Source organism: Anser brachyrhynchus (assembly GCF_964034855.1).
Source record: "Anser brachyrhynchus genome assembly, chromosome: 1".
Lineage (NCBI taxonomy): Eukaryota > Metazoa > Chordata > Aves > Anseriformes > Anatidae > Anser > Anser brachyrhynchus.
The window spans coordinates 135,415,501-135,487,589 of NC_137694.1; the positions used below are offsets into that span (position 1 = coordinate 135,415,501).

General features: G+C 35.7%; 2 long non-coding RNA genes across 2 annotated transcripts in view; both read left to right on the plus strand.

Moving 5' to 3' along the window:
- Positions 1 to 1,480, plus strand: part of LOC308188285 — a 10,905-nt gene extending 9,425 nt beyond the window's left edge. The window contains exon 3 of the long non-coding RNA XR_013945352.1: positions 1 to 1,480. This exon is cut by the window's left edge and continues 936 nt beyond it. This is a non-coding gene — a long non-coding RNA (uncharacterized lncRNA).
- A 39,499-nt stretch (positions 1,481 to 40,979) lies between these two features.
- Positions 40,980 to 53,926, plus strand: LOC308188291. The gene is made up of 3 exons (XR_013945363.1): positions 40,980 to 41,038; positions 41,117 to 41,167; positions 53,536 to 53,926. It is a non-coding gene; the product is annotated as an uncharacterized lncRNA (long non-coding RNA).
- Positions 53,927 to 72,089: the final 18,163 nt, after the last annotated feature.

Here is a 72,089-nt window from a genome sequence, read left to right on the forward strand (position 1 = left end):
AATTTTAGTACAACAGTGTAACAAAAGAAGAAAAGCTCATCTTCACTTTTTAGAAAGGAACACAATGCAGATAAAGACTAATTGGCCTCTCCAAAACTACGCAGGGGATTAATTCAGAGTATCAGAAGATGTTAAAACAGAAGATACTCTTTCTTTGTTTCCCATATAGAGAAATAAATGCACTCTATTTTGGTCACCTAGATATTTTGTCGTATCACTTATCACACAGAGACATATCACTGCATGTCAGCCCTGATTTTTGATGAATCTGCTGTATCCTGTTGCCGTGAAACCCAGATGTGGCAGACTACTTTAGATTAGACTACTTTAGATTTAGATTTAAACCCTGAGTATCAGTGACTGCATTCTGCAAACACTGCAAGTACAGGCTGATAACTGCTTGTTAGGAAGGAGACATGCTATGTTCTCAAAAGGGGATAACAGAGACACTTTCTGTGGGTCTCAAATCAACAGGTTCAACAGGTAACTCATATTACCATGCCTTCATGAATCCTGCTTTTACACGGGTGGGATAAATTTAAAGTCTAAGTTATAGGTTAGTCAAGCATCTTGCTGCCTGTGTTCTGAGCCAAAAAGTGTATGTGGCACTGGCACTGGGCTCCAACTAATAAATCTGGATTCCAGTAGAATTAATTACCTCATTTTCAATGCAGTGCTATAGCATTCATATGATTCTTTTTCATCCTTGAAAATTGGGATAAGTAAGAGGCAGGAATGAACTCCTATCTGTTGGCAATATACAATCACAATGCATTCTTACATTTGTGGATCACTTCAATTAAGTCATCGGCAAAAGGATGCAATTTGGTCTATTAAAAGTGGGTAAGAACTTGACATATCATAGACTGTTGTATTTAATTTATATTTTTAAATTATTTTCAAGACTAGTCTTTTCAGACTGTTCCTAATTAATAAAACAACTGGCTTTCCAAGACCACCCAGGAAGAGCACCTAAAGTAAAATAACATTTAATTGAAAACACACCTACAAATCAACATATAGTATAAAGTTAAGAACATTTATATTCAATAAAGCTGGAAAATTGTAGATATTACAGTATTTTCTCTAAGCTCACTAGCTGGGAATTGACCTCCCAGCAGTACATTCTTGATACAATCTGACAGGTTTGCTTTTCATTTTCAATTTTTATAATTTGATCTGAGTCTCTGGACAACTTCAAGGCTCCAAGAATAAGTTTGACCAGCATAGTAGGCTTACTTGCAATAAGCAAATTTCTTTGTGTTAGTAACTTTGTACATCATAATCTCCTGGAAGTACTGAAGAGGAAAATAAAAAGCTTCTCCTTGAAGATTTGGTTTGTGAAGCATTACATTCCAAAGAATTAGTATTTTCATCGTGTCAGAGATTTATTTCATGAACTAAGCAAATTTCTGTTATCCCTTGACATGGTGTCATGATTTGAAGATGTAATCTTCATTATTGATTAACCCCAGCAGATGGTATGACTCTTTTTTTTATTATATTGCTCTGTGATCTTCTCTAATGTTGTTCCTGCATCCTTTACCTTACAATATTTCCGGCCTAAGATTAAACAGCTTCTTTGCAAGAAGCATCTATTTTATCTGTTAAAATGGCAAGTAAGCTGTATTTTTGTCAAGCGTGACCTTGAAGTATTCTTTAGGGAAGCCACCCCTCTTCTTTACATCTTCTAGGAGATGATATGAAACAGCCTGTGTGCTCATATAATGTCTGTGCCATGTCCATTTGACACATTCTGAATAGACTTGCATTGATGACAGCTATGTATATGTAGGGGTGCTTCTGTCATGACCACACAGTACATTCATTCTGTACAAAACCCCACAACAAGGCAGCAAACAACAACTGTAGGTACATCTAAAGTGGTAAAAAGTATGAGCGTATTTAAGGCTGTAGTCTCTTTCTGTAATCCTGGTAACACCATTTGGAATCAAGGAGTTACTTTTTAATTGGTATTGTCATAATCATTGAAAACATATTCAGGTTAAGTGAACACTTAAACAGTCAAAAATTCAGCTTGTCCTCTTACAGGGTTTGGTTAACACATTCACTCATTTTCTGCAAGCTGATACTAATCCAGAATGATTGCAGAAGCAGAAAAATGATTTACTCACAGCTGAAAGTCTTTCTGAGAAGTTGCACAGTCACTGGCATACAAATGTTCCTTCGTACTCAGTTTAGCAATGTTGGAGGTGTTGTGCAATGTAGAAAGGTTAGAACATTCTTGTACAGAAAATTCCATAATTTAACCCTGTGGGCTGTGTTGTCTGATAGTAATGCTACCACTAACAGCTTTGCTAGGATATTGTCTTGGAAGTCTCTGTATTTGATTCTGATGCAAGACTGGAAATACCAGAGATGAAATTCTTTTGAGTCTATCAGAAATTCTCACCTGTAGAAGACAAACAATAGATTTCTTCACATGAGACTGTCAAGTCCCAATGAACTTACAGTTTTGAAGTTTGTAAGGATGGGTGGTTCTCCCAATACTTCTTCTGGATGCAGCAAACGGTGAAAACCTCGATGTACCTAAATTTCTTGTTATGATTTGAGAACCTTTCTTTTTTTTCTTTTTCTTTTCCTTTTTTGATATATATATAACACCAACAGAAAAGAAGAATCTGAGAAAAATTTTCAGTTACTACAGGAAACCATTTGCTACTGCAGACTATCCTTAAAACTTTTATTAATGATTTTAAATTTGTTTAGATTTTAAAAATGATCTTTGTGTCCCAAATCTAAAAATGCATACAGAAAGAGAATAGGTGATCTTTCAGTTAGAGAATTATAACTCTGTAACATTTTGTGAATATCTACACAGTTTGCCTCATCTTCAATTTGCTGTCTTTTGTCAACCATTCGTCTGCAGCTTATCTAAGGTGACAGTAGGCTCAATTAACAGTCTAATATAACACCAACAGCTGTTTTGACATTGACTAGACATTGAAAATGATGGGTCCAGCTCTTTCTTATGTCTTAATAATCCTGTAAACCAAACATCAGATGAATATGTACTTAATACTAATTATATAAAAGTACTATTAAAAATAACCAAGACACTCAAAATATTTCCTTTCTAGCATCCATGATCCGAATTATTTATTACGAGTTTGAGCATTACAACCTAAATCATTTAATCAAAATATTTTTGGCACCTGTGACAGAAGTAGTCAGGCATTAAATGTGAAGCTCTCTTCCTCCAGTGTCTGAAGGTAATTAATCAATGTGGCAAAGACCTGGGTGCAGAAGATGTATATCTCACCTTCCAGTGATTAGTTTGTCAAAGCCACAAGATCTATGAATATACTTATTTAACCTGTCAAAAGGATATAGTACAGCCTGAAAAGTCATCATCAAAACTGATGTAGCAGAAAATTTCTAACTATTGATTAGATTCAGACATTCATTCTAATCTGAACATGTACTTAGATGCATCAATAGGTCAAGCAGTCTATGAGTACAAACCAGTAATACTGGAATCTTGAGTCAGCAAGTTAATATGCCCCTGAGTACCTTAAATTACTTTCTTCTGGGATGAGTCTTAAAGAGAAAGGAGGGTTAGTGTAAGCCTAGAATAATAGACTGAGGCTGTGTTCATCTTAACTGTATAATCTCTCTTCTCTTTAGCATCAAGTCTTAAGCGATGTAGCAGGTGCTATTTCAATTCTTCTATTCATTATTTCTGAAAATAAATTGAACAATATTATGACTCTAAACTCATTCATCCATAAAAAAATGAATCAGATTTCTAGTATCAGGACGACCTATGGTATGGGAGAGGTTAAAAAAATAGAGAAAGCAAATTAAAATAGGATTTAACTAAACCTGCTGTCACTTCTGTCACAAGAAGCTTAAATGAAAATATATATAAATATACTCTGAACTCCCTGAAACTGCTATGAAAAATATACTTGGAGCATTTTATTCTGAAAGGAGAACTTTTTTATGACTTTTCTATGAACTTTTCTCTTTGTTTCTTTCCTTTTTTTCTTTTTTCTTCTTTTTTCTTTTTTTTTTTTCAGTGGAGTATTGTGCCTACTAAGTTCACTTTGGAAAGCGTTGTCATCATAAGGTTGCTTGTTGTTTTATTCCTTGTTAATGATGCTATTAATAGAATTTTCAGTAATTTGGTTAGATAAAATATTTTTAGGGGATTTGTCCACAATTTTTGGAGATCTTTTTTCAATTGACTTTTAAAGTTATGTTTAAATTTATTTATTTTTTTTCCTTAATATTTCACCTGACCATTAGTTCCAAAGTTATTTAAATAAATACATCACTAAAAAAAGTTTTGCTTATTCCAAAGTGAACTTTTTTGGTGATGCTCATTTTTCTGACAGGCACTGACTGTGTTTACAGTCAGCCCCAGAAATTAAATTAATAACTACTCACTAACAAGCTGCCAAACTAAAACCAAACAGTTTGTCATGGACAATAGGGGAGTGGAGGAGAAGGAGGGAGGCCAGGAATGGAGCCTGTATACATTGTACAGAGTGATGAAGACGTTTGCTATGCAATTTATTTGTGATGCTGTTTCCAGGAAAGCCAAAGATTGTGCAGACTGCTGGAGGCATTTTTATACAGCCTGCTTTTGAATCAGCTGCTTCTGTGAAAGCGGACTGAGCACAAGTCTCTACACTTCCGTGAACACCAAAATAAAAATAATGTTCTTCCCTATGTATGTCTAAAGATTCCAAGGCCTTTTAACTCCCTTACAAAGGAGTCTGTTAGTGACAGTTTTGTGCCCTAGATTGATTGAAACTGAGCTCATTATGTATTCATTTTGGGGAACAAATCTTTATAAAACAGCTGGAGGCTAAACACTAAGATAAACCTCAGACAGAGGTAGTTGTTTAGAGTAGCATCTGCACTAGCATATGTCAGAAGGACTTAAAATTAATTTATTTCAGTTATTTAGACTAGTAATGTCAGTAAAGGGACTTTATTAAATAAGGAAAGAGAATATGGATTTCAGAGCCCATCAGTTCAAGATAACTATCAGACTGAGAATCTAAACATATTTAGGTCAAGGTTGGATTATAAATTCAGAAACTTCTTCTTAATAGGGTATTTCCCTTTTGATTCCTTTCCTTCTGACTCCTACTGTGTCTGCATCTGTTCCTTCTCTAAGTAGACAGAACGCGGAATAGATGCAAATATGATGCAGTTTGTTGATTAAATTCTTGGCTGTGTTTATCTGTTGGAAGCCTTATCATCAGGCAGTCAATTTAATCAAACAATAATCTTCAGTCAATGGTGATCTTTTCCAAAAACTACATCCATGGACCCTGCTGCATCCTGTATTTATTGAAGACGTATCTCTTCATGGAGTTTAACACAGTTGTCTAAAAAATAGAGGATTATTTGTAGTAACAGGCAGTACTACATGTAAGATTTTAGCCCTGTCCCAGGACACCAAAGATTTTATTTGGGAATATTTAACATCCCTTGTGCATGGGCCAGAATATTATTCATTATGTTTCTGAGATTACCCATGGCTATGCCAAAGCATGAACAAATCAGCTTTTTTTGCAGGTTTAGTGTTTTATTCTGTTGATGTTTTCTTAGTTGAGCCAACCTAAATCTGTCATTTTACACTCTCTATTACACCCATGATTAAACAGGGAGGAAAATAGGCTTTCTTCCTTTCCCCTTCCACTAAGAACTTCTCTAATATTAGATAACATAGTATTTCAGCCTTTATAAAAATAGGCAAGTTGATGTTAAAAAAGAAAGAAGAATGCTGTTATACTCACATTAGAAGCAAACAAATTGTTTTCCCACAATAGTAACAATGAGATCTAGTGGTGACAATAAGAGTGTGAATTATATATGTAAGATGTATTCTTTTTCTCAAGCACTTGAGGAAAACTCAAGTTTTTACTGTTATTTTGAGGGCTCATCTTCTGGAAGGTCCTCCACTTTCTCCCCAGAATCTACTAGCTGTGGTGAAAAAATGGATGATTTTCACCTTTCTGGGACTAAACAGACAACACAAATTTTCAGGTTTCCCTCTTTGTCTCATCAGGAAGGAGACACAGCTTTCTAAACTTTTATTTATTTATTTATTGTCCTTAAAAACCCTCCTCAGTGAGGCACCACAATGTGCCCCAGACAATCTATTCTAATATTTCACTAGCTGTTAGATATTTACCCTAATATACAACTTTGGCTATGATTGCTATAATTTAGCCCACTGCTTTTTGTCCTGTTCAGACTGATACAGAGAAGAACGTCTTACTTGTTCAGCATGGTTTGTACCTGAACACTGCTGTCATATGACACGTTGGTCTTTTCATCTTTAATTTGAACAGCCCTGTTTCATTCAATCTTTCCTGTAGGTCAGATTTCTAGACCTCTCTGAATTCTCTCCAGGAGTTTAAGAAGGTTCTTGGTGTGCTGCCAAAAACTAGAGACATACTAATTTGAGGGCTTGTCAGTGCAGAGCAGAGGAGAAAGATCATTTGTCTATATAATATCTGTATTTTTCACGACATTGGCGTGCCCATGTTGGTCCTGTGATCCACCATAACCTGTAGCTCTTTTTCTAAAGGACTGACATCAGTATAGTTCAATTTTCAAAATTTCAGAGCTGGTTTTTTTTTTCCCTTTTTTTTTTTTTTCCCCAGTGTAGTTGATTATACATGCCTGAGTGACAGCAATGTATTTCCTCTACTGATTTATTTTTTTTTTCACACCAATTTCCCAAGATTGTCTTAAACTCTGTGTACATGTTCCTAGCCGTCCTTCCAACCTTGGTGCCATCTGTAGATTCCACAATAATATTCTCAGCCAGACATTATTAAAGTTATTAAGTAGAACTAGACCAGGACAAGTCTTAAAGAAATCAGCATAGTATCTCTCTCAATATGATAGTGAAAACATGTTATTTGAATATACTTTTCTTCTACTCACAAGGCATCTTGTACTGAACTAAAATATTTTTTTTCCACTCAGGACTCCCAAAAGCTGCTACTAGGTATATGATTTCACTATTCTATTCACTAAGCTACTTCAGGTAATCAAAATTTTCAGTAATTTTGATGTCAGAATGTTTTCCAAGATGTTAGAAATTTATTTTTGTTTGTTTGTTTGTTTGTTTGACAGAAGTATTAAAAGTACACAATACATATTACTCTTGAAAAAAGGTGTTCAGGAAAAAATATTTTAAAATTTCTTTCATTACATTCCAAATGGTATTTTCATTTTCATACTGTAGAAGGAAGAATTCTTAAACCATGTAAACTGTGCATGCCTAATTCTGTACTCACTCATTTTATACACATACTCAACTGGAAGTATTAGTGTCCTGATTCAATTCCATTGTCATCTCTTTTGTTCTGTCTATAGAAATATGTCTTTGCGAAACTCAAGGACAGAGTGGAAATAAACCAGCAGAATAAATGCTTTCCATGAGTAAGGAAACCAAATATGTCTGAAATAGAATCTCCATATCTCCAGTCTCTAACTCAAGGTCATTTGTGCAAAATCTTTGTCAGTAGAAGGATGCATGCTTAAATGTTAGTAATTTTGAAACTTTTGTTTACTTTTTCTTCCTTTAACAGAGCTGTTGTAGGGTTATGGAAATATAGGATAAACAAAGAGCCACTTAGAGACATTTAAAAACTGAAGCTTTATTTTCATACTGAGGATTTAAATGTGTAACATCAGTGTACATAATAATAGAAACAAAGATTGTAGAATCAAAGAATCATAGAATCATACATAATGTAGGTTGCTTTGAAGGTCATCTTGGTCAAACAGTTACTCAAAACAGAGGTAATATGCCTATGCACTAGGCTGCTAAGGGCTTTTTGCCAGTCAGGTTTTGAAAGGTTTCAAGGATAGAGATACCATAACCTCTCTGGTAAGCTGTTGCAGAGTTTGACCAAACTCACTATCCAGATTTTTTTCTTATATCTGAGCCAGTTCACCTTATTGCAGCTTATGTCCATTGCCACTTGTGTTTCTGGTGTGCACCTAAAGGAATTGTTTTGCTTTGTCTTCCCTATAACTACCTGCTAGGTTGCTGAAGACTACACTGGATTTGCCACTGCCCTGTTTCTCCCAGTCTCCTTGTGCACAGTGCAGCTTGACCCCTTTTGTTTTTGATACCAGTGCAGTGAAAAGGAGTTTTCAAATGCAGTTGGAGTTTTCAGTGCTTCTTTCCTTTCCTTTCCTTTTCTTTTTCTTTCTTATTTCTTTTTCTTTTTCTTTTTCTTCTTTTTCTTTTTCTTTTTCTTTTTCTTTTTTCTTTTCTTTTTTTCTTTTCTTTTTCTTTTTCTTTTTCTTTTTCTTTTTCTTTTTCTTTTTCTTTTTCTTTTTCTTTTTCTTTTTCTTTTCTTTTCTTTTCTTTTCTTTTCTTTTTCTTTTTCTTTTTCTTTTTCTTTTTCTTTTTCTTTTTCTTTTTCTTTTTCTTTCTTTTTCTTTTTCTTTTTCTTTTTCTTTTTCTTTTTCTTTTTCTTTTTCTTTTTCTTTTTCTTTTTCTTTTTCTTTTTCTTTTTCTTTTTCTTTTTCTTTTTCTTTCTTTTTCTTTTTCTTTCTTTTTCTTTTTCTTTTTCTTTTTCTTTTTCTTTTTCTTTTTCTTTTTCTTTTTCTTTTTCTTTTTCTTTTTCTTTTTCTTTTTCTTTTTCTTTTTCTTTTTCTTTTTCTTTTTCTTTTTCTTTTTCTTTTCTTTTTCTTTTTCTTTTTCTCTTTTTTTCTTCTTTTTCTTTTATTTCTTTTTGTATCAATTTATATTAAGTATTCTAGTCTGGTAACATATAGTGTGTATAAGAAGACAAATTATTCAGAAGTCCAATGTTGGGCTACTATCTTTCATGACTAGCAGTAATGAATGAAATGTACATACATACATTTTCTTCCTTTCTTTTATGCTTGCTTGCTTTTAGTTTGAATATACACTACAGAATTATGAAGGACCTTCCTCCAAATGTTAAAAACCAGTATTGACAGAGAAATTAATTCCCTTTCCCTCTGAGCTCTAGAAAAAAATCTGGTTGGCTTAGTACAGTGATTTGTAAAGTGCTGTTGAATGGAAGATTATTATTATTATTAATAATAATATTTTTATTATTACTATTATTTTATTAAAGTTTAATATTGGAGAGAAAAATAAAGAAACTCAAATATCTCCTCATGCTCAGCTTCAGAGAAGTGAGATAACTGAGAGCATTCTTCAGATATTATGGACTAGATTCAATATTACATGATTATATCCTGATGGGTTCAACAGACACTTGTGAGGAATGCAACTCTGAACAAATGCCACCTCCTTTTGTTCTGAAGCAGAGTTTTGAATCCTGATATCTCACATAACAAATTATTCTTCTGGACACATCTCTTTTGTATGCATTTTGAATGCCATCCTTCAAATTCTTCATATTGAAACTATTTCACTCTTAATTGTGGCAAATAGAACTTGAATAGAACTGGAGTAGAACTCAAATCTTCCAACTTAATGCCCCCCAGGCCCTAAAATCATTCTTTTATTTTGCCCTGTGTATTCAGTGCCAACTATCCCACTTGCTTTTACTAAATTTTTTGTTTGTTTGTTTGTTTCCGTAATTAGAGCATTTTATTTATTAAATAATTTTATTATTTAAAAGATGTTAGATCGGTCCTCATGGTTAAATTCAGCACTCCACTGCAATACATATTATTAAAAGTTATAATTTTGTTGGAGAAGTAGCTGACTGACAATAGTTACAAGAATGTGAGCTACTATGAACTACGAAAAAAATAATTTATGTTAATCTATGTATAAATGCAATCAAAACTTTGCATCCTTCAACATATTTCCATTTACAGCCTAATAATGCATTGGAACAAAAGTGCAAGTGCATCCCAAAGAAAATAAGTTGTGAATCAGCCCAGTCCTGGAATTTGGTGTGTATCACATTTTAATACTTTATCATTATATTATTGTTTTCAAAATGAATAGTTGCCAGAGCAAAGTAATTCTGAGGAACCAAATGAAGAAATAAGATTCCGTGTACAAATGACATTGTTAGAGGCTTGTAATTCTTTCCGGATTTCCATTGCTATAAATTTAAAAATGCAATTTATTTTAACTTTAATTTAAAATATAGAAGTCTGACAGACTACTACTTGTCTTGTTAATATAACAAGCTTATTGTGTGATTTCAATATTTTTGTTTTCCTTTTGATATATTGTATATACTTCAGTTTGTATAGCCTAAACTGACCTTGAATATTTTTATGTTTCTTGATATTTTTATTTTGATTTAAGTAACAATTTATGTCATGAAAAAAAATCACAGTAATGTAATCTCATCATTTAAATTTAATTTTTCTCAGTGTACTGCTCTTTCTGGTCAATTAGAGAAAAATAATCACATTACGTAGCTTGCATTCATGAGTAAATCAATATATATATGTTACTTATTGTTTCTTTTTTCTCTGATTTTAACATTTCTAATACAAGGTTTTTAAACTTATGAATCATGAAAACTAAAGGGTTTATTTTCAGTATTACCACAGGGGGAAAAAAAAAGAAAGAAGGAAAAAAAAACTCCAGAAACTATAAAAGTTAAATATAAAATATAAAATTAATTTCCTATAGTCTTGTTGCTAACTCATGAGAGAAGTATCCCAGTGAAGGGAACTGAGAAGAGAAGAGGGCATATTACTGCATATTATACAGGTTTTAACCTGAGAGAAAAAAAAAAAAAAAAAAAAGATACTAAAATGGACAATACCTTTATCTAAAAACAGATTTTAAATGGATGAATGAAAGCTGGATTCCAAAGCTTAAATATACTTAAAATTATATCAGGAATACTGTGAAAGTTTATTTTCTATCAAGGCTTATTAAAACTTTAGCTGTGTCATTCTCTAATTTACTTCTACAATTATCTGTGGTACAAATCTCCAAAATCTGATGTTCTGTGAACTTCAGACAGAACCAAAACTTTACCGCCCAACTACCATGCCTGTTTTGGAAGCTAGAGAAATGTATTTAGAATGGAAGGTTTGATGACTTCTTGCCTCTGTCCTCCCTCGATTGGTGTTGTTGTAAGAGTAATGTATTTTCTACTCCATTTCTAACTTCCTGAGTTTTCTCCTTCCAGCAAGGACTCTGAGATCTGGTGTTTCAGCATTTCACCATTATATGGAGAAAGAAAGTGTTTTTGTTTATTCCAGTGCGGACTTCTTTTTTTTTTATCATGTAATTTAGACTGTTATCAGAGACATTTACCAAAGTCTATACAACCTGTCTTGAATCAAAAATATTAGTCACTTTAACTGTCTTAAATATTTAGACTAGCTATTATTTTTTGGATTCATTTAAATACAGTCATCTGTACATGATCTTGCCTAGCATAGTAAATAATACTAGATGAAGTCCTAGCCCTTTTGAATTTTAGTGGACTTGTAATACAGTATATTTTTTTAATGGCAAATGTTACCTACAGTGTTTATCCTACATTTTTTAATTTCTTCTTGGAATTTCTGTAGGTAATGGAGCTGGTAAGAAGTTTCCTCTCAAATGTAATCACTTCGCAAGACGTCTTAAGGGAGTTAAGTATGCAAATCGTCCCCTCACCAGCTCTTGAGTCTAAGCTAGAACTTTATAATGCTCCCTTCAACACTTAAGGCACCTGATCCCTGTACACATGATCCCTTTAGACTACGATTGTGCTATGTTGTGCACAAAACTCATGCCTGGGTTTTGGGGGCTTTTTGCCCTATCTTTTTCAGCAAACTGTGACAATGATTTATCTCCTCTATTTCTTCTTACTCTTTCAGACACTCTATGTATCATGTCGAAAATAACTCAGAAAAAAATATATATATGCAGAAATGACTATTATAGTGAATTTTTATATTAAAAATTATTCTTCAGATAGACAGTTACCTACAATTACTTGACTGCTGACTTCTCATTTCTTTTCCAGTTTGAACATTGTTCTTTACCTTTATTTCTTTCTAATACTTATTAGGTGTCTTCTGCCTACTTCTCTGTTTGTCCATACCTACCAGGAAACAACAACTGACATGGCTTCCTTGCTAATACATTAGAGAAGAGAAAAACAGAAAGCACTGATACAGTAATATAGTAAAGCCGTTTAATTATCGATGCTTTCTTGTTATTATACTTACTTCGCCTTTTGAATCAAGAACAGCTGTGGAAGACTAAACTACTGAAGTAAGCTATTCAGATAAGTAAGTAAACAAAAAGATGTGTAAGTACTAAAATATAGTTATGAAAATGTTACTTTGGTTTTATGACTGTCTGTAATAATGCTTTCATTATTTATATCTTTCTTCTCGACTGATATATTGAAACATTTCATTTTTTAGTTGAGATAATAGCAGATGTACAAGTAAAATATGTAGAACATAATATAAATGTTGAACTTAACTGTCTTTGCACTAGTTAATTTTAACATATGAATTTAAAAAAAATGCTCAAATTTGGTTTAGTTAACTATTAATAATAGAAAGGAGTATGACAGATAAAGATTAAATTACAACAAAGCGACTTATGCGAAAAAAGGTGTCAGCTTAAAATTAAATAAATACAAACCACCAACAACAAAACCCCACACCACCAAAAACAAGCCCCACAAAACTAGAGAACGTCATTGCTTTTTAGATTCCTGAACATATAAAACACATTTCCTTCTTGTTGTGGGTCCTGAGAATTACTTGAGCTGAGACATTACATTTTAGAAGATTGTTAAAAGTTTTTTTTGAAGTCCTATTAAAGTACTGTGCCTTGGATTTTGGTAGGCATCTGTTTTTATTTCTCATGCACTTCCAGGAAGATCATTTCCATGAAATCTGCATGTGCTTACATGCAACAAATATTTCCAAAACTCTGTCAAGTATTGCTATGGTTTATTGAATTATAAAGTTCTAAGCAAACATCCTCTGAAGCTTATAGGGGTTGGCAATGAACTGACTGAACAGGAAAAATCAACTAGACAGTTGACAGAGCAGGCAAGGAAGTTGGAGGGGAAAAAAAAAGCACAAAACATATATTATACTGCATAGAGCTTTTAGCTGTCCCCAAAAGTCAGATGTATGATAGGAAAGCAGGCCAATTGCACAGCCTGGGAATAAGCATACTGTTTATGTTGCTTAAAGGAATCCACACTTCAAAATCAGTCCATTTGCTTGTCATGAATCCTCATCATGATCATTAACAATTTTCTCATTCTAGTAGCACAGGTTCTCACTGTCGTAGCCTTGGCTAATGGTTACATGCCCACACAGCCACTCACTCACTCCCCATCCTCAACAGGACAGGAGAGGTGGAAATGGGAGAAAAAAAAAAAAAAAACAAGAATGAGAAAGCTTGTGGGTTGAGATAAAGATAGGGACATTGCTTACTGGTTACCATCACGGGCAAAACAGGTGCAACCTGGGGAAAATTAATTTAATTCATTGCCAACTCAAACAAATTAACACAATGAAAACAACAACAACAATAAAACCCACAAACATGAAAACACCACCTTTCCTCCCTCTCTCTATTACATGCCTTCACTTCAGACTCGTCTACCCTGCCCCAGAGGTGCTGCTACTGAAGCCTTGAAGCCTGCACCCAATGCACTCATTGATTTTGACTTTATACTGTATTCTGTTTCATGCTATTTCACTTTTTTTCCTGAATGTTTTTCTTTTTTTGGTTAATTTTGATTTTTTTGTTTTAAATGAAAAGAATTTTCATTTCTTTTTTTGGAATGTTTTTCATTTCTTTTTTTTTCCCATTTAATTTCTTCCTTTAAGTACAATGCCATCAACACAAAAATAATTGTGAAGATGAATATTTTTTACACCTAGAAAAAGAATAATTTTAAGACTTTGGAAGAAAAATACTTCTGCCAGTGTAACTATTCAGATAATACACAAATATTTGCAAATATCTGAATAAATCCCCTTTCAATAAGGTCTACATCAGTAATGTTAGGTTACAGCTCCTGTAGACTAAAATCAGAACTTTTATACTAAAATGTAAATAAATCTGAATTGTTAGTGTGAAAAGGAAACACTTTGTGTGTATGTATGCATTTAAACACACAAATAGATAAGTCAGTTAAAACAGCTTTATTTTAGTGATTTCACAAAGCAGGGTTTCTGAATTTAATAAAGGTTTTAAGATTTGGATGAAAGTTTAATGATGAATTTGTGTTTTTTTCACACCAGTTCACCTGCCATTACAAGTCGTAATCTACGAGCTTGGAACTAAAATGGTCTATTGAGTAATCTTCCTTGCTTCTGTGGTCTTATTTCAGTTCTTACATTCAATGAATTTAATTAGCTTTTAGGACTAACTTCCAGTGTGCTATCATTTCATCCATTCAAGGGAGATGATAGTATCCCTGTAGTTATATTGCCCTGCATGATAAAGTATCATACTCTAAGTCCAGAATTGCTAGTAGCTGATTTTCTTTGTCTTTGAAAAAAAAAAGAAAAAAGAAAAAAGAAACAATAATAATAAAAAGGTTAGTTTTTCTTTGAATTGTTATAATTGGTTTTCATTGTCTATTAGATGGGATTTTCCAGGAAGCTGAAAGAAAGACACTTTTGCAGTATCTAGAGTTGCAACGCTGGACTTCTTGGAAAAGTCTGATGCTTCAAATTATTTTTGTGACAAGACTTGTATAACATTTAAGTAACATGTTAAGTAATGTGCAACAGACAATAATTATTTATTTATTTACTTAGATATAAGATTCCAAATATGTTTGCTGAGTAAATATAATTTCCTGAAACAATTCCAGGAAGCATAGCAGCTATTTAAACAAAATTTAGGCTTTAGGATTGTCACAGTCGATGCTCAATGCTAGCAGTAAGCCATCCACTTCTGGAGGAGAAATGCTAGTCTCAGATATGCTCACAGATTCTTGGTTTTATACCTTAAAAGGGATGACAAACAGAACTTAGTGTCTATAGCCCTTCCTCCTAAACATCTATCATCTAAAGGCTGCAGCTGTGCTCCTAAATAAAACATGAATTAGAATCTGTTCTTTCTCCAGCAGTTTCTTGTCTATCTTTTCCTACTGAGTAACAAATTAAAATGTTATGACATAAGAGTTAAGGTCAGGTAACATTTTTATTTTTATTTTTATTTATTTTTATTATTTTTTTCCCTTAAAGTCTACAAATCTGGGAGTCTATCCACAAGAAACCAGCCTTACATGGATGTCCTCAACCACTTAAAGAGAGGAAGGAGGCAGAGGTGGAAAGCTATGCATCAGTACCAAGCCAATGATTATAGGGAGTATCACATTTCCTGAACTCAGTTGAACCATCTTACCAGAGATGCAACCAAAGCAGGCCTCACTATGTGGCAGGTGTGTGAGGGTGAGTGTGACTGAGTCTGAATGACTGAGAAAATGTTCCTAACATAACTTGATCTACTTAATAAGTTAAACTTAGAATTATCACATTTCTTAGAGTTTATTTCCCCCTCCTCCAAGAAAAGAAAAGAAAAAATCCATAAGGTAAAGAAGGCATTTCCAGAGACAGTTCATCTTACTTGAAGATGACTGGCTTGAGTCAAATAGGGTAGAAAACACCTGTGATGTGTTTCAGTTTGGGGAGGTGTGGGGAGGGATTGAGTTGTTATAGTATTGTTTAAGAAATGATAGTGATATTACTGGTTATAGCTTTCACATCACCTATGAGCTCTTCCTTGTTTTTAAGTAGCAGATCCAGCAGAGCATCTCCCCTCATCAGCTCCTCAATCATTTATACTAAGATTTGGTCTCCAATGTACTCCAGAAATCTCCTGGATTGTTTGTGACCTGCTGTGTTCTTCCATCAGACATCACAGTGGTTAAAGACCCCCATGACCTAGGAATGTGAGGCTTTTTCAAGTTGTTTGAAGAATGTCTCATCTATTTCTCTGATCAGGGAATTTACAGTAGATATCCACTACATCATCCATGTTGGTCTGACTGCTAATCCTGGCACAAATCCTGAGCCATAAATTCTTAACTGGATTGTCACCCATCCCAAGGCAGAATCATCCCAAGCATCCCCCCAACTTTTTTCACATAAAGGCAAGTCCTCCTTCTCACCTTCTTGGTCCAACCTTTTCAAAGAACCTATAACCCTCCATTGCAGCATTCCAGTCTTATGAGCTATGCCACCACATCTCTGTGATCCTAATGAGAATGTAGCCCCATAACTGAACAAAGACTTTAACTCCTGTTTTTTTTCCATGCAGTGGTTGTTAGTATACAGGTATCTCAGAAAGTCACCCAAGCACACTCATTCTCCAGAAATGGCACAAAAGTTTTCCCAATAAGGCTGTTCGATAGGCGCTTCCTTATTTACATGTCTACAGCTGAGGTGATTCTATTTCAGCCTTTTTTTTTTTTTTTTCCTTCATCGTCATATCCTTTCTGTTTATATCATCCTGGGCTGTTTGCTTGTTTACCCCCTCTACCACTTCCTCACTTGATTGTTGAAGAAGCTCTCCCTTCCCATTAGTTCTAGTTCAAAACTCTCCTTAGTAGGTCAGACAGCCTGTTGGCAAAAGATAATTTTGCCTACTTGGATGGATCCTGTGACTTCCAAGAAGCTATTGATCCTCAAAGAGGATCCTGGTCATAGAAAGGAAAACCTTTATACCTCATACTATCTGCACAATCATTTACCCAACATGTGCATACATTTACAGCACTATGAACTCACTGGGATCACAGAGACATGCTGGGTTAGTTCACACAGGGTTGTATCTGACACTGGTTACCTTAACCAGGCCTGATACTGAACCCCACCCTCGGGCTGAAATCCCAGCCTGGTCTCAGCCTATCCCCAGTCCTCAGGGGGTGTCAGATGCTCAGGGCTGGAGCTACCACTGGCTGCACCACAGTCTGCCCTGTTCCCTGGTTGGGGTGGTGGGATGTGCCCTGGCAAGACCCTGCTCTGGCAGTCCTCTTGGGGAAGCCTTGATACTCCCAGCCTTTGTCACCCAGTTCTCCACCAACCCCTGTGATGTCCTGACAGTACTCCACCTGGAAGTCTGTGACAAGTCAATACTTCAGGGGTTTGCACTGGGACCTGTCCAATGCACTCTTGTCACATTTGCAGGTGACTCCAAGTTGGGGTGACCAGATACAGTAGAAAGCAGACCTGCCATTCCAGAGAAGGAAGAGCGGGTGAATGGGAACATCATGAAATTCAACAAGTATAAATGCCAAGTTCCTGTCAAGTCCCCATGGGGAAAGAAGAGCCCCTGCAATGACACTGACTGAGGAAAAAGGGGCAGGGGAGCAGGTACATGGAAAAGGCCCTGGAGTGGTGGTGGGCAGTGAGTGAACCCATGGTGTGCCCTGACAGCAAATGTGAAGAGCTCCTGGGCTGTATGAATGGGGGTATGGCGTGTAGATTGAAGGGAAGGAACACCATCCCTCAGGATGGTATCCGTTAGATCATATTATGATCATAGAATCATTAAGGTTGGAAAAGACCTTCAAGATCATCTTGTCCAACCATCATCCTACTATCAATGTCACCCACTAAACCATGTCTCTAAGCACCAGGTCCAACCTTTCCTTGAACGCCCTCTGGTGATGGTGACACCTCCATTTCCCTGGGCAACCCCTTTTGAATGCTTTACTACTCTTTCTGAGAAGTGTTGATATTTCAACACTGAGTCAAGGTTTGGATCCCAACACAGCAAAGACATGGGCAAATTGGATGGAGCTTTGTAAAGGGTCCATAGGTTGGGGAGGCTGGAACACTTGCTCCATGAGGAAAGGCTGGTGGAGCCGGGTTGGGTCAGAATGGAAAAGGGATGGCTTTAGGGCACCATCAAGCAGACTCCCAGCATTTACGAGAGGTCAGTGATGAGATGAAACTGGGCTCCTCACAGTGGTGCAAGGCAGGAGTGTGAGAGATAATGGGCATATGTAGACACAAAAGAGATTCAGGTCAGATATAAGGGGAAAATATTTCCCCAGAAGGACAGTAAGATAGTGGAGCAGGTCATCCCAAGAGGGTGTGCTGCCTCTGTCCTTGTAACTTTTCAGTCCCTGAGCCTTGTCTGATCCCAGAGCTGGACCTGCTTTGGGCAGGAGCTCAGACTGGAAGCTTTCAGAGGTCCCTTCCTGCCTGAATTATCCTGTGATGTTATGATTCTAATGCAGCAAAGTATACAGGAGAAGGTAGTACATTTTTTCTTCCTTACAGGTTTATATATTTCATATAGTACCTACATATTTTTCATATACATATAGGGTAAAATAATTTCATTCAATATAAAAAAAGATTATAAATTACTATTTTGGCTACCAGTGGGCATATTTTTTGAGTTACTATTGCCGTTCACAATACTAACTTGTCATTCAAACTTTTGTAATGAAAACCATTTGTTGAAATCTTTTTCTGGCAACATTTATTATATTCACTAAGCTTCAGAAAATAAAGCTTCCCCAACAGCAACATCAGGAAAATCTAAAACAGAGTGACTTGGAGGTTGATTTGTAGATATTACAGCTATTTTGAAGATTTGTTTGCATTATGTCATTTCCCAGCCAGCACAGCATGTGCCTTCATTACAAATATACTTGTTGGGCTGTGCTGAAAATATTCCCAACCTAAGTCCAAATTAGATCCAAATGAGATCTCTTGAGTGTAGTGAGAATTGGAATGAAGGCCCCCAGCTATAAGGAATATGTATAATAATATCCTGACAATAATATTCACTCTAGAAAGTGCTAAGAATTTAGGTTTATTATGCCTCACTGGGCTATAGTGGAGGACAGAAGAGAATATATCAGAAATTAAGGCAAAGCTGGAATATAGAAGAAAAAGCTACTGAAGAAGGAAAACGTATGTTCTGACAAACTAGTGTGCAATATTAACTGTTAGGTAAGAATGCTAAAATGACAAAGTCCTTGGAGTATATTTCCAAGAAATTCAAGAATTAATGAGAACAGCTAAACCAAAATTCTGTTAAGCAGACCAGTGTTAATTTCATTACAGTCAGAGAGATTTGTATTCTTACAGAGTTTTACCCTAAAAAAATCTGTCTCCTACTACATAATCTTAATAAACAAATTGCATGACTGAAAATAGAATACTGAAAATCCTGAGCAAAACCCCAGGTCAAAGTTATAATAATTTGTTATAACTAAAAACTCTTCAGTCACTGATTAAGGTTGGCATCAAGAAGGTTGTGTTCTGCCAAACACACAGCTTGATTCCATAAAGAACTCTATTTATTTACTTATGCGAGGGACCCACATTCATTACATTTCTTTAGAGGTACAAATCAATGCAGGATCATTGGACTGGTAATACCATTTCTCTGAAGCCATTACAAATAAATAAGAAGAAGAAGAAAAGAAGAAGAAGAAGAAGAAGAAGAAGAAGAAGAAGAAGAAGAAGAAGAAGAAGAAGAAGAAGAAGAAGAAGAAGAAGAAGAAGAAGAAGAAGAAGAAGAAGAAGAAGAAGAAGAAGAAGAAGAAGAAGAAGAAGAAGAAGAAGAAGAAGAAGAAGAAGAAGAAGAAGAAGAAGAAGAAGAAGAAGAAGAAGAAGAAGAAGAAGAAGAAGAAGAAGAAAGAAGAAGAAGAAGAAGAAAGAAGAAGAAGAAGAAGAAGAAGAAGAAGAAGAAGAAGAAGAGAGAGAAGAAGAAGAAGAAGAAAGAAAGAAAGAAAGAAAGAAAGAAAGAAAGAAAGAAAGAAAGAAAGAAAGAAAGAAAGAAAGAAAGAAAGAAAGAAAGAAAGAAAGAAAGAAAGAAAGAAAAAAAAAAGACCCCCCAAATTTGGGGAAATACTAGTTTTTAGTAGCAGCAACTGAAATAGGATCATCTCTATACACAAAAATATGCTATTAAGGAAGAAAAAATGAATGATTTTGTAGACTAGACTGATATAAATCAGTTGAAAATCAGTAATACATAATGAAAAGTCCTGCACAGAATTTTGTTCTCATTGGGAATAATTGATTCAACAAAGTAAATAGTTGCATTAGGGGACTATATGTTCCCAGGTCTGAGAAAGGTAATTCTAAAGAGGTGACAGCAAAGAGACTTCTGGTAGAAGAATTAGAGAAGGAAAAGAAAACAAATAAAAACAACTTCATATATAAGGAAATTCTGGAACAAAAGCTAGTGCACAAAGCCTACGAATATGCCTATGAATTAATGAAAGTTGGACATTTGAATGATCTTCTTAGCTCAGGGAGGTTATGAACAAATTTTCAGATGGAATAAATATAGCTTATCAAGTCATGGAAAAGACTTCATGATGCAAAGATCTTCAAAACAAAGGTACTTGAACCAGTAGCTTAAAAAGTCTCTTTCAGTTCCAATATCTATAACATCTCTTTATGAAATGTTTTGATCCACAGTTAAAATTCCAAGGACTTAAGTAAAGAATGAGCAAATGTGCCCTTTAAGGCCTGGACGAAACTATAAAAGATAGGGGAAAAAATAGGAAATATAGATTGAAAGTTATGATTTCATGCAAATAATAGTGACATCTGAAGTGTTGGGAAGAATGTGAAGGGTATAACATGAAATGAAGAGCTAAACAAAATTTGGAAACCTCTGTTTCCGTATTGTTGGTTTTTGTTTGTTTCCTCTAAATTTTTTAATTCTCAACCTTAATTTGTTGCTGCTTCTGGTTTCAGGTCCAGACTCCCAGTTAAAATCAACACTGATTTCAAAGAGTTTTGTCTATATCCTCTTAACATACAACATTCTTTGTAGGGTTTTGTTTGTGTGTTTGTTTCCAGAAGTGATATATATATACAGCATCGCATTTTTCAGGCAGTTAAATCTGTACAAACCAAGAGTTAATCAACTGGAATATTATTATCAAATGCTTATTTATTATTGGCTTAGCATCTTTTCCATTAAAGTCATGGAAAAAGTAATACTGGTTTCAGAGAGAGAGGAATTAATCTTAGAAGAAATGATTTTGAACTACAGCAATGTAAACTCAGTTTATGAGATAGATATTGCCATATGATTACAGAGTCAAATTCCAAGTGATATTAAGTAATGTCTTTGTGGTGGTTTTACTTTGCTAGGAAGCTGAACTCCACCACAACCGCTCTCGCTCCCCTCCTCAGAAGAGGAGAGGAAGAAGAAAAGGAAAGAAACAACTCACGGGTTGAGATACAGATAATTTAATTAAAGGAAAAAATAATTATTAAGGAAAAATATTATTAATTAAATAATTTAACTAAAGGGAAAAAAAGGAAAGGGAAAAAGGGAAAAACAAAACAAAACAAAAACAAACAAAAAAAACAAAAACAAACAAAAAAAAACAAGCAAAGGCTGTGTGGAAGTGCAGAGGAAAGAAATTACTCTCTACTTCCCACAAATGAGCGGTGCTTCACCACATCCTTGAAGCAGGGCCTCAGCACACGTAGCCGTTGTTTGAGAGGACAGACGTTTTCACAACGAGAGCCCACCCCTCCCCTCTTCTTCCTTTTTCCATCTTTTATTGCTGAGTGTGACATCATATGGCATGGAATATCCCTGTGGCTGGATTAGGTCAGCTGCCCTGGTGATATTCCTTCCTCACCTTTTGCCCACCCCCATCCTGCTGGCTCTGGGGGATGGGAATCCTGATGCTGTGCCAGCACTGCTCAGCAGTAGACACAACGCTGGTGTGATGCCAGTGCTGTTCTAGCTCCAAGAGCAGAGCACAGCACTGTATGGGCTGCTGCAGGGAAAGTTAACTCCCCAGCCAGACCCCGTACAGTGTTATTGGTTTCTACATTTGTAGAGAGCTCATGAGAACTCAGCGCTTCTGATTTGGAAGCCAGTTTTCAACTATGTTACTCCATTTCAAATCCAGAGCAGCAGAACAGTGAATTCAAACTATGAATCCACATCTTGAATAGATATATGAAGAGGCAAATGTAAAAGTTTTGTATGAACTATCAGCAAACTCTAACTTTCACACTTTCTAATTCCTACAAAAGGTCTTTATAATAGCAAATCATCTATTTTTGTCAAATGTGATTGGCTACTTGTGTTAATTAGCACATCATTGCTAATAAAGCATGGCTTCATAACATTGCAGTACTGTCCAAGGTGCTGTATTTCAGAGAAAGTATTTCATAGTTGGATTGGGTTCTGTAGGTTTTGTTTGGTTGTATCTCCTAAACATCCTACAATATCGAATATCAGGCAGAGATGACTGTCTTGATACATTCCTCTTTTTTTTTTTTTTTTCCCTTGCCACTCTTTTTGTCTCACTCCAAAACCAGATTCTAACCTCTGTATCTGTATGCTCAAGTTTTCATAAATGTGTAACATTTGTAGGTTGCTTCCATTTTCAAGATACTCCTTATAATCTTGTTCTTTATACCTTGCTTTTCAGTTCCTTGAATAAGGAAGATTTTATATAGGACTAAACTTATCTCACTTTAACAATTTATCACTTCATTGTTATTAAGCAAAATATGTTTGATATAATTTTGGATGTGCTGCTTCAAAGGACAATTGACTAGAAATCCCAAACAAACATTTTTGAAATAGTCTTGTCAAATTCTAGTTTAATAACAGAAAGTGTGAGAAAATAATTATGTTGCTTTTTATTACCGACTCAATAATGGTAAGGATGAGAGAGAATGCTTTGGATGTAGTTTAGCACTTTCCCAAAAGTACTTTGTCTTGTGGCACCTATTCCATAACTTAAATGCTCACAGCAAAGAATAGTTAAAGTTCTGCTCACTACAGAAAAGTTTACACATATACATTCACAAAAATTGTGACATTGGGTGACCAGACTTATATCTGCCTCAGGCATATATTTTTAATTATTTAATGATATTGGCAAATGTAATATATTGTTATTGACAAAAAACAATCTCCAACTCTACTTAAGTACCCATAGCTGAATTAGGGTCCAGAAAGAATAAAAAATAAAAATTAATTATGCAACAGATTCAATTCACATGAAAGCTAGGGAAAAACTAATATTCTGAATTCCTGAAAGCTTGTGTTGAGAAAATAAATTGTGTCCATTTTTCTTAAAACAGAGTACTTTGAGAATTTTATATCATTAACATGCAGGAATTAAAGGAAACATCTTAGAACATACCTTTCTAAGGGCCAGAAGGTTTAATGAATCTATACCAATTTATATTGGTTTAGAATCTGGAACTTTAATTTATTAAAGAGGTCCTGACAGTAATAAACCTGATGGATTTTTGCTACTAATTTGACTAGATTCTATCCTTCTCCCTTACTGTTATGTCTAAGGTATTTTTTCTTTGTCTTTGACATCACATCTGTTTAATTTTTACTGCATCAGCTACAACAGAAATGGTCTAGGCTATGAAGTGCTGACAGAACCTATGACTTTGAATTTTGCTGCAACACACACAAAACCTTTGGTGCTGGTTTACATTCAGAGATCTTGACATTACATGAGATGGGAAAATGATCTTAACTTTGATAAAATAAATATTTGAAGATTAAAAAACCAAACACCTTGGAACTTCTATTATCTGACTAATTTACAGATGCTTACAATCACAGATTTTAAGCATTTGACCAATTGCAAGCATTTGACCAACAGGTTTTTCAGAAGTAGAGAATAATACATATATATGTTTTTCTAGAAAGCTGTAATAAAATCTACACATCAAAATGCTAGGTATATATCTTTGTTTTCCTGTTAGTCACTCATCTCATGGCAGAAGTAAACTTGTGTTTCTTCACAATTTTTGTCTTAAGAACATCTATACCAAATTCCATGTATTTAATTTTTCTAATTAGCTTTATGCTACCTTTTATGATATTTTCAATCCTCTTTTTTATTTCCTAGTTTTCCAATGAACTAGGGGAAGGGTTGGATTTGCTACAAGTTCAGGCCTTTAATAAGGTCTTTTAAAGTAGCCATGTATGCAAGATGAATAGCATCTTCATTTATATTTGTTACATACATAGTAATTATGAAATATAATAAAAGGACATCAATGATATATTATTGCAATACATTCCTTCATTCAGAACAATACAGTACAATTTTCATGTATATACTTACTGCATAATATATCATGCATATCCTATTTTTATGTGACTGTCATATTTTCAAAACATTGATAAGGCAATTCAAGTTATAAACTGCAAAAAAATAAACAAAACAAAAAAAAACCACTTGGTATTCTGTCAGATATTGTGTTAAGTGACTTGACTTTTTAACTGCTGCAGTGTATGGTTACAATTTGTAATTTTTGTGAGTGAAGTGTGATTATGTTGAAAACAGAAATGAAGGAAATTTATTCATTTATCAATCTCCACAAAATCCTGCACTTCTATTTCTCATTATCTTATGCAATCTGTAGCAATAGTTACCTTCCTGTGTGAAGGACAGCTTTTATACTGTTCTTTGTTTCACTCTGTATGAAATTATTTTGCCACAAGTTAATATATACATGGGGGAAAAATCAAATAATTTAAATGTTGCCCTGATTTCATACTTAGGAGTATATAACCATGATTCTCACTGTATCTTTAACATCTACCATGCTGACTTTGTCAGTTAATGCTACAGAGTAAAACAGTGATAAATATGTGAAGTTATTAGGGGGGTTCTTGTTAATCTATATACAGTTCTCTCTTTTTTTTTTTTTCAGCCTGAGCTCTTGCATCATTCTGGGACTGAGCTGTCTCAGCTTGCTTTTGTTATTGACTATTGGAAACTTTCACAAGGACAATTTGCATTTTCTTTTTTTTTTTTTTACCAGTTCAATCCCAACACAGCTGCGCTGAAAACCTCGTGTAAGTACAGCAAAGTTCCAGGTAATCCTAATGTTCTCGACAATTGCGGATGGGAATAGCATCATTTTTTGAGGGGACATCCCTCATCTCATAAAGCAAACCAAGCCTATCTTGACCAATCAGTCACTTTACCTTTATGACTGATTCTGTTTTTTCACAAAGCACTATAATTTAGCAGAGCTGAAGAGGAGAAAGAATGTCTTTTCAGCATTTATTGAGGATTTTTTTTTCCAAAACTATTTGGAACATTAGATGTTGATATTCTAAAGATCTATTTCATTGCACTCTACTTAAAGGTGTTGCATTAGCACACACTCTTTATGAGAAATTACTGCATGTGGTACAAATTATCTAGAAGAAAAAAAATAATTATATATGCATCATCCCTGTTCAGTTATCTGACATTGGAGGAATGCTGCCATATAGAGAAGGAACAGTTGTTCACAATTAGCATACAAAAACTTTTTTTTTTCCTTCAAGTATAAACCAATTTATTCTTACCTTAATACATTTTTTTTTCTGGTGACACAAACCATGTCATTGTTTGTTTGGTCTGTTTTTCTCTATAAGCCAAAGTTTTTCCACTTTTCTTTTATAGCAGTCATGTCATATGTCTAGCCTTTCCTTTCATTCTCTTCCCTCTCACCAAATATCTTCAGTTTTGGCAATAACAGAAAAGCTGAGCCTTTCCCTCGCAGATAAAGCCAACAAGATGACCTTTTTTTTTCTTTCTTTCTTTTTTTTTTTCCTTTTTTCCTTTCTTTCCAAAATTAAGCCCCAAACCTTATTACTCCCTTTATGGACATAGGAATGACCAATTTTTGTGATGCCATGAACTATAAGTCACTGGTCCGTATTTTGTATTTAGTGTCTCAGAGTACAGCAAATAAATATTTTTCTGTCCTGGTTTTGGCTAGGATAGAGTTAATTGATAATATAATCAATGATAAATAACTTGATCTTATTATAGTATACCTACAATGTACTCCTATAGTGCATTGTCTGTGTTGGATTCCTCACAATTTCCCACATTCTTCTTACACGTTTTTGCCATTGGGTTTTTATCCTTTAGCGCAATGACATTTAGGGACATACCCCAATCATCTTAGGAACTTCCTATCATGATCTTTCACTGATTTATTTCCCGAAACCAAAATGTTGTGTGATATACTCTGAAGTATGACAAATACATTTTTATCTATAGAAGCACATAATCTGTTTTCCAATGATCCCTACTAGAATATGGATCTGTTTATATTAACAATTTTTTGGTGTTGTAGGGCTATCAAAGGGAACTTGTGTTATGAATACTTTCACTTGCTTTTATTTGCTTATTTATTTATTTATTTATTTATTATGTTGTGTTTGGTGGTGGTGGTGTTGTTTGTTTGTTTTGTTTGTTTGTTTGTTCTGTGAATAGATATGGCTGGGGGTCATCCCCCAGCACAAATCTGGAAATTATCTATGAATGTGTTTATATTTAATGAAGAGCTCTATGTTTAGAACTTATGGTTCATTCATTTGCTGCTGCAATGCTGTCCAAAAAAGCTACTGAAGAGTTATGTTAAGTGCCTTGGTACTTTTGTCCATACTGCTCTCATTTTGCTGGGAAGTTGCATTGTTCTATACTTGTATCTTTTCTGATGAGCTTCATCTCTGTTTGTCTGCTACAATGTACTACTCCATGTGATGTATTGCATTTTAATTTAAAAGAAAACTGGAGACCAAAACTCATTATTGGAAGAGCCTCTCAGAAAAGTTAAACAGCCTGAAAGCATTTTTTCAGTTACTTTTCAGAGCCAAGGAGTCATACAATATGTACTTAATGTAGTGAACAAGTTTTGACAAATGTTTTGTTGAACTTGGCAACAGCAGGTTCCAGCTCAATCAGGTATCAGTTTCTTACACTCAGAAAGAGGAAAGCAAGAAGGGCATCTTACCTACTTGCTAGGATACTCTGAATAATCAGTGTAGACTCTTCTATCAAAATTTCACCACCAAAAGTATCATTTGCCCTTTATTAATTAGAAAAGAAATATGGGATTAATCACATATGTATATATATGTATAATACAGCTACTTAAATGTTGTTAAAATATGTCTTCTCCTTCTTGATGTGAGAAAACTAAGATGGTCTGTCTGGAAGATGGTTGCCTTTATAGTAAGTACTATGAAATAGGCACTCCTACGACCACAGTTCATCTGCCTTGTTTTAGACTCCCATTCTGTGATTTTTTTCCTAGAAGTGATTATGTTCCCTTTGAATCTAAATACTCTAGATCAGTAACTTAGAAATGGAGTTCTGCACTTAGGATGAACCTTAGCTGAAGTGATGATGAAATCAACTTTAATAAGACTTATTGGAATAGCTTCCAACTAATACAGAAAGCCTATGGGGAGGAAAAGATGGAAAAGAAGATGAGTGAAAGACATTGACACCATGGGAAGGAGGAATTTACCACGAATTGTTATATACTGAATAAGGCTAAATAATTTATTTATACCCTACTGTATGGCAAAGCACAAGAAAGATCACCTGTCCAGCTTAATTTACCCAGTATTCCACTTGCTTGTATGTTTCATAAGTCTATACTTCTGTTACACTAACAGGGTTAAAATAATTTTTGCACTTCAAGTAGAAAACACCTAATATTAAAAACCTGCTTAGAACTGTTTAAAATACTTCAGGAAATTAAAAATTTTCACTCTACTTGTTTAGCTAGGCTTTAGGTTTTCTAGGTATATATGAATCAATCCTGCCAGCTTGTGTTTTTGTGTCTATATGTTCTCAATTACAGAACTGTTCCTATTAAGTTGTAAACTTTAAGGCCAATCTAAGTTCAAATTTTGTTGAAGTTTGTACAGTGAGCATATCTGACAACAAATAATATGAATTTCCAATGTAATGTATATTATTTTGGGTGGAATGTCATGAGAAAAAATGGAAAGTCAAGCATCAGTCACAGCTGGGAAGCTTTTCATTATTGGCTTCGGAAATGTTTCAAACGATGCATATAAACACGTGAAGAGACTACTAACACATTACCAGTCACATTTTCCAATCTGGATACATTTAAATGTGTCAAATGTCTTTATGGCCTAGTTTATACAAATAAACTACAAAATATGCTGACACAGTGGTGAGATACATCTGTGAACTCCTACTGTCACAAAGCACTAATGTATAAATACAAAATAAGTACTTGAAAATGCAGGTGCCATATTAAAAAGGGTAAAATTTAAATAGCGGCTACACACCATGCCTTAAGTTGGTAGGCTACTTTTAGTATGCCTTCAGTGTAGAGATGGAGATCGTTTCAGCATAGCAGTCCTGAATTGCCTTCGAGAGGGATTTTCTTCTTGCATTGAACAAGGGAGGGATAAGAAGACTGGCTCTCAGTTTAAGAGTGAAGATTATGTGCTCAAAATTAGACTCTGTGAATAGCTTCTTAAATGGTTGTGTGTACCAGAAACACCTCTTTGGTACCTGCACATTAGCTTTTTTCATCCTATTAGGAGGACATGAATAAAAGAGCATTCAAACACCACTGAATATCTGACTCAATAAATAAAATGTTTTAAAAATGTGAATTTGAGAGAGTTTCATTTGGCTTTTTTCCCAGTATAGCTTATTATCTTCCTGGCAATATTAGAGCACTGGGACTCCTCTGATCTTGTTTCCTCACAACTCTCAAGAACTGCATTTTTATCAACAGTCAAGAAAATCTATTTCTTTCCATATTGGCTTTTTGTCCTGAGAATGACCCTTTGCTAGAGGCTGTATTTAAAGAAAAGAAATACATCTCTGTGATGCATCCATTTATTTTTACCAACTGAAAGACAGTCAGTGCTGCATCACATAATCTTCTCCTTTACAAAGTCTTTTATTGGTGATACACCAAACCCAATATTCTCTGGCCCTGTTGAACATGAAAAAGTTGGAGGGAAGGCAATGAAGGTTTTTTCAAGGGTAATCACAGTAGCATAGGCATACCAACATGAGAGGGGAAGCAGAATTTGAGTACTGCCATGGAGGTGTGCAGCACAAACATAATATTTTAGAGAACAAGATGGGCTGTACCATAAAAGCAGGAAAGAGGCTGCTACAAGAAGCTACAAAAGGGGATATGTGGATTCCCTTTTCCTGAAGAGAATCACAACAACAGGATCAAAAAGTAGTCCAGCAGTGGTAATGTGTAAAGCTTTCTGTGCTTAAAATCACAGAAAACTGGGGCTGTAGAGTTAGGTGGATATGGCTCAAGCAGCTAGCTTTTACCTTTGTGACATGTTACTGACATTAGGGAGTCAACTGAATGTACCTATTCCTGTTCCTGAACTTATTACATGATACATCTTGGGATACATGATACAGCCCTTCATACAGCCCTTCAAGGAGAGTGAGGATGTCACTTCTGAAGATGAACAAGTGTTTTATGTGGGACTCAGCTGTTGCATTGTCTGTTTTACAAATTACAGACATAAACAATGAGCAAGCAAAGTGCCCTTGCCACAAAGAAGTCAATAATATCCTGGACTGCATTACGCTAAGCACTGCTAGTAGGTTGAGGGAGATGATCTTTTCCCTCTATTCAGCGCTGGTAAGGCTACATCTGAGTACTGTGTCAATTTCTGGGTTCCCCTTGTACAAGACAGACATGGAGCTACTGGAGATAGACCAACAACAAAGAGCCATGGTCAGGGGACTGGAGCACATCTCTTATGAGGAAAGGCTGAAAGAGCTGGGACTGTTCAGCCTGGAGAAGAGGAGACTCAGGGGGATCTCATCAATGTCTATAAATACCTGAAGGGAGGGTGCAGAGAGGACGGAGAAAAGGTCCTGGTCAGTTGGGCCTGTGACAGGACAAGAGGCAATGGGCACTAACTGGAACACGAGATGTTCCCTCTGAACATCAGAAAACACTTCTGTACTTTACAGGTAACCAAGTGCTGGCACAGAGAGGTTGTGAAGTCTCCCTCCTTGGAGGTATTCAGAAACTGTCTGGACATGATCTTGTGCAATGTGCTCTAGGTGACCTTGCCAGAGCAGAGGGATTGGACTACATGAGCTCCAGAGGCCCCTTCCAATCTCAACCATTCTGTAATTCTGTAACTCTGTGATAAACAGAAGCTATTAGATTTTCTATGCCATGCAAAGAACTGATAGCTATTTAAGTGTGTAAAATAGGTTGCTTTTGAGGGATATTCAAAATTCATTTGCCCTAAAGGATCTGGATCTTAAGACTAAGGTTGCTTCCAAGACTAAAGATAGGTAGCTGTAGTACTTCCAATAGCATTGAGGGCGTTATTGCACAATGACAGTTTGTGCTTGACTTTTTAGTAATTAAAATTAAGAAATTCCTAAAAATGTTGTGTTTTCTCCAAGGTTTACGCCCTTAAGCCTCTTAATGCCAAAACAAATATTGAACATGCTGAAACATGTCCATTCATGTTCATTTTCATACAGTATAATACTTGCTTCTATATGGTAAAATCACACACTTGATTCTTCATTTCTGTTACCTGGATCCCATTATTCTCCACAGGGAGCTGGCTGCATTTACTCATTTCATAAAATAATGTGTGTACATAATAATCAATTTGACAAAAAGAAAAGTAAAAACCATTTGTGAATTTACTGAATGTCCTGAAATTTGGGCTTTATTAGAAAATTGTATATAAGCTGAATATAAACAAACAAACAGTAACAACAACAACCAACAAAACAAACAGGTCTGTATGCATTATTCTTAGTTTGGTGTATGAAGTATTCTCAGGCACATAAAATCTCATGTTTGATGGAGGCTGTCTGTTTAAAACAATGACCTTTTGACAATGATTTAAAATCTTATAAATATGTGCAAAAATCAACTGACCCAAGCTCAGCTTCATGTTAAATAGACTCTTCCAAAGGCACCTGTATCCTTTAATTTAACTGTAGAGGAATCATAATTTAAGATGACTCAAAGTGATTTATTTTATTTTTCTAGGATTATGAACATTTATCTTACATTTCTTAACACATCCTGTATGAATTCAAAAGGAATATATATCTCGTGAAACATGAAAGCCCTTAGGAACATATTAAGATTAAAGGATCTAGTCTCTGACCTTCAAAAAATGATTGTTCCATAAATAAAAATATGCTGAGATGTAAAGAAAATAACTAATCTAAAATACTATGTGCACTACAGCTCTGAATGATTTGCCAACCTATTTTAAAAGTTAGACATTAATAGCTATGGTCAAAAAGTGCTTGTTGATCCCAGCTTCCCGCAAAAATTAGAGAACACAGATCTGAATACCTGTAACATAGAAAAGAAGTGGAGCAGAATGCATATCAATACTTTAAATGTCAAAAATGACCTGAGGCGATCACCACAAGAAGATAGGAAAACTGTTAAATTTGTTGGTCTGCTTTGTTCTAGTTATTGATTGGCAGGCTTTTATATTCCCTCATCTTGTGCTTCCTCATGTAAAATGTGATCATGGAACTCCCCTACGGTCTTAGTCCTTGGGAAACTGTGTGATGGCTCGTATACCAGCCAGGATTTTAATCACCTTCCATGGATTTTACCAGGCAATGTCTAACTGTTCTCCGGTGGAAAGGACTGCAAATCAGAGAAGAAAATGAAATTCTTATAATGCCTCAAATAACACAAGAAAAAAAAAAGAAAAAAAAAACATGAAAGAGTAAAGATAAATACTACCTCAAAAAGCTGCCCTCCAGACTGTTATTGGAAGTGGGTGGAAGAGCAAAAATCCTGTCAGAATACTACTTTCAGAGAAGTATATAATTATAAAGTGATTTCCTCTGCTCTTAAGATACCATCTGGGTAAACTTTCAATCTCAAAAAGTAGTTCAAAGGACCACTCCAAAGAAGTACAACACTTAACACAACTTGAAGGAGCAGCAAAAACTAAGTTGATTCCAAATAAGTGAACAAGGTATTGTTAATACGGATTGATTTATAAGCAATCAGAGAGGGTTAAATGCCTCCTCTTGAAGCTGGGTGAAACCTTGGGCACCATTTAACTACATGAGAGCTTTGCAATTGCCTTTCAATGCTCTGAGGATTTCACTCGTTAATTTGATCCTTTGTTTATAGACTGCAGCGTATGATTAAAGGGAAATGACAAATAATTGGTTAAGGAGGGACTCTCCTGTTTTAGCATATTTTGCAGGTTTGTTATGAGCGGACATAGTTCTTTGGAGATTGAATCCCTGCAAACGCACTTTCTAACTAAAAGGTCACAATTTCAGAAGTCCAATAATCAAAATGGAATCTTTCTGGCTGGTTGAATAAGAAAAGACGGACTGACAGATTTTCCAAAAACTAAGTTTTTTCTCTGTATATATCTATACTGCTTAAGTGTCATACTATGTTTGCAATCTGATTGACACTGCTTGTAACAACATCAGGAATCTGACAGATCAAATGAAATAAATAAATGCAGCTTCTATTGACTTGGAAAAATACTGACAGTTACTTGTTTTCCTGTAATGGACAAATTACCAAATACATTGCAAGTGGTTATGGAGAAAAAAGTCTAAACGGTTATTATTTATTCTGGTAATCCAAAATCACCAAACCCACTCTGATGACCCTTTGGAAACTGTATTTTCTTTCTATGACACTTTTTCATTATTTAGTACATTTCAGTACAGGTAGGAATAGTTTCTACTTACACCACTAAGGAATAACAAAAAAAGTACTGAAAAGCTGCAGTTAGGTCACCCCAGAACCTTCTCTTCTTTAGGCTGAACAGCCTCAGCTTTCTCAGCATTTCATGGTAAGAGAGGTGCTCCAGTCCTCTGATCATATTCATGGCCCTCCTCTGGACCTGCTCTAACAGATCAACATGTTCTTGTGCTGGGGGCCCCAGACCTGGATGCAGGACTCCAAGTGGGGCCTCACAAGGGCAGAACGGAAGGGGACAATCTCCTCCCTTGACCTGCTAGCCACTCTTCCGGTGATGTAGCCCAGGATGTAGTTGGCCTTCTGGGCTGTAAGCACACGCTGCTGGCTCATGTCGAGCTTTTTGTCCACTAGAATTCCCGAATCCTTCTCTGCAGGGCTGTTCTGCGGACCAGGCTGGATGTGGCCCTGGTCAACCTGATCTAGTGGTTGGCATACCAGACCATGGCAGGGGAGATGGAACTAGCTATCTTTAAGGTCCCTTCCAACCTGAGCCCTTCTATGATTCTGTAACAATGTATTGCCTGTTACTAGCAAACTAGAACAACAAGAAACTAAAAGCAAACCAAAAATACCTTTTCCCCCATCCACCCTCTTCTACCTCCTCCCTCCAAGTGGCACAGGGAAATGGGCACTGGGGGCCGCGGTCAGTGCCTAACTCTTTGTCTCTGCTGCTCCTTCACGGTCACTCTGCCCCTGCCCCACGCGGGGTCCCTCCCACGGGATGCCGTCCTTCCCAAACTGAGCCTGCGGGGGCTGCCCACAGGCAGCAGCTCTTCAAGAACTGCTCCCACATGGCTCCGTACCACGGGGTCAATCTGACAGGAGCAAGCTGCTCCAGCACAGGTCCCCCACGGGTGGGCGGCAGCTCCTCCCAGACCCCCTGCTCCTGCGTGGGCTCCTCTCCACGGGCTGCAGCTCCGGCCCGGGGCCTGCTCCTGCGGGGGCTCTCCATGGGCCGCAGCCTCCTCCAGGCCACATCCACCTGCTCCACCGGGGGCTCCTCCACGGGCTGCAGCGTGGAGATCTGCTCCGTGTGGGACCCATGGGCTGCAGGGGAACAGCCTGCTCCACTATGTCCCTCCTTCTTCACTGACCTTGGTGTCTGTGGACTGTGGTCTCCCATGTTCTCACTCTTCTCTCCCAGCTGCTGTTGCCCAGCAGTTTTTTTCCCTTCCTTAAATCTGCTGTCCCAGAGGCCCACCTAACGTTGCTCCCTGGCTAAGCTCTGGCCAGCGACGGGTCCCTTCTGGAGCCGGCTGGAGCTGGCTCTGATCTGACATGGGGCAGCTGCTGGGCTCTGCTCACAGAGGCCGCCCTTGCAGCGCCCTTCCCCCTGCCCCCCAACTCCCTCCCCCCCCCCCCTCGCTATGAAAACCTTGCCATGTAAGCCCAATACAGTCGACCATAACTGAAATCAGTTGTTTTATTGTCTTCATAATACAAACCTGCCCTATTCCAAATAGACACATGCCCTCTTTACATTTCTGAGCAAGTCCAGATCCCCCAAAGACATTAAATTGTGTCTCCCATGCTCCCTTCTATCATGGAGATCTTCCACTGGTTAATCTCAAAGTCTGTCTTGTGAAATTCAGTCTCACTTTGTGTTTTACCAGGTGGAAAAATATTTATTAGAAAGAAATATCCTTTTTATTTTTTTATTTTTTTATTTTTTGGGGGGGGGGGGGGGGGTAGCACTGTTTGGGACCTATTTCCAGAGAATCATATTTTTCAGGCTGTAACTGTTTTGGTTTTTGCTTGTTTGTTTCACTTTCTGAATCCAGAAATTAAAGGCAAAGATTATCACGTTTACATACATCATGTAAGACTGTTGTTTCAGTACTGATTTCAGGTTGCATTCACCATCTTGTTTCCACCCATTTAAATGTTGTAAAAGGGAGGGAGAAAAGTTCAGAAGGAAAAACCTCTGCAATCAACAGGGAAGAAACTTTGTAAAATGGCATCAGTTTAGTACCTCTTGTGAGTTCTGGATCTAATTAGTTAGTGCCAACATAAAAGATCTTATTCAAGCTTTTTAGAAAAAAAATGTTTCATCTAATAAAGAGTAGATAATATTGCTTTATTTTAAATTAATGTTATATCTATGATGTTGCTTTAATAAACTAGGCCTTAGAAAAGTTGTCATTGATATTTATTAAATGAAAACACAACAAATTTTGGACAGCATTCCAGATTTTGTAAGATTCTGTCATATCTTACTGATGTCTAAGCTTTGAATTCTGTACTGAGATTTTCAGAAGGGTCTTTTTTTATCTTTATTTTTTTCTAATATATTTCCATTTATTGGGCATATGATGCAGATGTCATTACATTTTGCACTTCACTGAACAATGTCCATAATATAAAAATGCTTATTTCTTTAATCTGAAACTCTTCATTTGTGACCAATTGCTCAATGAAAATATCATGTCAACAACAGTAAAACCAGCAAAAAAAAAATAAAAACGTGCTTTGTAGATACATATTTATTATATAAGACAATATTAAAATTAAGAATCATTCATATATCAGTCCATGAGTTCTCCTTTTCTCTGGTCTTGTTCTCCATTGTCTTTTTCATAAGACTGAGTGCTTTCCTCCAGGTCTTTCTCTCCCTTTTTTTCCTTTTTTTTTCTCTCTTTTTTTTTTCTCTCTCTCTTTTTTTTTTTTAACTTAGTCAGCCAACCATAGCTCTAAAAAAATGTGATGACTGAAAAAATAAGAGCTTGAGATGATATAATTTTTTGAAGGGCATGATTTGCAAGCAACATATTGTAGTCCTTTCCTTTTTTCCTAAATATAACAACTTCATAACATAAAAGCTGATTAAAAGCAAACGAACAAATAAACAAACAAAAAACAGTAATAAAGCTGAAATCCTCTTGCTTGTCTAGTTTGTTTAACTATGAATCTCATCATGACATTTAGGAACTCTTAGTTCCTAATTTTTTGTGGATATTTACATGTGAATTCAAACTGGCAGAGGAGAATGCTTTCATCCTTGGCATTGGAGAAAACAAAGAAGAAAACATGCAATTTTTCCATTCTTTAAAGTCTTGAGCACCTTATAAAACAAAGGTAAGCTTAAAGATAAGCAGCTACACATTCCAAGTACAAAAGCATGAAATGAGACTGCTGTAGAAATCACTAATGTTAAAGAGATGGATTGCAACAGAAGCTTCCAGTTCTGCTCTGGGTTTGCCACTTTTCCTTCTTCCTTCTGCACTAGTGCAACATCTTGGTTCATTAACTTTTTCAGACAGAATATTTTTACAATTGTAAATGAGAGGTACAATTTTTGATATTAATGGCAGCAAGCAATCACACTACATTTGTTTGCTTCAGTTTATATTTCATATAGTTGGTTAAAACTCTTATTCTCTTGCATACTGCTGCTCATTTTATAGTGGTCTTGACACTGTTAGAGTGCAGTAAGAGTTGCTTTGAATTACTCTCCATCTATGAAAAGATTAGGCACAGCTGAAGATTGCCACAAAACAAGGAAAACAGTTTCTTTTTTGACTGTCATGCTGGCAGCAAGGAAAATAGGAGAAGTGCCTTCTTTTATTCTGTCTGGGCAGTTGCTTTAATGTGAAACTGCTTCCTATGAGATGTAGTACTAGAAATTATGTTATTGGGCTGAAATTTCCCCAGAACATCTGTATGCTAAATGATTGTCTCAGATGTGTTAAGTTATATTTAGACATTCTGCAAATGACGGTGACACAAGACAAAAGAAATCAATAGGTACTATATTTGTGGTTGGGAATCAGTTGCTTAAACACAAGCAGACAGAGCTGTATGGTGAGATCTCCCCTAGATTTCAGCTGCTACTTCAGAACTGCATAGGTCATCTCTTCACTTTTTATCCTGTCTGTCAGCCACATGGCAGTGTTTCAGAAACTCTAGCTTATGAGGCATATTTATTATTGAGAATGTTTAGGTGACTGATTACTGCCCTCTTGATTCCTAGATGTAAAGGTGGGATATAGACAGTCTGTTGTCCCGTTTTCTTTCATCAGTGGGACAGATTTTTTTGAAACTCTCTCCATGGACAAACAGAAATCTCCATCAGTCTGTAAGCTATCTACTCACAACATCAGTCCAAAATGAATAAATAAATAAATAAATAAATCATTATTGCACATATAAGCAACATGGAAGAAGGGCTAGCTCAAAATTTCTTAACATTTGCAACTCTGAGTTTGACTGCTCTAAGTGAAGGGTGAGGTAATGCTTGGGAACACCTGGCAGTTACCACTTTTTCTAGCAGGAGGATGGAAAACATAGCAGCTGGAAAAGCTTCCATAGCATGAAAAAGTTAGCAGCTGCTAACTTCTCTGTATTTTCAGGGCTTCACGATTTCAGAGCATAAACAAAGTACACCTAAACATCATGCCCTAGGGTGGTACAACACTGAATAACTAACCAGGTTTCTTTTGAGCAGTCAAGATCAGAGATAAATAAATGGGGTAGTGACACAATATAAGATATCTATTGACAGTTCCATCCCCATCCCCCACCCCCTTAATTGGAGAGAAATTAATTTAAGCTTCTTATGATAAATGATTTCTTTGGTTAATTGTCACTGAGTAGATCTCTATGAGAACAAATCATGTGTCAAAGGTAGAAAACCCTTTTTCTGATCACTTTCTACCACCTCCTCATCCTGCCTCTGACAAATTCCTTTCCCATTTACTCAAGAATTTAAAGTGATCAGTGGGAAACTGGTGAATGCACAGATATAACAATAACTAGATCTGACTTACAGAAGTTTTCTCTGTAGTGACAGAAGAGGAGAAAATTAAAGCTCTATAACTAAGGAGAAAAATGAGTATATCTGATAAGCTTCAAAATGATGTTAAAGCAGAAAGAGAGAGTGAGAGAGAGAGTGAGAGAAAGAGAGAAAGAAAAAGAGAGAAAGAAAGAAAGAAAGGAAAAGAAGGAAGGAAGGAAGGAAGGAAGGAAGGAAGGAAGGAAGGAAGGAAGGAAGGAAGGAAGGAAGGAAGGAAGGAAGGAAGGAAGGAAGGAAGGAAGTCTTAGAATGAAGTAGCATCACACTGTTAGTTTGTCACTACACAAAGACATACAAACATGCATTTAGGTAAAGCAGAATACAATTAAGGTCATAAATTACTATTGCACTCATTTTTCTATATGGTGATCAAGTCACATATTGCAGTCTAGTCACCCTTTAATGCATTACAAATGCCTGTGGTGTTCTACCTCTAAGCACTTTTACAGTTTAAAAAGCAGTTAAGTTACTCTAATTTGCTTTTCATTTGCATCTGTTTTGAGCAGATGACATATAAGATAAATGCTGGCTTTGACTGACTTATTTTATAAGAACGTTATACAACTTAGAAAGAAATCAATGTATAATCAGAAAATCCATGATATAAACATTTAGTGACCTCAGATAAACGCATAATACCCAAATACATTGTTTTTTTGGAGAGGCTTATGCAAGGATTTCAGTGGTCATCAGATTTTTGATTTTTTTTTCAAGTTAAGTGCTACCATTTCCATTAAGCTTAAGGGCTTAAGGATAAGTTAGACTACCAGTAATGTTTCTTCTTGTTGTTCTTGTTTTGTTTTGTTTTTAATGGGAAATTAATTTCATAGCTCACTGAGCATTTCTTTGAAGGTCTGTCTGATCCTTCGTTTGCTCAGTGCTTGAGTATCTATTTGTTGATAAAGAAATTCAAAGAATGAAAAAGTTCTTAAGGCATATTTTTTTAAGAGTAGACTGGAAAGGCTATTTAAAGGAGCTAGGTTTCCCTGGGTCACTTTTGTAGAGGTCCTGCTACCAGCTTTTCCCACAGTAAATTTTCATTACGAGTTATTCTTTTCCACAGTTGTGGTATCCATTGCATGTCTTTTGCAGTTTATGAAGCAAGTTGTAATGCAGTTCTCAGAGCCACCCTTTTTCAGGGAGAGAAAGGTTACAGCTACAACAGTTCTATTAGTTTAGAAATCCTAATTTGCCATATTTTGTGCTAGCAAATGTATAATAAGTAATCTTGCTACCATTGAAGATAACAGAACAGAGACAATATAAAAAAACACAGGAGTGTATCACCAAGAAGAAAAGGGAGGGAGGGAGAGAGTGAGGGAGGGAAATAAAAGAAAATTACTCATATTCTTTTAAAGGATTTAGTTTTATATTTCTGTGATGGAAATACCAACTTGCAGCACTTTGGTGGGATAATAAAATCCATAAGAGACTGTAATAGGAACAAATATATGCATGTATGCATATTATACATACATATATATATTTATACATATATATGTATTTATACATACACATATATGAACAAAAAAAAATAATTATCCAGACTTTGGAAATTAGTTTTTCATTAAGAAGTACACACATGGTCAGATATAAACATACCCTGAGACATGCATGAGCTGAATCTCAATTTCAAAAGAGTACATTTATAAAAAGCCAGTCTTTCCAAGGGCCTGATATTTCAATTATTATCCATGACAAACACTCTGAGCTGGCATGGAAAAAAAATCTCCTCATTTGCAAAGTTGCCAGACTATAAGTCTCATGTGTACTTTTAAATGAACTGATGAGTGAAAAAATAAAGAAAATAGCATTTAACTATTTTAATGTGTTATGCTCAGGGTACAACAGTACAATATGAAGAGGAGTTGGTGCAACACTCTGCAAAAGCTTTAGGTTGTGTTAGAATGCAGATTGTTTAGAATGCAGAGTACATTGTACCTTTATTCTTTAGGTATTGCATAGATGACAAAGAACAATAATGACAGTTGTTATTTGCCTACTACCAGTTGTTTTAATGTCTGGGAGTAAAACAAAAATTCCTCTGAGAATTTGGCAAAGGTGTTTGTATGGATCCTTTGTTCATTGTTAAACAACATTTTGGAATCCCTGGTGCAGGTGAAGAGTGGCACCATCACCCTGGTCTTTCCAGGTCAGATGATGTTGATAGCAATTGGTCTGTTTTCATTTGATAAGACAATAATTCAGAGATGAATGAACATACCTAGTTGATAAAGAAAAATCAAATATTCTACTTGTCTGTGAGATAATGCTACCAATGTAAGAGTACAATATTTATACTAAATCATGTTTTTGTTTTATGTGGATATGGTCTGGAAAATCATGACCATAATTTATTGCTATTCCACAAACTTAGTGCTCGTGTTTACTATAGCAACCGCTATTGATCTGCTTTTTATCTGCTTTTTTTTTCCTTTTTTTTTTTTTTTAATGTATATGCATTTGTGGATGTCAATTTTTGACTATCCAAATGCTTTCCTTTAAAAAAAAATTGTTATTAAAGTCACCTTTCAGATAAGATCATTCATAGTACTGACTTCCTTACCTTCCTTATCCTATGATGTGCATAAGGTACTTTTATTAAGAGTGTGAGTCCTCTGTAAAAATTTTAGATTGGGTCACCAAAGTATATAATTTTCATTTACAGTCTTAAGCTACAGTCTTTCATTTACAGTCTTAAGCTTGTATCAGTTCTCCTGACAGCAATTTACCGTCTTCAGATGAGTTGCTCTTTAAGAGTAAATGACAAGAGCATCTATAATTAGTCTGGGGGTACAGAAGGTAGGGAGGAGATAGCTAAGAGTGTTTCTGAACTAGATTCTGTGCAGCAGAAAGGAGATCCAAATGGAGCTCAGGAGTGAGAGCTTCTTTTTTAAGCTTTTCCCAGAAATATCTAGAACTTTGATCTAAACGTTAGAGAAGGTTCAGCATTTCACAAATATTTTTCAGTCCTTTGGTTTCTACTCTGGAGACTGATTCAACACAGATACAATGAAGGAGTTAAAGCCTGTATTTTTAAGATATAATCTGGTTTCATTTTATGCTTTATTCCCAAGTACATGAATGTAAAACTGTGAAAAGACCAAATTCAGAAAAAAACTAAAAGGGCTCCTAATGCCTGTTGACAATAAAAAGATAGTAACATTAAATGTTCCTAAGAAATTCATATTTGAAAAGAACAACCTCTAGCAGTACGGTCAAAGATTTAAAGAACTGTGTCAAGAACCAGCTGAAGTGAGGGAAACTGTTTCCACATAGCATATATTAATATATATATATATCCACATTTCTTCTCAAACTTCATATTTCATTAGACATGAAAATAAATGTAAGAATTAAAAGAGGAAAGGAAGATAAACCATACATTTGCTTTAAAAAAAAAAACCTCTCACCTCAGATGAGGATGAAATAATTGACGCGTTTTATAGTTGGGGTGTCTTTAAAGGAAAACTTCTGCAAAGGAAATCATTCAGAACAGATTAAAAAATGTGTTTTTCTGTCTATACAGATTTATCTATACTTTCATGGGAAAATGAGTAGGCAAAAATATTTTCTTAGACACATCCTTGGCTACATGAATATCTTGGGCTGGATTTCTTGGCTATGTATTTGTCCTTGGCTTGCTCTTTCCTTTCATGTTTTCTCAGTTTCATTAATCTCTCTCACTGGATATAGAGGCTTTCACAGAGTTTGCAACATCTGAGCCAGCTTGCCATTGGCCTTCGAACAGAGACACTGTGGTCCTGGAGATGGAATGTAAAACTGGTGGTAAGAAAAAAGTTGTACTTTGTCCTTTTATGTCTATGTCTTAAAACAGTACAGTCTATCATATCCCTTTTTCTTTAGGTGTAGTGAAGAAATGGCATTAATCTATACTGGCAAAATATTTCAGCACTGGTAAGTTTAACAAGTAAAAAATGTAAGAGTAATATTTTCATTACATATTGTATTTAATTTTTACTTTGCTATCTGTTTTTAATTTTTCCTTTGCTCTCTTTACCCAGAACTATTTCAGCCTTTGGATATCCCTTATTTTGTGAGACTTTGTCTTTTGAGAACAACATATACCAACTATGAAATATTCTCACAGCCATTTAAAAAATCAACAGTTGCCATTTAAATTGAGCAAATGACCTGAAGCAATTATTTATTTGTTAATGTATGAGGTGTGTTTCAGATGCTATGAAACACTGAATGTTGGCAACTGTTGACTCTTTAATGAAGAACAGCATGCAATTCATACTACAAATATACCACACATCAGGCAGAAGAATCTAGATACTCTAATCTATTCTCACTTGATCTGCTAAACTATTGGTACTCAGATTGGTTGTCTGAGCAGAGAAAACAAAAGACTAAGTGGCTGTGAAGACTGAAATATCCTTTCAATTTGTGAGCTAGTCTGCCTAACCATTTGCTATTAAAGCTGTTGAACATGTGATGCTCAGGATAGTTAGTAAAATCTTACCAACTTACAAAAAAAACTTACTAAATTTTGACGTTGCAGAAAGCAACTACTGGTTGAAAGGCTAAATATGTTGTATTTTATTCATGATTGGTTGATGGAAAAATAAAAATTAATGTTATCATGTTGACCTCCAAATCTAGGCAGACTATTGCAATAGTAACTCACCTTATTTCAAAATAACTTGTAACAAGGTCTAATAGATATAAACCTTTCTTGGTCTGCTTCTCCAAATGATGGATAAATCCCATAAGGAGAATAAAAGTTGCTATCAGTAGCATCTTAGTGTGTCTGATCTGTGAACTCTAAATTGCAGTATCATTGATCTAGTGTCACTCTTTTCCACAATAACTGAAATGTACTTATAAAAATAGCTGTTTGCTGCTTTCTAAAAATAAGTAGTGGACATCTGTATAAAAGCAAACCTTTAAATTATAAGAAACATTGGACTAGACAAAATGAGTAAAAAGATACGTGCAATTATTGTTGTTAAAGTAAAAATGTCTTTAGGATTAACCAAATGATGACCAGATCACCGATTTCAGACAATGACCAAGCAGACCTACTTAACTATATCCAACTGCAGCTCTTATTTACAGAGATATTACATGGTGGAGTAAACAATGACACCCAGTGGCCATATGGATTCAATGCGCGTTTGTGTCGTTTTTGACTTTCCCAGTACAACTATTTTTATTGTTTAAGTGAGTTAACATTTCTATCATTTTGATTTGGTTTTGATTTTATTTATTTCATGCCAGTAACGACCCAATAGATGAGTTTTCTTTGAAGCCAAATAATGTAGCAGGCTTGACATGTAGAGACCTGTTCCTCTAGCAAGAGAACTGTCAATGAGGTTTTTAATACAAGCTTGACCAGTTCATCAATAACAAGAGTCACACTTATAAATCTAGACAAACCATGCTTATTAATGAAACTTACCATGGAAAAATGTTAGAGCACAAGATGTACAAGGTTGGTATGACAATGACATAGGCTGGTTGTTTATGCTGTTTTCCAGAGTATCAGGAATGCAGTTGGACTGTTGTGCAGCATTATGTTAATCTCAGGAGAAACAAAATAAACCAAACAAACAAACAAATAAAACACACACACATCAAAATTGAGTCTATATTAAGGATAAAAAGGATTCAGATGAATTATGGTTTATCAGGAGAAGTGGGTTATCGGACTCTGAATGAGATCAAAGCAAAAGCCAAGAGGAGCTTACTCTAATAAGATTGGCTAGAAAATGCAGATCTGAAATATGTTGTCTGGTACTCACTTGGGTATTATGAAACCAAGTATTTATTACTTATGGCTTCTGTGGTGCACCAGACATTGGATGATCTCTTGGACTAAAGCTACTATCCCAGTTCTGTCATGAGCTGATCCCATGTCTGATCTTATTACAGACCTTCTCACTGATCTAGAAATAATGAAATAATTTTTGAATACATATATATTTTTTTTCATAAAATACAATTCTATTATTCAGAAAAACAATAAATTGGGATTTCCTCTCTTTTTTTTTTAATCCTTTCTTCCCTCTGTACCTGAAATTAGCATATAGGCATCCCAAGACAGTAAAGCAATTAGACGAATAGGAAAATTATCTTATTTCCACCTCAGTGCTCAAGAAAAGCAATGCTCCTAGTGATAGGTATAAGCCAACATTATGGTGTATAGACTGTGATAACAAGGCTTCAATAAGAACTAAACAATGTCACGTGGAATTGTCAGTAAGCATGTTCAACAAGGATGATAATGTTTTAAGGCATTTTACAAGCAACAGTAAAACTTTTTGCCTGGGAAGCACAGAGAAGATTCAGTGGCTGCTGTAGATGGGAAGGTAAATACCTCCTTCAAATGGCAGTAGATGAGGAAGCTGCAATGGCAAGCAGACCTAAGTGAGACTAAAGAACAGTTGACAGTCAGTACCTGCTATAGACTGCTAGGAACTGGTTTTACTGGCAGACTGCGTCTGGTCTGTGCGAGCAATCCCCAGAGCATAATGCAAGCATCATCTGAAATAAAATAAAAGCAAATGCAAAAAAAAAAAAAAAGTGGGAAAATGAGCAAGTAAGTGAATACAAAGGGACCAGCTGTAACTTTCAGGCGTTCCTATAGTATTAATGCTAACCAACAAAATACCTCTAATGTTTTATTATACTTTTCTTCTCAAGAACTTTGTACCTATACCTCAAAACCCTTTTTGAGACTGACCCTATCTTACCAAACTGGTCTAGGTAATTTCATAGAAACATAAGGGTGGAAAAGACCTCTATAATCATCTAATCCAACCATCCCCCTGCCACCAATATCACCCACTAAACCATGTCCCTAAGCACCATGTCCAGCCTTTCCTTAAACACCCCCAGGGATGGGAACTCCACCACCTCCCTGGGGAACCCGTTCCAATGCCTAACCACACTTTCTGAGGAGAAATGTCTCCAAGTTTCTAACCTAAACTTCCCCTGGTGCAACTTGAGGCCATTCCCTCTAGTCCTAACGCCAGTTATCTGCGAGAAGAGGCAGACCCCCAGCTTTCCACACCTTCCTTTCAGGTAGCTGTAGAGAGCAATAAAGTCTCCCCTGAACCTCCTCTTCTCCAGACTAAACAACCCCACTTCTCTCAGCTGCTCCTTATAGGACTTTTGTTCCAGATCCTTCACCAGCTTCGCAGCTCTTCTCTGGAAATGTTCCAGAGCCTCGATGTCCTTCTTGCACTGAGGGGCCCAAAAACTGAACACAGTATTTGAGGTGTGGCCTCACCAGAGCACAGTACAGGGTATGATCACCTCCTTGGTCCTGCTGGCTACACTATTCCCGATACAAGACATGATGCCGTTGGCCTTCTTGGCCACCTGGGCATACTGCTGGCTCATGTTCAGGTGAGCATTAACCAACACCCCCAGATCCTTTTCCTCTTCATAGCTTCCCAGCCTTTCTGCCTCAAACCTGTAGTGCTGCATGGGTTTGTTGTGACCAAAGTGCAGGACCTGACACTTAGCCATGTTGAACCTTATCCCATTCGCATCTGCCCATTGATCCAACCTGGCCAGGATCACAGAACCATTCAGGCAGAGAGACACCTCAGGATGTCTCCAGTCCAAGCCCCTGCCCAAAGCAGCACCATCTCTAGAGTCAGACCAAGTTGCCTGATCCAGCTGGGGCTTGAAATCCTCCAAGGACAGAGACAGCACAGCCTGTCAGTACAGCTTGCTTCACTACCTCACTGTCCTTATGGGAGAATAGCTTCTCTACATACTCTGCCTGAAACTCTCCTACTTCAGTTTATATCTTTATCCTGAATAGCACACTTGACTAACAAGTTAAGATCACACTCCCACTCAAATCAGTGAAAACATTGTGATTGATTCCCATAAGAATGTGCTAATTCCCTTTTGCTTGCTTTCATTAATGCTTATTCCATATAGAGAGAAGGCTTCTATGGCCATAGTTTTACCCGGAGTGGGAATGAATCAGAAGTGTCTCTGAAATCATACTTCATTGTCTTTTGTTTATTTTGCTTTCTTTATAGCCCAATTCTACAAATTAGACATGAAATACTCATGACAACAAAGACCAGGGAATTCCAGATCTTCAGATTCATTAAACTGTATCTCCTGGGGGGTACATTGGACAAGCTTTTCATTTAAAAGTCAAGTGAAATCAAACTGTCAGTTTTCTTCAGTAAGAACTAAATTAAGAACAGCAAGAATGACAAAAAGTAATCATAATGGAGACAGCAGCTGTCTCTTCGTGGCATGCTCATGAGACACTGTACAGAGCTTTTCCAGAAAACAAACAAATAAACAAATACCGCTAGAAACAAGTCATCTATACAAGACACCTTATTTCCCTCCTGAACTGCTTAAGGGATTTGTGAAGCCTACTGCTGCTACAGCTGTCACCCCTACTTACCTTTTCTCTGTTAGGGAATGCAGCTGAAACCTTTGTCTCCCTGCATGGCTCTTCCTGTCATGTCATGTGCTGATATAATTATGGTAACACACTGATGTGTCCTGAGAAAACGTTCTGCAACTGGGTAGGGTGACATTCACTCTGGAAGTAGAAGAAAGTCTCATTTTTCCCTAGGATGGCATTTTTAGCAAATTATTATTTACTTTTCAAGAATATCACACAATTGCAGTAAGAGTAATAGCTTACTGATTTCACAGTACCCCATATGTGTATGTGAGTACACATTTAATATTTATTTTAATGCACATCCCAGTAATTTTACTTTATTCATTTCAAGAAGAAGAAAATTGATAATTTAAACCCTGAGTTTTCCTCTTTTTTTTTTTTTTTTTTTCTTAAAGTTCTGTTTTCTTGTTGTGTACTGGGTCTGGCTGGGATGTTAACTTTCCCTGCAGAAGCCCATACAGTGCTGTGCTCTGCACTTGTAGCTAGAACAGCAGTGGTATCACACCAGCGTTGTGTCTGCTGCTGAGCAGTGCTGGCACAGCATCAGGACTCTCTCTAACCCTCCTAGGAGGTGGGCAAAAAAGTGAGAAAGGAACATCACCAGGACAGCTGACCTAAACCAACCAAAGGGATATTCCATACCATATGATGTCACACTCAGCAATAAAAGGTGGAAAAAGGAAGAAGAGGGGAGGGGTGGGCTCTCATTGCGGAAACGTCTGTCCTCCCAAACACCGGTTACGTGCGTTGAGGCCCTGCTTCAAGGACGTGGTCAATCATTGCTCATTTGTGGGAAGTAGAGAATAATTTCTTTCCTCTGCACTTCCACACAGCCTTTACTTGTTTTGTTTTGTTTTTTCCCTTTCCCCCTCCCTTTTCCCCTTTCCTTTTTTTCCCTTTAGTTAAATTGTTTAATTAATAATAATTTTTCCTTAATAATTATTTTTTTCCTTTAATTAAATTATCCTTATTTCAGTCTGTGAGTTGTTCTTTCCTTTACTTCTTTCCCTCCTCATCTAAGGAGGGGGAGTGAGAGAGTGGTTGTGGTGTTCAGCTCCCTAGCATGGTAAAACCACCACACATTCTCCAAGACGAGGAGGAGGAGGAGGAGGAGCAGAAGAAGAAGAAGAAGAAGAAGAAAGAAGAAAAGAAGAAGAAGAAGAAGAAGAAAAAGAAGAAAAAAAAAGAAGAAGAAGAAGAAGAAGAAGAAGAAGAAGAAGAAGAAGAAGAAGAAGAAGAAGAAGAAGAAGAAGAAGAAGAAGAAGAAGAAGGAAAAGGAAAAGGAAAAGGAAAAGGAAAAGGAAAAGGAAAAGGAAAAGGAAAAGGAAAAGGAAAAGGAAAAGGAAAAGGAAAAGGAAAAGGAAAAGGAAAAGGAAAAGGAAAAGGAAAAGAAAAAGAAAAAGAAAAAGAAAAAAGAAAAGAAAAAGAAAAGGAAGGAAGGAAGGAAGGAAGGAAGGAAGGAAGGAAGGAAGGAAGGAAGGAAGGAAGGAAGGAAGGAAGGAAGGAAGGAAGGAAGGAAGGAAGGAAGGAAGGAAGGAAGGAAGGAAGGAAGGAAGGAAGGAAGAAAAAAGAAAGAAAGAAAGAAAGAAAGAGAAAGAGAAAGAAAGAAAGAAAGAAAGAAAGAAAGAAAGAAAGAAAGAAAGAAAGAAAGAAAGAAAGAAAGAAAGAAAGAAAGAAAGAAAGAAAGAAAGAAAGAAAAAGAAAGAAAGAAAGAAAAGAATAATTTTTTAATTGAAATTTGGTGAGGGAATACCAAAAAGTAAGAGGCGTGCAAGTTAGTCTTTCAGAGTTCTGTGCAAAAGCTAATGTACTGTATTCAGGGAGTTTAATAAAAGGACTAGGAAGGCATGAAAGCAGTATGAACAGAACTCTGTGTCTATCATTACTCCCTCTGGATCCTCCAGCCAAACTAAATTTAGGAAGTACATGTTTTGGCTTCAGCAGTGAGCCGTATGATAATGATTATTTTCATATTACTGAAAATATGGAGTCTGAGAAAACACAGGATAAACAAGAGATATTCATTTCCTTTGTTTGCCACAAAGGAATGTCACATCTTTTGATACAGTGTCTTCTCAAATATAAATCTTGATTTCATCAAGCTTTAGAAAATGCAGGAATAATAAGAATGTGAATTCTAAAGGTACTTAGAGTATTACATTTGTATTGTTCTTTTTTCTTTTCCAATGATGGCCACCATTTTTTCCCTTCATTGGCGTATGTATATATGGTGCAATACTAGCACATTTACAACCTCTCCATAACAACAATTTTTAGATTGCAGACCCTTTTAGACTCTTCAATTGTTCTTTGACTTCAGACTACACAGCTTTCTAATGTGTCACTGGCTGGTTTCTTTTTAAATCAGAAAATTCATGCATTTTTTCTTCATCCAAAAGTTTAATCTGTTTCTGTCTCTAATACTGTATTACAAGAGACCTCAGAGATGAGTAGACAGTGAAGTGGATTGACAACTGGCTGAATGGCAGAGTTCAGTGTTGTGCTTAGTGGGGCAGAGTCTAGTTGGAGGCCTGTAGCTAGCGGTGATCTACAGGCGTCAGTACTGTGTCCAGTGTTTTTCAACGTATTCATCAATGACCTAGACGATGGAACCGAGTGCACCCTCAGAAAGTTTGCTGACAACACAAAGATGGGAGAAGCGGCTGGTACCCCAGAAGGCTGTGCTGCCATTCAGAGGGACCTCAACAGGCTGGAGGGTTGGGCCAAGAGGAACATCATGAAGTTCAACAAGGGCAAGTGCAGGGTCCTGCACCTCGGGAGGAATATCCTCAAGCACCAGTACAGGCTGCGGGGTGACCTGCTGGAGAGCAACTCTGCAGAGAGGGACCTGGGAGTCCTGGTGGACAGCAGGCTGACCACAAGTCAGCAATGTGACCTTGTGGCCAAGGCCAATGGTATCCTGGGCTGCATTCGGAAGAGCATTGCCAGCAGGTCAAGGGAGCTGATCTTCCCCCTCTACTCAGCCCTGGTGAGGCCACACCTGGAGAACTGTGTCCAGTTCTGGGCTCCCCAGTACAAGAGGGACATAGAACTGCTGGAGAGAGTCCAGAGGAGGGCTACGAAGATGATTAGAGGACTGGAGCACCTGTCTTACAAGGACAGGCTGAGAGAACTGGGCCTGTTTAGCCTGGAAAAGAAAAGACTGAGGGGAGATCTCATCGATGTGTATGAATATCTGAGGGGAGGGTGTCAAGAGGATGGAGCCAGTCTCTTTTCCATTGTGCCCAGTGAGCGGATGAGAGGCAATGGGCACAAACTGAAGCACAGAAAGTTCTGGCTGAATATGAGAGGGCACTTCTTTACTGTGAGGGTGACAGAGCACTGGAACAAGTTACCCAGAGAGGTTGTGGAGTTTCCTTCTCTGGAGATATTCAAAACCCACCTGGATGCCATCCTGCACAGTGTGCTCTAGGTGATCCTGCTTGGCAGGGGGGTAGGACTAGATGGTCTTCAGAGGTCCCTTCCAACCTCAGCCATTCTGTGGTTCTGTGGTTCTGTAAGAGATAAGGTCAATTTATAGCAGCTGTCCTTAAACTCATACATTATTGAATTCTAAACTCTTTTTACTTCTAAATCTTTAACTACGATTCTGGGAGACATATTATGTCAAATTCTCAAATATTTCTTAATTTAATTTTCAAAACGTTTTGGACATCCAGAAAGAGAGTCTGGATTTTTTCAAGGGATCATTTTGGAAAATGTGTGCTATAACCCCTCTCAATCTGTAAAATGTAGACAGTGATTTTTCTTACATGACAAGGATGATATGAAAATTAACCTGCTTAGAAGAAAAGATTTTTTTCAGTTAAACATTCTGAATCTTTGTTATTATTTTTTCTGTAAGACTTTTCAGTAAGATCTTAATTCCTTCCATTGTCCTGAGGTGGAAGACCAAAGTTTTGGGGATAATAAATTTAGGAGGTTCTCTGTAGTCCTTTATTGGATTTTTTCAGCAGAGCCCCTGCCTTTCTGCCTAGAAAGAAATGCATTATATTTGAAATGTTAAAACAAACTTTTCAAAAAGCTGTGTCAAGAAAACTTTTGTTCCAGCGAGGTCACTAGGTATATTGGTCCTATCAGTCATAAATGTAGAAGGAGCTCAGGAAGGAGGAGTACTCTTGGACTTTCTGACTTCTGACTAGAAGGCTCATCTTAAAACAAAACAAAACAAACAAAACAAAAAAAAAAGCTTTATTCTGTTTTGTTTTTCTCCTACAGAACTATGTAATTCCATGCAGTACAAGAAGGAAAAATATATATTCTACAGGCACAAATATCTGTATGTGCAAATGTGTATGTCTTTTCATGGCAATGTATGCATGTCTGTGACTGTACTCATACACATACATAAAATAATAATCTCCGTCCTTTACTTATTGCTCTCTACAACTACCTGAAAGGAAGGTGTGGGAAGATGGGGGTCAGCCTCTTCTCACAGATAACTAGCAATATGACTAGAGGGAATCACCTCAAGTTGCACCAGGGGAGGTTTAGGTTAGAAACTTGGAGACATTTCTTCTCAGAAAGAGTAGTCAGGTATTGGAATGGGTTGCCCAGAGAAGTGGTGGAGTCCCTATCCCTCGGGGGTGTTCAAGGAAAGGTTGGATGTGGTGCTTAGGGACATGGTTTAGTGGGTGATATTGGTGGTAGGGGGATGGTTGGACCAGATGATCTTGGAGGTCTTTTCCAACCCTAATGATTCTACAATTCTATGACTAATATATATTCAAGACACTATCTCAACTCCTCTTCTTAATTTTGTTCATTTTTAAATATTCACTGTGGCAGTGATGGAGTAGAAATAAGGCAATAATTTCACAGTTAGAGCATTCATCTGATAAGAATAATGTCCAATATTCAGTCATTCCTTTACATGGGATGTAATTCTTAAATATTAAGAAGGCACTAACACTCCTCTCAGGTCCAGAAAATACCATAACATCTATGTCTGGAGTCTCTGCCAATCAGTAGACATGGAAGATCTTTGAAACTGAAGCCATTTCAGAGATGGTGACAAACAGTACACAGGTCACCTTTACTTCAACCACTATAAAAACTGGGACTATGAACTCCATCATGCATAACTCTTAATTGCTGGTCCTGATGTCACTTTCTGAAAGGGCCTTAGCCAGTCACTGATCCTCACCATTTGCTACTAGGTATTTTTAAGCAACTCCCTGCTCAACAATCTGGCTCCCATGGATTTGGATTTTACTTGTTATTGTCTCCATTCATTGTAGTCTGTTTATACATCTCAAGCTAGGCAGCAAGTCATTTAAAAGTTAATCAGTGCAGTGCTCAGCATTTCAATAGCTGTCTCCTTTTATGTGTCTAGACGTTAGTTGAGGAAGCCAACTCAAAGAAATGAGCTATAGTTGCTGTCTGAAACCTCATACCTTATCACTTCTAAATTTCAGAAATGGTTCATCAGAAAGCTTGTGTTCCAGACATTAGGTTTATTCTGCGTCAAATGCAAAACCAAAAGAGATTATTTTCTGTGCAGTTCACAACAATGCCAATCTAAGTAGAAGTCTTGAATTTGTAAATTTTCCATCGCCCACAACATGAGATGATTATATATTAATTTATTCCATTTAGGATCAAAATTTTATAAGAAGTCCTATACATAGGGCCTTACTATTAGATGACTTATTAAAATGGAACTCTAAGCATTTGCCTAATCCTAATCAATATGTAGATGTGAGTATTGCGTCTTTGGTTCATTTTCAAATGAGAAAATGTTTCTATGGCAAATAGGGAGCAATAAAGAGTAAATAAGCTGTAGAGTTTTATAGACACATACACATGAAACATATTCAAAAAAACAGACACATATAACAAACATTGGTCTGTTTGCAATGTCCAATATAAACAAATGAATCCAGTTGACATCTTTGGGACTTACAAAAGCTATGAAGAGAAAGTAGATATAATTGTTTTTTGCTGAAGTAGAAAAAAATATATATTCATGATGTACCTCACCTTCATATTTTGTAAGCATCTATTAGCTATTACTTGTTCCTTCATACGTAAGAGATTCTTTTCTGTAACTCTTGCGTAATTGGTGTGATTGCTGAATAACATGTTAGTTTAAAACTGTTTCCATGAAACTGAATTCCTGGATTTCATTTTCCAAATAAATATTTTATTAACCAATGTAAGTATAACAGAAAGCCTTAAATTCTCCAAAGAAGTAAAAGCCCCATTTCTTTCATATCTCTCTCCTCCCCTACCCTTTTCTTTCATTCTTTTTTTTTTTTTTCCCTTAATGAACATAAATTAGAGCTGCAGCAGGGTGGAAAGAATGCAGTCTGGTGTGCAAAAGCTTTCTATTGAAAACAAAACAAAAAGGCCTCCAACACAGAACACAAGAAAACAGTATGCAAAAAATCAGTGAAGACATTAAAAAAAAAATGTTTTTTTTAAATACTAGTTTCGTAGAGGCTTGCAGATTCTTTCTTTCTTTCTTTCTTTCTTTCTTTCTTTCTTTCTTTCTTTCTTTCTTTCTTTCTTTCTTTCTTTCTTTCTTTCTTTCTCTCTGTCTCTCTGTCTCTCTGTCTCTCTGTCTGTCTCTCTGTCTGTCTCTCTGTCTGCCTCTCTGTCTGCCTCTCTGTCTTTCTTAGTTACCCTTATGTCGGGAAAAATGGCCAGAAACACAATATTCAGTACTTCACTGTCAGTTCCTTAGGAGTATATTAGCAAGTTGATGTTAGTGTTAGTTTTATTGGCATAACCAAAAGAGCAAAACAGCAAAAAACAACAGTTTGAATTTACATGATTTATGTGGATAATAATCCAGGCCACATCTGTTTTTTTGACTACATCAATTCTGAGAAAGAATGCTGCTCCATAGTCTGTGTGATGATATTAAATGGTAGCCTGAACCTTATTTAATTCTCAAGCAGCCAATTTCCCTTTAGTCTATTTCATTACTTACAAGAAATACAGGCAGGTAACCTAGAAAATAGCCATTTTTAATTACTGAGTCACTATCTTCATAAAATATTTATTTGGTTAAACATTTTATCTTTGTTTCATTTTGCAATTTGTTAGCTATGATTTTTGCATGAAATAGAAAAAAAAAAAAAAAAGAGAGAGAGAGAGAAAGATTGTGATGTTTGCCCGTGCATTCATTTTTCAACTCTGAAGCTCAAAATGTTTGAAAATTTTCCATGGGAACTTTTTTATTTTGCTAAATTCTGATTTCATGGAATAAAAATAGTTCACTAGGAATATATTAACTAGAATGCATTCTTCACTAAAATGCTATCATACTAGTTTGTTACATTGTAATCCAAAACAAAACTGATGACAATTCTTTCAACAGTCTGTTTTTTTGTTGTTGTTGTTTTTTGTTTTGTTTGTCTATTGAAATGTGTTCTTTATAAAATCTGTAATGTTTCACATGTGAGTACAAATTTTGTTGAAAGTAATTACCATCAAGAGAGGAAGAAAAAGTCAAGTAAAACATCCAGCATTTCAGAATGGACATTCTGATTTTTTTTTTTTTTTTTGGGGGGGGGGGGGGGGGGCTTTTAAAAGATTGATTTTATTCCACTACTTCATCAAAAAAAACTCTTTTATTATTGATTTAAGGCCTCTGTCCAGAATTAATGAAAATATTTTCTTAAAAACCAAAGAAACAAACAAATTTTTCTTCATTACAAACACTCCAGTAATATTTGAAACTGCCATACAATGAGAGTTTAAATTCTATTCATATAGCTCTAAATCCCACATAGCTCTAAATCTAGCTAAAGCTTCAGGATCAGACTTTAATTTTGTACTTATTTATTATTTTATCTTACTTTGTTTAAATTATTTCTAATTGAATTTTTCTTTCCAGAGTGAGGTTATCTCAATCTACTGTCCTTGGGAAATAAGACCTTCAAACCAAAATCCATGCCAAATAAAATAAAAATGTTGAAATATAAAATTAATTTGCTAGTACCTGCATAACACTTGCTTGTGCAGAATTTAGCTGTGTATTTGGTGGATAAAGTGCAAGACAGGCAAACAAGGACATTTAATCCTGATTCATCTAAAGGCACATGAGAAGGAACATTTCTGGCTGCCTTTCCAATGTACCTCAAGCAAGACCTGGAAGAACCACCTGCAACGATGACATGAGAATGCAAATTGTTCAGCCAATTTAGTAATGTTTTTTTCTATTTGAAATTGCCAATTTCATTTAGAGAAACTATTACTTGCTTATAAGGTGGTGATTTTAGCACATAAATTATGTCTACTAGGAAAGTTGGACCTACCATGTCATTTTTCCAAGATATGATACAGCAACTACATAACATCAAACCTACATGATTCCTGAGTTATAATGAGTAACAGAGTGAGTGGACATACTTTTTGCTAGGCTGAGTTGTTTGTCTTGGTGTCAACATAGGCACTGGTACAGAGCGGGCAATAGAACAGGGAGACAAAGAAAAGTCATACTGGGCAGAGTTTGTCAGAATGGTTAGTTATAATAAAAGAACCATATACCACTAACTCACAGATGCTGCATGAAGGCAGCTCTGCACGTGCCATTCAAGCTTGTCACATAAAATGAATAATCTCCCACTTTCGTGTACTTGTTTGCTTAAAAAATAATAAAATTAATTAAAATTAAATACAATGATTTCAGGCTGAATTGTCAGCTCTGGATCTAGGGCAAATGATACAGTTGGTTTAGGAGATTTTCCTGGAAGATTTAGAAAGCTGTATTATTCATGATTCTACTTCCAGTTTGAAATTCCAGTACCATTGAAGCCAACTGCAATTTTTCATTTATTTTGTTAGGGTCAGGTGTCATCCATAACAAAAAGATACTTCTGATAAGTCTCTTTAGTTTTATTTCCCATTTAATTCACTGTGTTTGTATTTTCCAAAAAAATGTAAACTTGAGACTATGAAATCTTACTGAAGCAGCATCTATTAACAACAGATAGAAGGTGGTAAATAAAAAGATACTGGATCTTGCAGATACAATAGCTAGGATAGTAAACCATATACAGCTGTAGAGTTGTAAGAGGATATCCCATGTGTTGGAAATGCTATCATTTCACATCTTATTTATTTATACCCACTTAAACCAAAAAGTAAGTAAATCTTTGTCAAGTTCCAGACGAGCTCAAAGGGCTAAAGGCAAGAATTTAATTTACAACTTTTTCCTAAATCCATTTTATGCCAAATATTTTTACAAGGTGGTGCCTAACTCAATTTGTGAAAATGCCACTTAGCAATCGGAAAACTGAAGCTGCTTTTGGAAAATTATATTGAATAAATTACATATGGTGCCTAATTTTTTACTGGTATGGAATTCTAGAATATATTATTAATTTAAAATACATTGTAATGAAACAGTTTTATTTTTTTTTATCAATTAAAGAAAATTAAAAACAGTGCTTGGTACAGAGAAGATGTTCAGCAAGGATAGCTTTCTCTCCAGTTTTATAACAATACCAGTGGAGACTTCACTAGTATATATATATGAGTGATTTATAAAATGTTTTGAAAAGCAATCTTCAAAATGCAGAAGTAGAGAGAACAAAACTACACAGAAAGATCCATTTTCAGATCTGCTCAGCCAAGACTGTTCCAAGAGAAGCAGCTTTCTGGCCACTGTATTGGTCTTTGGACCAGCCTCAAAGGCACCCAGCATTTCATCAAATGTAACTTTAGTTAATTTCAAATTAATTTCAATGCCATCTGGAGAAAAAGCTTATTCCATTCCTTGTATTATTATTTTTTTATTATTATTTTTTAATTATATCCTAAGCTGGTGAAAAAGCTGCTGGGAAATAAATAAATAAAATAAAATAAAAATAGAATTTAAAAAAAAAAAAAAGCCTGGAAGTTCTACAGGCATTCCAGAGACAAAAAAGACAGCCTAACAACCTTGTCTGGAAAAAAATGACCTTCCACAAAATCTTACAGTTTTGAAAAATTCAGATGTTCTTCCTGTTATTTCATTATATGAAATTTTGTAGGACCTATGGTATTCTCTGACCAAAAAATCACTTTTGTAGAAAATAACTTGGTTTGGAAAGAAATGAGCGACTAGTATTTTACCAAACATGGTATTCTTTTCCACATGCATGTTTTCCCTGAGTTATAGTGCATCCACTAAGTGGGGATGAAAAGCAGTATGAACCAAAACATTTCTGACTTCATTTACACTTGCTCTACAATGTTGAATTTTTTTTTATCTGCATTTTTGAACATGCAAAATATATTTGCTTAGTCATATCCCTGTGGTTGAAGGAATACTTTAATAACAGTTTCAAGAAGTCTTTTACGCTGTTAGCTAAAGTACAGAGCATTAACAACAGAAGTTGTATTTTCAACATGCTTCATAGTGTTGAACTCATGGTCCCAAAGACTTGGCATAACTCTGTCATTGGAAAATGATTAGAAACTTCAATGCATTGTTTTATCTGTTTCTAAAACCTCTGTAAAGTTCTTTAAAACTCACAAGCAATGCTGTGATCTGGGCTTGTAGTTTATTTATATTCCTATGTGAAAGCTTTCTTTCACTTATTTCTCATTTCATTTACTTCAAATAAAATTTAATGTAGAAAGAAAGACAAGACGGAAAAAAATAAAACAAAGAAAAATGGCCTCTTCTGTTACAAACGTATATATATATATGATATATATATAATATAGATTTTTAAATCTTATATAAATTATATATATATATATATATTTAAGAGCTAATTTAAAAATGAAGTATTTTTCCAGGTCAGGTTGGAGTATAAATTATTTTTTAAGTCCTTATGGACTACGAGATGTACATAATGATTTGTTCGTTGTTGTTAATAAATCTAATCAAGGTCTAATCACCAACTTTTGATGAAACATTTTTGATTGGAAAATGATTACTTGGGAAGCCTGAAAGAAGTTGTGGGAAAGAATTAAATGTACCACATTTTTTATTTAAATAAGAGGAATACGACACATACACACACACACACAAAAGTTTATTCAAAGCTGTCAGGACACTTTAAAAATGAAGAATACAGTAGCATAACATCCCATGTATAAAAACACATGTATAAAAACACTTTTAATTTGATAATATAACAGAACTACAATAAAAAAAAAATCCAGCATGTAAGAATTTCATCTTTTTGTCCATAGAGATCATATTTATCATGCAATTATTACTCATAATAAACTGTATTTGATTTCTTGAATGCAAAAAAAATTAGAATTAACGATAATTAATATTTATAGTGTAAGTATATGTTTTCTATTTACTTTATGAATGGTTTTGATAAAGCTATAAGGTGCTACTCAAATATTATTGTCTATGTTGCTCTCTAATTCAGTAGTGTGGGCTCAGAATAGTTGGACTTAAGTCTTTGGAAATGCCTGAAAAATAAGGCAGAGGGATTTGAGATGTGTGACTTATTTTAAAGGATATCTAACTTAAAGCAAAAACTGCTGAAGGAAGGCAGGTATTCAGTTCCTGTGTTCAGATAGTATTTAGTTGATAAAACTCCAATTAACCTTAATCCACCTTTTTATTTAAAATGAAAAGATGTTTTTAAGCATTGAGCATGTTTGTTCTGGATGATGGTTAAATATGTTAGTTACTAAGGAATAAAAATTTAATTTTGAAGTGAAGCTGACATTTTTTATTTCTGGAACAAAGGTGTATAACACAGGCAATGCAATGCATTGTATGTGACAATTTGAGAACGGATGTGTATTTTATATGTAAGGACTTAAATACCTGTGAGCTTTAACCACATTTCTTATGTGAAACAAAAGTGTAAAGGCTGTTTTCAGAAGCATGGCTGTTTTATGTCAAAGAAAAAAGCCATGGCTTTGTTCAGGTTTAGACTTGTAATTGTACAACACAGGGAGTTTTCTTACAGGTCATTATTCCTGATGCCAGAAAGATGCAATTCAGTGGCTACGGAATTCTTCCTGACAAAACAAACAAACAAACAAACAAACAAACAAACAAACAAACAAAAAAACTCTTTTAACAAAGTTTTTCCATGTATACTCCTTTCAGTCATTGGCCTAGATATCTTACATGAGACAGATTTTTTCTCTCTCTTATCTCTCTATTTAATTTCCATGACAAGAAGTCTCTTCTTATGACAAGATTTTTGGTATCCTGCTCTTGTTCCAGAGAGAGGATTCATCTGAGGATGCCTTCGTAAATTGACAGGTCATAAATGCTAGACTGTTCTTCACATGGATGGAAGTAAGCAATCACCTAACACTCTGAATTACCCGATCTCTGCTGTGAATATCACTGAGATGTGGAATGTAGGTCACACCAGTCCTGTATATGATTCTTTCTCATACTGAAATGCAATACTATGTGCAGGACTCAAGGTCTCGTGCTCTGAAGTTTCTTCTCTCTTGTCTTTCTTTATCACAGACAAAAATCCACAGGTTTCAGCTAATTTTGGTATGCGTTTTTTCCCTTGCTCTGATCAAGTGTTGCAATTAAATTGGATTTCAGGTTGCCCTAAGCTTTGATAGCCTTTCTCTTAAACTAAGAACTATAGAAGTAAAGACTGATGAAGAATGTATTTTATACTCAAATCTGAGGAGCACTGTTCACAGCATAATTCACAGACCAAACAGTTCCCAGTGGAAAAGAACATTAAAGATTTCCTTTAAATCTTCACCTACTTTCCTTTCCAAAGACCAAGACATTGCTTGGCACTCTCCTTTTGGCTTCCAACACAGCCTACTGCTGTGGCACCTTTTGATTTTTTTAAACCTTTTGGAAAAAAAAAAAAAATCTTGAGAAGGAGTTTAGAAGGACAAATGTAAACTGCAGAGGGCCCTTTATAGACTGATGAGGAAGCAGGAAATTGAAGGTATAGGAAGAGAAAAACTTCCGTTTTTCAACTGTGTTTTAGGCAATAATTAATACTACAGAATTAGGGGGGCAGAATTTTCCTTGTAGATAATGGAAAAAAATATAATCAGTGTAAATATTAGTTAAGAACCATTATACGTTTCTAAACAACTTAAAAAGAAATCTAGCAATACAAGTAATCTAACACTCCTAGTTAGCTAGTACTGCTACATAATGGATATATGAAAGACAGTTATTTATACTCTGCTATCTGGAAAATAGTAAATAAAATCAGTACCTAGGTGAAACTTTCAGAAACTTAGTGGTGCATTTCCCTTCTTCCTGGCTGTAAAATTCTCCTGCTGGGCTGAGGTGATGGATTGACACATTTTCTTCAGCATTTTCTTCTTCCACATTTTTCTTCTTATCTTAAATAAGATTGTCTCTGAATTCTTGGTGCCTCCAGGCTGTCTGTCTCTTCCACTTTTTCCCTTGCTGTTATTTGTACAGCTAAAATGAGTATCTTCTCTATTCTCTTGGATGTCTATTAAGATCTGAAGGGTCAGAAGTGAAGCCAGTTCGCAAGCAAAATAATAAGAATGATCTCAGTGAAAACACCACTGTGTCTTTTAAAGATAGTCAATATTTAACATATATATAACAAGGATTTGTACTGACAGAAGTAAATTACTGTTAGCCTGGAACTACTCTTTAGTTAAAACTGTCTAATCTATCTCAGGCAAAATACTATTCATGAAGGAAAAGGTAGATAGCCAGGAAGGACTGAAGAAGAAGAAAGTAGTATTTGTTATATACAGTAAAATAAAAGAAGCAGATAATTATATATAAAAGTGAAAGCCTTTGTAAAAACAATTAGTTTTACTCTACATTTTAAAATTTCAAGTCTTATGCTCAAGTGAAAAAAGTGAAATGTGACCAAATCAGTAAACAAAATTACCAATATTTGCTTGTTTTAACTTATGTCTTTAACTTGCATGATTTTCTGTATTATTTTTTATTAACACAAAATATAGATACATTTAGTTCACAAGCAAATATGTATAGTCTCAATATAATTTCCCAGACAATAATTATGATTAAAGTTGCCTTCTAGAACATAGGGCTTCCTAGCAGAGAGATGCTGAAGGTTGGATGAAAATATTCTAATCAACAGGTTTAATCCTCTGGGGTTTTCTTCCTTTTCCTTTTCCTTTTCCTTTTCCTTTTCCTTTTCCTTTTCCTTTTCCTTTTCCTTTTCCTTTTCCTTTTCCTTTTCCTTTTCCTTTTCCTTTTCCTTTTCCTTTTCCTTTTCCTTTTCCTTTTCCTTTTCCTTTTCCTTTTCCTTTTCCTTTTCCTTTCCCTTTCCCTTTCCCTTTCCCTTTCCCTTTCCCTTTCCCTTTCCCTTTCCCTTTCCCTTTCCCTTTCCCTTTCCCTTTCCCTTTCCCTTTCCCTTTCCCTTTCCCTTTTTTTTTTTTTTTTGGTTAACATTCAGATTTACCTAGATTGATTTCTGAGTTAATTCTTGAAATCAATACCCCATTCTGGACATAAATAAGTCAATCTTTTCACTTACCTGCCAGGACTCCTAAAAGACTCTAGGCCTTGTATGAAGTATAATGTTGTTCTGGTTTATCTCAGCAGCAAGCTCTAGGAGGTGTTTTTTTGTTTGTTTGTTTTTTGTTGTTGTTGGTTTTGTGTGTGTGTGTGTGTGTTTTGTGTGTGTGATTTTTTTTTTTGTGAATTTTTATGAAGTGAATTTTACTAACATCTAATGAATTCTGGGACTCATCAACAGGGCCTGACCACCAAAGATAAGCTTATGAACAGACTACCTGATCTAAGATTTTAAACACCTGCCAGTCAAATTCTACCTCGTTAATCAGAGAATACTAAATTATTTCTGACATTGTTGGTATTTCCTGAAAATCTATGTGTTTGCAGTTGTAATCTGAGAGTTTTTAAAGAAATCATGTAGACTTTAATAGGCTTGGGATTCCAGGTCATTAAATTTTATGTTCTGAAGTCATAGTTGTTTAATTATCAGCTAATACAGAGCTTTCTCTAACCACTTTAATAGGGTAGAGTGAATTGAAATGGATTAGGAGTAAAGTAGATTTTTGCTTTTAGATATTCAGCCTTTATTTGAAATTGGAATTGGCACTAAAAACAACTTTTAAAAAAGTGTTGAGGATATGTAGCAATTTCCAATCAGAATTTTGAAGAAATCAGAAGATTTCTCTTTTTTTTTTTTTTTTTAATTTGGTAAAAAACTGGAATAGTCAACATTAAAATATTACATTACTAATATTCTACGTTCCTATATTATGCCAGGAAAATATGAGAAACTTGTCTACGTTTAGTACCTCGTTTTCCTTTATTTGACAAGTTGAAATTAGATGTTGTTTCAGATGTGCATTGAAGTACAGAAACATCAAAAACTAACCAATAGAATTTTGTGGCCTTCTGCACAAGATAATACCTCATCTTATGTAGAATAATTACCACATCACCATAGTATCTAAGCCCTTTCCTTTGGAAAATGAAGCAAGATCGTTGACATAGAATCACAGAATCACAAAATCATCTAGGTTGGAAGAGACCTCCAAGATCACCTAGTCCAACCTCTGACCTAGCACTAACAAGTCCTTCACTAAAACGTATCACTAAACTAATCTGCCACACATCTGCCATACATCTGCCACACATCTCCCATACAGCTTTGTTTCTGTCCTCCTTTTCTCTCCTTGTCTTCACTGAGCAAAGTGTTTCATTTTCCTGACAGCAGTTTACTGCAGAGAAAGTATATACTGGACATAGCGTAGTTAAAGATGTTCCTTTTATGTTTCATCTTATTTTTTGAGACAAATCACAAGGGTATTTTTGTTTGTTTGGTTGGTTGGTTGGTTGGTTGGTTGGTTGGTTGGTTGGTTGGTTTTTATGTGGAGGGATAGCATTGGTTTTGCTTTAGAAAGTTTTAGTACGTTAGAGAAGTGGAGTTCCTACACAATGAACATAGCCTCTGGGTAAAAGTTCAGATAAGTATTGTTAAAAATTTGGACATGTTGAAAATAAAATGTAGCTGAATCTAAAAATATATTTGAATATGTAGATACAGTTTGAACAATTATTTCACACAGGTTTTGAAGTAAATAAAGTAAAGATATTTGAAGATCTGTGCTGTAGGCCTTGAATTTGAAGTCTCTTCAATTAATAGTCTCTGTAAAGCCACTGGAAAGAACCAATGTGCTCACCACATCCCATTCTCCCAAGGAACCATATTATTGTAAACTTGGACTGTCCTAACTCTGGTGGATTCAGTACCAATATGTTACAAAACTATAATACAGATTCAACAACAACAACAAAAAAAGTGTCCAGAAAAGAAGCCACATTGTCACTATGAAAAGGAAGCTCCCAAACATGCTATTTCAGCTTCCATAGAGTCAAGGAACACCAGGTACTCTGTCTGGGGTGGAGTTAACTTTCCTCATAGCAGCCCATATAGTATTGTGCTCTGCACTTGTAGCTAGAACAGCATTGGTATTGCACCAATGTTTTGGCTCTTGCTGAGCAGTGCTGGCACAGCATCAAGCCTCCCTCCAAATCAGTAGGCTGGGGGTGGGCAAGAGATGGGGAGAGGACATCACTAGGGCTGCTGACCTAAACCAGCCAATGGGATATTCTGTACCAAATGATGTTACACTCAGCAATAAAAGGTGGGAAAGGGGAAGGAGAGGGGTGTGTCTGAATTCCTGCTCACATTGTCATGTAAGATCTGAGCCTCCATTTCATCTGTTTATTTTCTTTCTAGGAGTAAAAAGGGGAATAAGTATAGCCTGAAAGTGCATGAGTAATATAATTGATAATCCACATAATTGTAGGACTATATGAATCTTCATTCCTACTGATTTCAATGTTTGATGACTTAAGTATGATTGCATACACTGGAATTGAATTGTACCAGAATGAATTCTGAGATTAAATCTGTGATTTTAAAAAAAATATTATTTTTTTCTCAAAAATAATGTCTAAAATACAGATGACAATGATAGGAGTTCAACTTATTCCTAAATAAAAACTGAGAAGTACTGTAATTATTTGGGGTGTTTTGAAATAAAAAATCACTCAGAACAGTGATGTAGTCTTAAGGCCACAAAGCCACCAAATACACTGTTAGAAGTCCACTGTGTGTGGATTAAACCATTCTGCTTCAGCATGAACTAGTTCAAAGCGCTATGGATTTAAATTAATCATGATATTTGACTTTTGGACCAGCATTTTATGCTTGGTCTTCTTTCTTTAATCAGTATAAATCTAACAGCCTACGTATATTTGCCCTTAACCTCTGACGTCCTGAAGGATGCAAAATTTTGCACAACATCCCTATACTTGTGCCTTACCCTACGTGTCTGATATGGTTTATTCAGTAGTTATGGGGCTAAGAGTGAACTGCTTGATGACTCTGGGACCTCCAAATGCACAAGAGACAGTGATAAACTAGAGAGAGTCCAGTCTGTTAACTTGGTTAGGGGGCTGGAGCATATAATGTGTGAAGAGATGTTAAGGGAACTGGGCATGCTTAGCCTGGAAAAGTAATTATCCCTTGTTCACTCAAATACAGGAGTGTATTAAATGAAGCTAATTGAAAATACACAGAATGAGATATTTTATCATACATGTCATTGTGCCATGAAGCTTCATGCCCCACAGTTTTGTGGATGCTAAGTCTATGTCACTTCAAAAAGTGATTAGAAGAAAATAAAAAATCTCTAACAAGGTTATTAAACAGAAAGACACCATTTCTTAGGAAAAAAAAAAAAATCCTGACTTTCAAAATTGCTGTATCCTGCAATAAATCCTAAGAAAGCATTCTTACATAATTCCCAAGGTTTTTCACTCCTTCCCAGGAAAGTGATGCCACGTATTGTGAGGAACTAAGCTAGATGGACCTTTGACCTGATGTGGTAGAGTTGTTTTTATGTGCCGCATCTTTGATAACCAGAGTGGCAAGTGAAGTAGGAGATGGGGTCCAGATCAGTGCCAGTGGAAAGATAAGCAGCTCATGGATTTATTGTCTGCTCTGTTGTATAAGAGTGAAATCAGTGTGAGTAAATACAAACAGAAGAAAGATTCCCCTTGAATAAGCTGGCCAGCTGAAGAGCCAAGTATGTGGGTGAGCTGTGAAAGCTGGAGTTGTTTATTGAAGCACGTCATTACAACACACAGTGTTGACTGCTGAAGTACTCCTGGTGGATAGGGACAGGAAATTTGGTTTTCCATTCTCCCGTTTCAGAGATGTGACACTGTTATGCATCGTTGTTCTTGTGTTTGAACCATCTAGGTTGGGGGCTAATGAAAAACAAAGGGCTGATAATCAGTGTTCTTACAGTGCAGTGAATGAAAAAAACGGCAAATTGGACAGAAACAGTTGGAGGTCCTTTGTATCATTCTTGGCTAAGAATTTGATTGTCCAGCCAAGTTATGAAAGAGAAATAAAATATTTTCCTGACAATGTAAAATCATTTAAGAGTATCTGGAGACTAAATACTAGACATACTTAAGGAAGCAATTGAACACTGATTGAGCTTGGGTGGACTATTCAGAAGCTTAGAGCCAGATCCAGCATATTTCATTAAAATTTAGAATTTGTATATAAATCTTATTACCACATTTTGATTAACATTTAAGAGTAGTTTTTAAAAAAAGCATTCATAAATGTGGTGGAATATAAAGCTGCACATTTTCTATAATTTCTTCGTGCTCAGCAGGAGACAAGGCATTTGCAAAAGAATTACTGGCACTACTACAGTAATTAGTAACAGTGGGAGATAATAAATCTTAGTGCTTTGGAAAAAGGAATAATATACATTACATGGACATCAGCAAAAGTATCTCCCGTTGTTTTTCCATATCTAAGTCAATCCAGTTTACAGAGACATTGCTATCTTGTGCAAAATAGAAAGAGTTACTAGGGAGGTTACTTAAGTTCAAGGATAGTGTTAGATCACTGATATGTTACTATTATTATTATATACTGATATCAATACAAGCAGTTTGGTATATAATGGTGATAATTAAATTAAATTGGCCATTATTTCCTGGTTTATTTATTATTGTTGTTGTTATTGTTATTGTTGTTATTATTATTGTATTTATCTGAAAAGCAATGCTATTTGCCATTAGAGATCAAAATAATTTTTTGAGAAGAATTAAACTGTATTAAAGATGGATCAAATATTCTTGGTGTTAGCTGATGAATTTGTTTATTATTTTTTTCTGAAATCAATTCAATATTAATTTTGGTTTTGGTTACATTTACATAGAACATAACATAATTAACAGAATTCTGCCAACTCTTCACCATGTTTAATGACTTGCATGCTTTTTCTGCCCTGTATCTTGTTTCCAGTCCAGAAATTATTTTATCTGTTTTTGAGTATTTAAAATAATCAAGTCCAAATTCTGATTAAAAAATTGGGTAATTACATAAAATTGTCCACCACTAGCTGAATGTGGGCTTATAAAATATTTCTTTACCTGTGCTGAGCTTTTGCTGATGACCTTACTGAATTTTCTCTAATGAATCAAATAATATGAAAACCTCTGTCTCTAGCCTTGGCAGTTTTCTAAAGGCACTTCAGCACTTCTGCTTCTAATTCTACTCTGCATGGAGCCAAAAAATAAAAAAAAGCCCCTTCATACCATGGCTCTAGTTCTTTTCTCCTTTCACCTTCTCTGTTTCAACTTCTTCTTTTCTTCTCTGTTTCAACTGTCTTACTGTTGAAGTTGTCTTTCCCCGGTATTGCCAGTTAACAGAAGCAACAAGAACGAGAAGAAAAAGAGTGAGCAGAGAGAGTATGAAAGACTGAAGTGCTTAGATAACTCTTACCACGTTCACCATAACTGCTTCCTCTCCATTAGCCTTTCCTCACTCCCTCATTTCCAGCAGCCCTTCCTCACTCCCTTCTCTCTAACATTGCCCTCCACCCCTCCTTCAACTAACAGTTCTGTACTTGCATGTAACTTTCGTTATAATAGGTGCCACTATGGTGGGCTTTACAAAACACAGCCCCCAACCCCCGAAAAAAAAGGTAATATGGAGAGAGAGAGAGAGATTTTTGTTTGAATCCTTGTTATAGAATCTGAAGCCTACCTGTTATTTGATGAGCTTAGAAAATAAATCATCAACAAAATAATGAAAAAGCAGTTGTAGTCCAAGGCAGGCCAGAATGTTAAATTGTATGACAGTCAGTGCTTCTCTAGGCTTTGTAATTCTTACTTATAGGGATTTCAGAAACAAAATCTTAGGGACTTGTTTTCAAAAAAATATTGGTCTAAACCAATTTCATGATTCTGCCATGCTGTTCACAAGTATTGAACTGCTTCCTCAGTTTGAATTCTTTGTTGCCATATTTTTGACATCCCATCCAATTAGAATATAACCCACTTGAAAAGCTCAGTACTTGACTGCTTGGAAAATTAAATGGAATGTTATACCTAACTAGTGAATTTGGAACTGTCACACTTAATCAGAATGAAATGCAAATATATAGTAAAATAGGATATAATGTTTTGAAAAAAGAAAATCGAATACATTTATTTTCAAATATAACTCTGTTTATTCTATTATTTTGCTTTTACTTGTGCTTAAAGCACAAAGTAACATTTTTTTTCTTTCCAATATGAAAATTGGACCTATAGACCTATAGACCTATAATCTTATCACAATGGGTGAAAATCCATTGCTTTTCAGGTGAATGGTAGGTAGGACTGCTTGCTGTCCAGAAATTCCAAAACTATTGCCACTATTGATATGCATAAAAACAACAAAATGTATATTACTATGAATATGCTTATTTCATAGCCTGTTCAATGTAAAGTTGATCTATGTGTGTGCATGTAAACAGTACCCCCTGCTCCTGACCACTGACAGGATGGTTAGCATAACCAGCAATAAGGCAAATATCCACAATATGTAAGCAGTCTGTTAATGTATACCCCTGCCACCTTCCCTTTCCCCCTCCCTGGCCCCAGGCTGTGAGGACACCCACTGTCAGGGTGCTAAGGGCATTAGTGATATCAAGACCCAGGTGCTGGGTCACCAAGAGAGTGTGGGGGACACCCATTGACAGGGTGGTGAAGCCCATCAACATTATTAATACCCAGTTGTTGGATCACCAGGATGCGGTGAGACCCGTCCTGGAACAGGGAAATGTGACAGCACAGGGAGCACTGGCTGTAAATACAAACAGCTACAAGCACTGAGTGGGACTTAGACCAGAGCTGCTGCTAGGCAGCAAAACCTGTGATCCCAGTGGCCTCCACCATTGTCTTCTGCCTCTGAGGACCAAATGAGTGACTTGTGATCTTTCATGTAAACTCCATGTAAACTTTAATGTAAAATCCTCCGCTTACGATTGTGTCATACGCAGGTTGATAAGAATTTGACCGATCTGCAGAGGGTTCATCCAGGTGACTGAAAACCCTGTGTAAATGAGAACCCTGGAAATTCTGTGTAACTATATGCTACATTAAGAGCTAGAAATTGTAGATAATAAGGTATGCTGATTGCTAATTTCTTTTTACTTAATCATAAATCTCTAATTGTAACCACAACCCTTTGGTCAGTCCTCATTCTGCCAAGGATCTCTGTAAAGAACCTGCCTGTCCTCTGTAGTGTTGAATGACAATGCAGTAATGTGTTGGGCCTTACCTTCATCTGAACAGTCAATATGTTTTGCTGGACATACTTGCTTAGGGTTACCTATTTCAGAAATTTAGAGGTAAATCAAAGCATGGCAAATGAAATTCTGCTTTTTGAACTGTTGGAATAAGCACATACTAAATTTAAAAAGCAAGAGAGACAGCTCCAAGCGGTGACATTCAGACCTGAACATATGACAAATCGAATGGCAAGTTTTGTTTCAATTTGTCTGGTGCAAGAGACATTCCTGCTTTCATTTTAAATCCTATGATGAGACATGGTTTTCTTTAAATTTTTGGCTCATAAGCAGAAGTGAGGTCAGTCACAGTGGTCACATGAAGTGTTCACAAAATGACTTATTGACTCAATCACAAGATTTAATTTTCACAACTGACCTGTAACTCTGAGTGCTCTTCTATTTTCTTTTTAAACAGTCTCTGATTGTCCCAGTTTTAAAATTGAGTCTTCTTAAGACAGACATGCCTCTAAATGCCTAGATCACTAGATATGCTTGACAAAAGTCCCATGAAAAGCACCAGAAACTTTTATTTTTAGTCACTTTTTTTTTTTTTTAAACGAACTGTGATTATGATATAAAGAACCTTGTCAAGTTACATATAGTGAAAATTTCAAATGAGCGTTCAAGGTATTCTGAAACCAGACAAAACTTAAAATTCTGCTACATAAGTCACTGTTGTCGTTGAATAACATGGAATAGAAAATCAGAATTAAAAAGGGAAAGATTCAGCAGCTTTTGCTAGAAAACCACAGTTCAGATATCCAAGAAAAAGGGAGAGGGATCAAAATCAAGAGCTGCCAAAGAAGCTCTCCAATACCAATGAAAAAGGAGGTTTACAATAATAAAGCTTATTTTAGAAGTGCTGTGTTGTGCAATGTCTCATCTGCAGTGAATACTGAGGAAAGTATAGCATATAACAGAGGAAATTGAACTGCTATAAAAATTATAGATGTCATTTTTCTGAATGGTCTTCTATTAAGATTGTTTTATACAGTAATATTTGGATACAATATTTTTGTGCTTTATTTTTATGGACTTTTTTATTCATACAGATTACAGAATTATATAGCCATGTCAAAGAATAATGAAAATTTCTTGTTCATTTTAATGGGAAAAAAAAAAAAAAAAGAAAAAGAGATAAAATGGAGAACGCATAGCAGGAGGAAAAAGGAAATTGTATGTCAGGATTTCTCCTGAAGTGTTTTTTTGTTTGGTTGGTTGGTAGTTTTTTTGTTTGTTTGTTTGTTTGAGTTTTTAACTGCTATTTACATTTGACATAAAGTATATAATTTCTTTACAGACTAATGCAAAATGCACATTTCTGATACCTGTTTCTATCTACATATACAGATAGGAGTTAATTTATTTCTTGTGTACCATAAGGACACCTGCTACATCAGAATTGCACAAGTTTGTACCACACATTGTTTTGCTTGTTCCCCTCTGCCCAAGATAACTGTTCCAAACGTTTCAGTTTTGTTCCATTTCTGGTCTCTAGAAAAGAAATTGGCATTTTTGACATATTTTGCCAATGTTAATCTGTTTCCTTGAGGAAAGGAAGCATCAGAAGGCAAGGAAGTGTGTGAGAAATGACAACATGCACATATTTACTTTTTAATAGATATTTTACTTATTTATTGCTACAATAATACAAAAGTATCACAATACACCTATAAAATAGCAGTTTCTGCCTAGAATGGCTATAACTAAATGTAGCTCCAGCTGATATAAATAAGATCCATGCATATGCACTTGCAGTCTGGATTTTTCCATGCCAGTCATGTTTCTACGGTTAGACCCATGTGTTTGAAACCTGGTGACAGAACAAGTCTGTGCAGATCCAGTTGTGAAATGGAACACTTCTATTCCTTTGCTTTTTGTCAGGATACCTTTTTGACGTCAGCAATTGCTTTTTTTACTAGGAATGGTTTTTTATTTCTTATTTTTTAAGAAACTAAAATATCAGTATCCTTGAAATCTGAATTAGGCATTGATTGCTGGTGTCCAGTACTTGGATGAAAAGAAGATTTAATCTTGCAGCCCACCAATCATGCATTGTTCCCAACCTGAAGAAAGAAAAAAAATAATAATAATAATGACAGTGCATGTGCCACTAAAATTTAACACTATGAGGTCAACTGAAAGTAGTCGTGCATTTAAGGAAAAGGAAAACTTGCAAAAAATAAGGATGTTCATTTCCAGCAGTGTTAAAAGTAACGTACAGTTGACAAAATTATCCTGGTCAGAGTGATTGACCTATTGACTTAATACTGTAATGAGAATTTGAGTGACAGCTAGAACACAATAATCTGAGTCTCACCCTAAACCGAAACTCTTTTGAAATTCTTCTTCTTGCTCCTTTGGTACAGTGCTGTTTAATTCTTCCTGCTGTTATGTTCAAATCTTTTGCTTGCCTCAGAGGTATATACACCCTCAGAGGGCCTGTAATAGGATTAAGAGCAAACCAAAAGGTTAAATTGCCATCTTGTTCAGAAGTTTAAACTCACGATTACAATTTGCAAGTTGCAACCCTCCATCTAAGTCTTGGGGCAAGGACAAAATCAATTTATTGATTTTTATGAAGAATCAATTCTAAGAAATGTGATTTCATTTCTGGAAAATTCTGATAGGGTACAGACAATGCTTAAAAAAAATCAAGAGAATGAAAAATTACTAAAATTAATAAGTTGTATTGCTGTGCACCATTCTGTGACACCTAAAGAGATACAAAAATTTATGTGTTAGAGTGTAATAGTCACAATACAGGTAGTAGAGACAAAGTTAAGGTAGAATAATAATGTAGAACTGTCAAACCGCCTTAAAAATCAAGTAACCAACATGGGAAAAAAAAAAGTGTAGGCCACATCTTCAATTCCTAAGCACAGCTGCTAAGTGCCAAGAGTAAATTATTCCTTCTTAAAATATCTATAATGAGATTTGTGATTTTTTTATGAATGATTATATAATACCAGAGATGCTGTAGTTAAGCGCCATCTCATCCACAAGACTGACCTTGCACAGCCAGACTAGACTCATTAAAACAGAGTTGAGCTTTCTAGCTTTCTAGATCTATCCTCAGTCAGAACATGAAAACTCATTACCCAAAAAGATAAATACTAAATGTTGTATATTCCTTATTAATTGAAGAATTCACACCTGATCATTTTCACTTACTTTTTTTCTCTCTGCCACACTGCTAAGAAAACAGGTAGTCAATGTTCTTTCCACCCTTGTTTTGTATTGTTCTCTAGGAACAGACAACAAGTTTTATAATTTTTTAATAATGTTATAATTTAGGATTTGATTCATCTATATATATCTGCCATATGTTGGTAGAGTTTAATTAGTTTAATTTAAGTCTGTGGAGCTCTTTTGACATACTGACAAATGCAGAGATGAATAAAAGCTTTTAGTCATTTTTTCCAAAAAGCAGTCATGTGATTCACATCACAAACTTTCTCCCTTTTTTTTTTTCTTTTTTTTTTTTTAATGTTATTCTAGGAATACTTTCCTCCTTATCTTCTAAAGTCAAAAGAGAGAAAACTCCTTAAGAGAATAAACGAGAGCACCTGAACCATTCCTTTGGAAAAGGCTATCTTTCAACATCAGCCACAGATGTAGGACCTAAGGAAACAGCTTGAAGCTGTGACAGGGGTGGTTCAGGCTGGATATCAGGAAAAGGTTCTTCACCAAGAGGGTGGTTTGGCACTGGAACAGGCTCCCGGCTCCCCAAGGAAGTTGTCATTGCACCAAGCATGATGGAGTTCATTAAGAGTTTGGACAATGCTCTCAGACACATGGCTTGATTTTTGGGTGGTCCTTTGGGGACCCAGTAGTTGGACTCGATGATCCTTGTGGGTCCCTTCCAAATTAGGATATACTATGATTCTATGATTCTAGGTTTAATTCCCTCTCCTTAAAGTAATTTCAAATGCACAGTCTGGTATTTCTTCTATTAAAAACAACAGAAGTTTTACAACAATGATGAATACTTTTGAAAATCATACCTATCTGAGGTACTTCTCTTTCATGCTTTCACAGAATCTCTTGTATCTACAATTCCTATTTATTTTCCATAATGCTTCTGCTTTTGTAGCTCTACTGCAAGGTTTTCATCAACCTGTACTAGTTGCAAGGACTGGCATCAGACCACAACTAATCCACCATGTCAGAGTACAAATACCTCCTACAGATCAGTCAGATTGATTCTCCATTGATTGATGGAGAATCAGCTCCATTGATTCTGAACATAGTAAGTGGAAAAATTGCATAAGTTTTACTCATGTAAAACTACTTGCAAACACTGTAGCCATCAGAGCACACCAAGTCCATTTTCTTAATTATTGCATTTAAATTTTATATAAGATAATCAATTTAAAGAACCTGAGTGCTCTTTTGTGGATGTTTTATATATCTATCTATCTATATCTATATCTACGTTTAGATCTATATCTATATATATGTTTTTAATTGCTATTGTTTTAAACCTTGCTCAATTCCATCAGTAAAACACAACGTGTAAGAGTTTCAAAAATGTCCAGAAGTTTATTTACCAGTTCTTAAAGAAATGTACTTTCCCATGGAAGGTGCCTATGTGGAGCAAACTCAAGTCTAATGAAGTCTGTCCCTCAGAACTTGAGGAAGTATATGAATACACATGCTGGAATGTGTTCTTGGCACTGAAGTAAAACCTGAAGGAGAAGCTTAGGATATAAGGATATTTGAAGACTCAGAAAACACTATTTTACTCTGCGGGTGACAGAGTATTGGCACAGGTTGCCCAGAGAGGCTGTGGAGTCTCCTTCTCTGGAGATATTCAAAATCTACCTGGATGCGGTCCTGTACAAC